Here is a 71174-nt window from a genome sequence, read left to right as displayed (position 1 = left end):
TCATGTGCATCTTTGCATTCATATTTTCCATGCATTAAAGATTTCTAAGTTTGGTGTCTTGCATGTTTTCTTTGCATCAAAAATTTTCAAAATTATGTTCTTGATGTTCATCATGATCTTCAAAGTGTTCTTGGTGTTCATCTTGACATTCATAGTGTTCTTGCATGCATCTTGTGTTTTGATCCAAAATTTTCATGTTTTGGGTCATTTTTGTGTTTTTCTCTCTCATCATAAAAAAATTTAAAAAATCAAAAAAATATATTTTCCTTTTTTATCTCCTAATTTTCGAAAATTTGAGTTGACTAGTTGTTTCTTACAAGTCAAGTCAAATTTTCAATTTTAAAAATCTTATCTTTTCAAAACTTTTTCAAAAATTAAATCTTTTCCTTTTTTCTTATTAATTTTCGAAATTTTTTTTTAAAATATTTTTCAAAATCTTTTTCTTATCTTTTATATCTAATTTTCGAAAATTAGCTAACAATTAATGTGATTGGTTCAAAAATTTGAAATTTGTTACTTTCTTGTTAAGAAAGGTTCAATCTTTAAATTCTAGAATCTTATCTTGTAGTTTCTTGTTAGTTAAGTCATTTTAAAAATTAAATCTTTTTCAAAATATCTTTTTCTTAAAAATCTTATCTTTTTATCTTATCTTTTTCAAAATTTTATCTTTTTCAAAATTTGATTTCAAAATATCTTATCTAACTTCCTATCTTCTTATCTTTTTCAAATTTGATTTCAAATCTTTTTCAATCAACTAACTAACTTTTTGTTTGTTTCTTATCTTTTTCAAAACCACCTAACTACTCTTTCCTCTCTAATTTTCGAAAATTACTAACCCCTTTTTCAAAATTATTTTTGAAAATTCTCCCTCTCTTTTCGTATTCTATTTAATTAATTTAATTACTAACACTTCTCTTCACCTCTCTCCATCTAAATATCCAAACCCATTCTTCTTCACTCTTCTCCCCTTTCTTCTTCTACTAACATAAAGGAATCTCTATACTGTGACATAGAGGATTCCTCTTTCTTTTCTTGTTTTCTTCTCTTTCATATGAGCAGGAACAGGGAAAAAGGCACACTTGTTGAAATTGATCCAGAACCTGAAAGGACTCTGAAGAGAAAATTAAGAGAAGCTAAATTACAACAATCCAGAAACAACCTTTCAGAAATTTTCGAACAAGAGAAGGAGATGGCAGCCGAAAATAATAACATTGCAAGGAGAATGCTTGGTGACTTCACAAAGCCAACGTCCAAATTTGATGGAAGAAGCATCTCCATTCCTGCCATTGGAGCCAACAACTTTGAGCTGAAACCTCAGCTAGTTGCCTTAATGCAACAAAACTGCAAGTTTTATGGACTTCCATCTGAAGATCCTTATCAGTTTTTAACTGAGTTCTTGCAGATCTGTGAGACTGTAAAGACGAATGGAGTTGATCCTGAAGTCTACAGACTCATGCTTTTCCCTTTTGCTGTAAAAGACAGAGCTAGAATATGGTTGGATTCACAACCCAAGGATAGCCTGGACTCCTGGGATAAGCTAGTCACTGCCTTCTTAGATAAATTCTTTCCTCCTCAAAAGCTGAGCAAGCTAAGAGTGGATGTTCAAACCTTCAAACAAAAAGATGGTGAATCCCTCTATGAAGCTTGGGAAAGATACAAGCAGCTGACCAAAAGATGTCCATCTGACATGTTTTCAGAATGGACCATATTAGATATATTCTATTATGGTCTCTCTGAATTTTCGAAAATGTCATTGGACCATTCTGCAGGTGAATCTATTCACCTAAAGAAAACGCCTGAAGAGGCTCAAGAACTTATTGACATGGTTGCAAACAACCAGTTCATGTACACTTCTGAGAGGAATTCCGTGAATAATGGGATACCTCAGAAGAAAGGAGTTCTTGAAATTGATGCTCTGAATGCCATATTGGCTCAGAACAAAGTGTTGACTCAACAGGTCAACATGATCTCTCAAAATCTAAATGGATGGCAACATGCATCCAATAGTACTAGAGAGGCAGCTTCTGAAGAAGCTTATGATCCTGAGAACCCTGCCATGGCAGAGGTTAATTACATGGGTGAACCTTATGGTAACACCTATAACTCATCATGGAGAAATCATCCAAATTTCTCATGGAAGGATCAACAAAAGCCTCAACAAGGCTTTAACAATGGTCGACGCAATAGGCTGAGTAATAGTAAGCCATATCCATCATCTTCTCAGCAACAAACAGAGAATTCTGAACAAAACACTTCTAATTTAGCCAACATAGTCTCTGATCTGTCAAAGGCCACTTTCAGTTTCATGAATGAAACAAGATCCTCCATTAGAAATTTGGAGGCACAAGTGGGCCAGCTGAGTAAGAAAGTCATTGAAACTCCTCCCAGTATTCTCCCAAGCAATACAGAAGAGAACCCAAAAGGAGAGTGCAAGGCCATTGATATACTCAACATGGCCGAATGCACAAGGGAGGAAGAGGACGAAAATCCTAGTGAGGAAGACCTCCTGGGACGTCCCTCAAGTAAGAAGGAGTTTCCTATTAAGGATCCAAAGGAATCTGAGGCTCATATAGAGACCATAGAGATTCCATTAAATCTCCTTCTGCCATTCATGAGCTCTAAAGACTATTCTTTCTCTGAAGAGGATGAAGATGTGACTGGAGAGCAAGTTGCTCAATACTTAGGAGCTATCATGAAGCTGAATGCCAAGTTGTTTGGTAATGAGACCTGGGAAAGTGAACCTCCCTTGCTCATTAGTGAACTGGATACCTGGATTCAGAAAACTCTACCTCAAAAGAAACAATATCCTGGCAAGTTTCTAATACCTTGTACCATAGGCACCATGAACTTTGCAAAAGCTCTGTGTGATCTGGGGTCAGGGATAAATCTTATGCCACTCTCTGTAATGGAGAAGTTGGGGATTATTGAGGTACAGCCTGCCTTGTTCTCATTAAAATTGGCAGACAAGTCATTAAGACAAGCTTATGGATTAGTAGAGGACGTGCTAGTAAAGGTTGAAGGCCTTTACATCCCTGCTGATTTCATAATCTTAGACACTAGGAAGGAAAAGGATGATTGCATCATCCTTGGAAGACCTTTCCTAGCCACAGCAGGAGCTGTGATAGATGTCAACAGAGGTGAATTAGTCCTTCAATTGAATGGGGACTACCTTGTGTTTAAGGCACATGGCCATCCCTCTGTGACAAAAGAGAGTAAGCATGAAGAACTTCTTTCAGTTCAGAGTCAAGAAGAGCCCCCACAGTCAAATTCTAAGTTTGGTGTTGTGAGGCCACAACCAAACTCTAAGTTTGGTGTTAAGATCCCATCTCCAAACTCTAAGTTTGGTGTGGGAAACTATACAACATTGACCTGATCACCTTGTGGCTCCATGAGAGCCACTGTCAAGCTATTGACATTAAAGAAGCGCTTGTTGGGAGGCAACCCAATTTTATCTAATTCTTATTTTATTTTATTGTTATTTTGTGTTTTATTAGGTACATGATCATGAGGAGTCACAAAAAAATCATAAAAATTAAAAACAGAATCAAAAACAGCAGAAGAAAAAAATCACACCCTGGAGGACGCACAGGCTGGCGTTCAACGCCAGTAAGATGCATCTGGCCGGCGTTCAACGCCAGAACAGAGCACCATTCTGGCGCTGAACGCCAGAAACAAGCAACATTCTGGCGCTGAACGCCAGGAATGTGCCTAGAGAAGGAAAGCTGGCGCTGAACGCCAGTAACAAGGATGAAACTGGCGTTCAACGCCAGAAACATGCTTTACATGGGCGTTGAACGCCCAGAATGTGCACCAATGGGCGTTTAAACGCCAGAATGGTGTGCCAAGGCATTTTACATGCCTATTTGGTGCAGGGATGGAATTCCTTGACACCTCAGGACCTGTGGACCCCACAGGATCACCTCAGGATCTGTGGACCCCACAGGATCCCCACCTACCATATTCCCACCTTACCTCCTAATCCTAGTTTTTGTGATTACTCTTCCCCATGTCACACTTCCCAACAACTTTCACCAATCACCTCAATTCCTCTTCCCAATCAACCCATTCACCACTCACATCCATCCACTCTTCCCCATACACCCCACCTACCTTCAAAAATTCAAAAACATTTTCCCACCCATTCCCACCCTAAATGACCGAAACCACACTACCCCCTCTCCCTATAAATACCCCTCCATTCTACTTCATTTTCACATAACACAACCCCTTCTTCTTCACTTGGCCGAACCTTCACATCTCCCTCTCTACCATCTTCTCTTCTTCTTCTTCTTCTCTTCTTTCTTCTATTGCTCGAGGACGAGCAAAATTTTAAGTTTGGTGTGGTAAAAGCATAAGCTTTTTTTTGTTTTTCCATTACCAATGGCACTTAAAGCCGGAGTATCCTCTAGAAAAGGAAAAGGGAAGACAAAAGCTTCCACCTCCGAGTCATGGGAGATGGAAAGATTCATCTCTAAGAGCCATCAAGACCACTTCTATGATGTTGTGGCAAAGAAGAAGGTGATCCCTGAGGTCCCTTTCAAGCTCAAAAAGAATGAATATCCGGAGATCCGACATGAAATCCAAAGAAGAGGTTGGGAAGTCCTAGCCAACCCCATGCAACAAGTCGGAATCTTAATGGTTCAAGAGTTCTATGCCAATGCATGGATCACTAGAAACCATGATCAAAGTATGAACCCGAGTCCAAAGAATTATCTCACAATGGTTCGGGGGAAGTACTTAGATTTTAGTCCGGAAAACGTGAGGTTGGCATTTCACTTGCCCATGATGCAAGGAGATGAACGCCCCTACACTAGAAGGGTCAACTTTAATCAAAGGTTGGACCAAGTCCTTATGGACATATGTGTGGAAGGAGCTCAATGGAAGAGAGACTCCAAAGGCAAGCCAGTCCAACTAAGAAGACTGGACCTCAAGCCTGTGGCTAGAGGATGGTTGGAGTTCATTCAACGCTCCATCATTCCTACTAGCAACCGATCTGAAGTTACTGTGGATCGGGCCATCATGATTCATGGCATCATGATTGGAGAGGAAGTAGAAGTTCATGAGGTCATCTCCAATGAAATCTACAAAATAGCCGACAAGCCCTCACCCATGGCAAGGCTAGCTTTTCCTCACCTTATTTGCCATCTGTGTTACTCAGCTGGAGTCATCATAGAAGGAGACATCCTCATTGAAGAGGATAAGCCCATCACCAAGAAGAGGATGGAGCAAGCAAGAGAGACCCTTCACGGTTCTCAAGAGATGCATGAGGAAGCTCATCATCAAGAAATCCCTGAGATGCCTCAAGGGATGCACTTTCCTCCCAACAACTATTGGGAGCAACTCAACACCTCCTTAGAAGATTTGAGCCACAATGTGGAACAATTAAGGGTAGAACATCATGACCACTCCATCATTCTCCAAGAAATAAGAGAAGATCAAAGAGCAATGAGGGAGGAGCAACAAAGGCAAGGAAGGGACATAGAAGAGCTTAAGGACATTGTTGGACCTTCAAGAAGAAGACGCCACTAAAGGTGGATTCATTCCTTGTTCTTTATTTCTTTCTGTTTTCGGTTTTTTTATGTTGTGTTTATCCATGTTTTGTGTCTTTATTTCATGATCATTAGTATGTAGTAACCATGTCTTAAAGCTATGAATAAATTCCATTAATCCTTCACCTCTCTTAAATGAAAAATGTTTTAATTCAAAAGAACAAGAAGTACATAAATTTCGAAAATTGTCCTTGAATTTAATTTAATTATATTGATGTGGTGACAATACTTTTTGTTTTCTGAATGAATACTTGAACAGTGCATATGTCTTTTGATCTTGTTGTTTATGAATGTTAAAATTGTTGGCTCTTGAAAGAATGATGAACAAGGAGAAATGTTATTGAGGATCTGAAAAATCATGAAATTGATTCTTGAAGCAAGAAAAAGTATTGAAAAAGAAAGCTTGCGAAAAAAAAAAGAAAAAAATGGCGAAAAAAAATAGAAAGAAAAAGAAAAAGCAAGCAGAAAAAGCCAATAGCCCTTAAAACCAAAAGGCAAGGGTAAAAAGGATCCAAGGCTTTGAGCATCAATGGATAGAGGGCCCAAGGAAATTAAATCCAGGCCTAAGCGGCTAAATCAAGCTGTCCCTAACCATGTGCTTGTGTCATGAAGGTCCAAGTGAAAAACTTGAGACTGAGTGGTTAAAGTCGTGATCCAAAGCAAAAAGAGTGTGCTTAAGAGCTCTGGACACCACTAACTGGGGACTCTAGCAAAGCTAAGTCACAATCTGAAAAGGTTCACCCAGTTATGTGTCTGTGGCATTTATGTATCTGGTGGTAATACTGGAAAACAAAATGCTTAGGGCCACGGCCAAGACTCATAAGTAGCTGTGTTCAAGAATCAACATGCTTAACTAGGAAAGTCAATAACACTATCCAAAATTCTAAGTTCCTAGAGAAGCCAATCATTCTAAACTTCAAAGGAAAAAGTGAGATGCCAAAACTATTCAGAAGCAAAAAGCTACAAGTCCCGCTCATCTAATTATAATTAATATTCATTGATATTTTGGAATTTATAGTATATTCTCTTCTTTTATCCTACTTGATTTTCAGTTGCTTGGGGACAAGCAACAATTTAAGTTTGGTGTTGTGATGAGCGGATAATTTATACGCTTTTTGGCATTGTTTTTAGGTAGTTTTTAGTAAGTTTAAGCTACTTTTAGGGATGTTTTCATTAGTTTTTATGTTAAATTCACATTTCTGGACTTTACTATGAGTTTGTGTGTTTTTCTGTGATTTCAGGTAATTTTTGGCTGAAATTGAGGGACTTGAGCAAAACTCTGAAAAAGGCTGACAAAAGGACTTGGAATCTGACCTCCCTGCACTCGAAATGGATTTTCTGGAGCTACAGAACTCTAATTGGCGCGCTCTAAACGGCGTTGGAAAGTAGACATCCAGGGCTTTCCAGCAATATATAATAGTCCATACTTTATTCGGAAATTGACGACGTAACTTGGCGTTGAACGCCAAGTACATGCTGCTGTCTGGAGTTAAACGCCAGAAAAACGTCATGATCCGGAGTTGAACGCCCAAAACACGTCATATCTTGGAGTTCAACTCCAAGAGAAGCCTCAGCTCGTGGATAGATCAAGCTCAGCCCAAACATACACCAAGTGGGCCCCGGAAGTGGATTTATGCATCAAATACTTACTCATGTAAACCCTAGTAGCTAGTCTAGTATATATAGGACCTCTTACTATTGTATTAGACATCTTTGGTCTCAGTTTTGTTTTATTCTTCATCTTAGGAGACTATTGATCAAGTTTCAGGGGGCTGGCCATTCGGCCATGCCTGAACCTTTTACTTATGTATTTTCAACAGTGGAGTTTCTGCACACCATAGATTAAGGGTGTGGAGCTCTGCTGTACCTCAAGTTTCAATACAATTACTATTACTTTCTATTCAATTCTCTTTTATTCTTATTCCAAGATATACGTTGCACAACACTTTGATGAATGTGATGATCCGTGACACTCATCATCATTCTCACCTATGAACGTGCGTGACTGACAACCACTTCCGTTCTACCTTAGGTCGGGCGCATATCTCTTAAATTCCCCAACAGAATCTTCGTGGTATAAGCTAGATAGATGGCGGCATTCCTGGGGATCCGGAAAGTCTAACCTTGTCTGTGGTATTCCGAGTAGGATCCTGGGAATCCGGAAAGTCTAACCTTGTCTGTGGTATTCCGAGTAGGATTCCGGTATTGAATGACTGTGACGAGCTTCAAACTCCTGAAGGCTGGGCATTAGTGACAGACGCAAAAGAATCAATGGATTCTATTCCAACCTGATTGAGAACCGACAGATGATTAGCCGTGCTGTGACAGAGCATTTGGACCATTTTCACTGAGAGGATGGGATGTAGCTATCAACCAAGGGTGATGCCTCCAGACGATTAGCCGTGCAGTGACAGCGCATAGGACCATTTTCCCGAGAGGATTGAAAGTAGCCATTGATGATAGTGATGCCCTACATACAGCTTGCCATGGAAAGGAGTAAGAAGGATTGGAAGAGCGAGTAGTGAAGTAGAGTTTCAAGAGGAACACAGCATCTCCATACACCTATCTGAAATTCCCACTCTTGATTTACATAAGTATTTCTATCCCTTTTTACTTTCTTTTTATTATTAATTTTCGAAATCCATAAACCAATTTAATCTGCCTAACTGAGATTTACAAGGTGACCATAGCTTGCTTCATACCAACAATCTCTGTGGGATCGACCCTTACTCGAGTAAGGTTTATTACTTGGACGACCTAGTACACTTGCTGGTTAGTTGAACGGAGTTGTGAATTCAAATAGAACCAATTATTAAATTTCATACAAGTACAAAGAGCATGTGATCACAATTTCGTCCACCACCCACGTCCAAATTTGATGGAAGAAGCATCTCCATTCCTGCCATTGGAGCCAACAATTTTGAGCTTAAGCCTCAACTAGTTGCTTTAATGCAACAGAACTGCAAGTTTTATGGACTTTCATCTGAAGATCCTTACCAGTTTTTAACTGAGTTCTTGCAGATTTGTGAGACTGTTAAGACGAATGGAGTTGATCCTGAAGTTTACAGACTCATGCTTTTCCCTTTTGCTGTAAGAGACAGAGCTAGAATATGGTTGGATTCACAACCTAAGGATAGCCTAGACTCCTGGGATAAGCTGGTCACGGCCTTCTTGGATAAATTCTTTCCTCCTCAAAAGCTGAGCAAGCTTAGAGTGGATGTTCAGACCTTCAAACAAAAAGATGGTGAATCCCTCTATGAAGCTTGGGAAAGATACAAGCAGTTGACCAAAAGGTGTCCATCTGACATGTTTTCAGAATGGACCATATTAGATATATTCTATTATGGTCTATCTGAGTTTTCGAAAATTTCATTGGACCATTCTGCAGGTGGATCCATCCACCTAAAGAAAACACCTGCAGAAGCTCAAGAACTCATTGACATGGTTGCAAATAACCAATTCATGTACACTTTTGAGAGGAATTCCATGAATAATGGGACACCTCAAAGGAAGGGAGTTCTTGAAATTGATGCTTTGAATGCCATATTGGCTCAGAACAAAATGTTGACTCAGTAAGTCAACATGATCTCTCAAAGTCTGAATGGATGGCAAAATGCATCCAACAGTACTAAAAAGGCAGCTTCTGAAGAAGCTTATGATCCTGAGAACCCTGCAATAGCAGAGGTAAATTACATGGGTGAACCTTATGGAAACACCTATAATTCATCATGGAGAAATCATCCAAATTTCTCATGGAAGGATCAATAAAAGCCTCAACAAGCATTTAACAATGGTGGACGCAATAGGCTGAGCAATAGCAAGCCTTTTCCATCATCTTCTCAGCAACAGACAGAGAATTCTGAACAAAACACTTCTAATTTAGCCAATCTAGTCTCTGATCTGTCAAAAGCCACTTTCAGTTTCATGAGTGAAACAAGATCCTCCATCAGAAATCTGGAGGCACAAGTGGGCCAGCTGAGTAAGAAAGTCACTGAAACTCCTCCCAGTATTCTCCCAAGCAATACAGAAGAGAATCCAAAAGGAGAGTGCAAGGCCATTGATGTGATCAATATGGCCGAATGCACAAGGGAGGAGAAGGACGAAAATCCTAGTGAGGAAGACCTCCTGGGACGTCTCTCAAGCAAGAAGGAGTTTCCTATTAAGGATCCAAAGGAAGCTGAGGCTCATATAGAGACCATAGAGATTCCATTAAATCTCCTTCTGCCATTCATGAGCTCTGAAGACTATTCTTCCTCTGAAGAGGATGAAGATGTGACTGGAGAGCAAGTTGCTCAATATTTAGGAGCTATCATGAAGCTGAATGTCAAGTTATTTGGTAATGAGACTTGGGAAAGTGAACCTCCCTTGCTCATTAATGAACTAGATACCTGGATTCAGCAAATTTTACCTCAAAAGAGACAAAATCCTGGCAAGTTCTTAATACCTTGTACCATAGGCACCATGACCTTTGAAAAAGCTCTATGTGATCTGGGGTCAGGGATAAATCTTATGCCACTCTCTGTAATGGAAAAGCTGGGGATCATTGAGGTTCAACCTGCCTTGTTCTCATTACAATTGGCAGACAAGTCATTGAGACAAGCTTATGGAATAGTAGAGGACGTGTTAGTAAAGGTTGAAGGCCTTTACATCCCTGCTGATTTCATAATCTTAGACACTAGGAAGGAAGATGATGAATGCATCATCCTTGAAAGACCTTTCCTAGCTACAGCAGGAGCTGTGATAGATGTCAACAGAGGTGAATTAGTCCTTCAATTAAATGGGGACTACCTTGTGTTTAGGGCACATGGCCATCCCTCTGTGACAAAAGAGAGTAAGCATGAAGAGCTTCTCTCAGTTCAGAGTCAAGAAGAGCCCCCACAGTCAAACTCTAAGTTTGGTGTTGGGAGACCACAACCAAACTCTAAGTTTGGTGTTAAGACCCCATATCTAAACTCTAAGTTTGGTGTTGGGAATATACAACATTGACTTGATCACCTTGTGGCTCCATGAGAGCCCACTGTCAAGCTAATGAAATTAAAAGAGCGCTTGTTGGGAGGCAACCCAATTTTATTTATCTAATTTTAATTTTATTTTATTGTTATTTTGTATTTTATTAGGTACATGATCATGTGGAGTCACGAAAAAAATATATAAAAATTAAAAACAGAATCAAAAAATAGCAGAAGAAAAATCACACCTTGGAGGGAGGACAGACTGGCGTTCAACGCCAGTAAGGAGCATCTGGCTGGCGTTCAACGCCAGAACAGAGCATGAATCTGGCGCTGAACGCCAGAAACAAGCAACATTCTGGCGTTTGAACGCCAGGAATGTGCCTTGAGAAAAGCTGGCGCTGAACGCCAGTAACAAGCATGGAACTGGCGTTCAACGCCAGAAACATGCTACACATGGGCGTTGAACGCCCAGAACATGCTTCACATGGGCGTTGAACGCCCAGAACGTGCATCACCTCGGCGTTTAAACGCCAGAATGGTGTGCAAAGGCATTTTGCATGCCTATTTGGTGCAGGGATGTAATTCCTTGACACCTCAAGATCTGTGGACCCCACAGGATCATCTCAGGATCTGTGGACCCCACAGGATCCCCACCTAACATATTCCCACCTTACATCCTAATCCTATAACACTCTTCCCCACAGGATCCCCGCCTAACATATTCCCACCTTACCTCCTAATCCTATAACACTCTTCCCCATGTCACACTTCCCAACAACTTCAATCTCTCTTTCCAATTATCCTCTTCACCACTCACATCCATCCACTCTTCCCTATAAACCCCACCTACCTTCAAAATTCAAAAACACTTCCCCATCCAAACCCACCCTATATGGCCGAACCTACCCTCTCCCATTTTCCTATATAAACCCCTCCATTCCACTTTATTTTCACACAACACAACCCCCTCTTCCATACCTTGGCCGAAACACCATCTCTCCCTCTCCACCATTTTTTCTTCTTCTTCTTCTTCTCTTCTTTCTTCTCTTGCTCGAGGGCGAGCAATATTTTAAGTTTGGTATGGTAAAAGCATAAGCTTTTTGTTTTTCCATTACCATCAATGGCACCTAAGGCCGGAGAATCCTCTAGAAAAGGAAAAGGGAAGACAAAAGCTTCCACCTCCGAGTCATGGGACATGGAAAGATTCATCTCCAAAAGCCATCAAGACCACTTCTATGATGTTGTGGCAAAGAAGAAGGTGATCCCTGAGGTCCCTTTCAAGCTCAAGAAAAATGAATATCCGGAGATCCGACATGAGATCCGAAGAAGAGGTTGGGAAGTCCTAACCAACCCCATGCAACAAGTCGGAATCTTAATGGTTCAAGAGTTCTATGCCAATGCATGGATAACTAGGAACCATGATCAAAGTATGAACCCGAGTCCAAAGAATTATCTCACAATGGTTCGGGGGAAATACTTAGATTTTAGTCCGGAGAATGTGAGGTTGGCGTTTCACTTGCCCATGATGCAAGGAGATGTACGCCCCTACACTAGAAGGATCAACTTTAATCAAAGGTTGGACCAAGTCCTAATGGACATATGTGTGGAAGGAGCTCAATGGAAAAGAGACTCCAAAGGCAAGCCAGTTCAACTAAGAAGACTGGACCTCAAGCCTGTGGCTAGAGGATGGTTGGAGTTCATTCAACGCTCCATCATTCCCACTAGCAACCGATCTGAAGTTACTGTGGATCGGGCCATCATGATTCATAGCATCAGGATTGGAGAGGAAGTAGAAGTTCATGAAGTCATCTCCAATGAAATCTACAAAATAGCCGAAAAGCCCTCCACCATAGCAAGGCTAGCTTTTCCTCACCTTATTTGCCATCTATGTTACTCAGCTGGAGTTATCATAGAAGGAGACATCTCCATTGAAGAGGATAAGCCCATCACCAAGAAAAGGATGGAGCAAGCAAGAGAGACCCTCCACGGATCTCAAGAGATGCATGAGGAAGCTCATCATCAAGAAATCCCTGAGATGCCTCAAGGGATGCACTTTCCTCCCAACAACTATTGGGAACAACTCAACACTTCCTTAGAAGATTTGAGCTACAATGTGGAACAATTAAGGGTGGAACATCATGAGCACTCCATCATTCTCCATGAAATAAGAGAAGATCAAAGAGCAATGAGGGAGGAGCAACAAAGGCAAGGAAGGGACATAGAAGAGCTTAAGGACATTGTTGGTCCTTCAAGAAGAAGACGCCACTAAGGTGGATTCATTCCTTGTTCTTATTTCTTTCTGCTTTTCGGTTTTTATGTTGTGTTCATTTATGTTTTGTGTCTCTACTTCATGATCATTTAGTAACCATGTCTTAAAGCTATGAATAATTCCATTAATCCTTCACCTTTCTTAAATGAAAAATGTTTCTAATTCAAAAAGAACAAGAAGTACATGAATTTCAAATTTATCCTTGAATTTAGTTTAATTATATTGATGTGGTGACAATACTTTTTGTTTTCTGAATGAATGCTTGAACAGTGCATAAATTTTGATCTTGTTGTTTATGAATGTTAAAATTGTTGGCTCTTGAAAGAATGATGAACAAAGAGAAATGTTATTGACAATCTGAAAAATCATAAATTTGATTCTTGAAGCAAGAAAAAGCAGTGAATAGCGAAAAAAAATAAAAAATAATTGGCAAAAAAAATAGAAAGAAAGAAAGAAAAAGCAAGCAGAAAAAGCCAATAACCCTTAAAACCAAAAGGCAAGGGTAAAAAGGATCCAAGGCTTTGAGCATCAATGGATAGGAGGGCCCAAGGAAATAAAATCCAGGCCTAAGCGGCTAAACTAAGCTGTCCCTAACCATGTGCTTGTGTCATGCAGGTCCAAGTGAAAAGCTTGAGACTGAGTGGTTAAAGTCGTGATCTAAAGCAAAAGAGTGTGCTTAAGAGCTCTGGACACCACTGGGGACTCTAGCAAAGCTGAGTCACAATCTGAAAAGGTTCACCCAGTTATGTGTCTGTGGCATTTATGTATCCGGTGGTAATACTGGAAAACAAAGTGCTTAGGGCCACGACCAAGACTCATAAGTAGCTGTGTTCAAGAATCAACATATTTAACTAGGAGAATCAATAACACTATCCGAAATTCTAAGTTCCTAGAGAAGCCAATCATTCTAAACTTCAAAGGAAAAAGTGAGATGCCAAAACTGTTCAGAAGCAAAAAGCTACAAGTCCCGCTCATCTAATTAGAATTAATATTCATTGATATTTTGGAATTTCTAGTATATTCTCTTCTTTTTATCCTATTTGATTTTAAGTTGCTTGAGGACAAGCAACAATTTAAGTTTGGTGTTGTGATGAGCGGATAATTTATACGCTTTTTGGCATTGTTTTTAGGTAGTTTTTAGCAAGTTCAAGCTACTTTTAGGGATATTTTCATTAGTTTTTATGTTAAATTCACATTTCTGGACTTTACTATGAGTTTGTGTATTTTTCTGTGATTTCAGGTAATTTCTGGCTGAAATTGAGGGACTTGAGCAAAACTCTGAAAAAGGCTGACAAAAGGACTGCTGATGCTGTTAGAATCTGACCTCCCTGCACTCAAAATGGATTTTCTGGAGCTACAGAACTCCAAATGGCGCGCTCTAAACGGCGTTGGAAAGTAGACATCCAGAGCTTTCCAGAAATATATAATAGTCCATACTTTATTCGGGAATTGACGACATAAAGTGGCGCTCAACGCCAAGTACATGCTGCTGTCTGGAGTCAAACGCCAGAAAAACGTCACAACCCGGAGTTGAACGCTAGAAACACGCTATAACTCGGCGTTCAACTCCAAGAGAAGTCTCAGCTCGTGGATAGATCAAGCTCAGCCCAAACACACACCAAGTGGGCCCGGGAAGTGAATTTATGCATCAATTACTTACCTTTGTAAACCCTAGTAGCTAGTTTAGTATAAATAAGACTTTTTACTAGTGTATTAGTCATCTTTTGGATCACGTTTCATCTTTGGTCTCAGTTTTGTTTTATTCTTCATCTTAGGAGGCCATTGATCACGTTTTCGGGGGCTGGCCATTCGGCCATGCCTGAACCTTTCACTTATGTATTTTCAACGGTGGAGTTTCTACACACCATAGATTAAGGGTGTGGAGCTCTACTGTACCTCAAGTTTCAATACAATTACTATTATTTTCTATTCAATTCTCCTTATTCTTATTCCAAGATATACGTTACACTTCAACTTGATGAATCTGATGATCCGTGACACTCATCATCATTCTCACCTATGAACGCGCGTGACTGACAACCACTTCCGTTCTACCTTAGGCCGGGCGCATATCTCTTAGATTCCCCAACAGAATCTTCGTGGTATAAGCTAGATAGATGGCAGCATTCATGGGAATCCGGAAAGTCTAACTTTGTCTGTGGTATTCCGAGTAGGATTCCAGGAATCCGGAAAGTCTAACCTTGTCTGTGGTATTCCGAGTAGGATTCTGGGATTGAATGACTGTGACGAGTTTCAAACTCCTGAAGGCTGGGCGTTAGTGACAGACGCAAAAGAATCAAGGGATTCTATTCCAACCTGATTGAGAACCGATAGATGATTAGCCGTGCTGTGACAGAGCATATGACCATTTTCACTGAGAGGATGGGATGTAGCCATTGACAACGGTGATCCCCTACATACAGCTTGCCATGGAAAGGAGTAAGAAGGATTGGATGAATGTAATAAGAAAATAGAGATTCGAGAGGAGCACAGCATCTACATATGCCTATCTGAAATTCCCACCATGGAATTATATGAGTAACTATTTACTATTTTATTTTCTGTTTATTATTTATTTTCGAACTTATCATAAACCATTTAATCTGCCTAACTGAGATTTACAAGGTGACCATAGCTTGCTTCATACCAACAATCTCTGTGGGATCGACCCTTACTCACGTAAGGTATTACTTGGATGACCCAGTACCCTTGCTGGTTAAGTTGAACGGAGTTGTGTCCACACATAGCAAAGAGCCACTAAATAAATCTCATGCAAATACAAAGAGGGAAAATCACAATTTCGTCCACCAACGACGCAGATGGAGAGCTACTGGGCAGGGAACCAGGCGAAGATAGAGGGTTACTTAGGCTGACGACCAGGCTTCAGCGGTGGCACTGATGACCGATGACCACGGCGACGAAGGAGGGCGCGGTGGCAGGCTAGGGTTCGAGCGGCTAGGGTTCACTCTTCTCTCACTGTGAGATGAATATGATTCAGATTCAGCAGTGAATGGCTTTGGGGGAAGAAAGGGGGGGTTGGGGTGCAGGGTGCTCTATGGGTCGGGTCGGGTTAAGGGTTTCTTTTTTTCTAAACAATAAAACGGCGTCGTTTATGCAGAACCGGCCGGTCACCGGTTCGGCCCAACCGGCCGGTTTTTGGCCGATTCGCCGGTTCTTTGCCGGTTCTTTTTAGCACGGTTTTTACAGGAGGACCGGACCGTTTACATTACCGGTTCACGGTTAAACCAGTTGAACCGGCCGGTCCGGCCCGGTCCGGTTTTCAGAACCTTGTCCCAGACACACTAATAGACGAAATCCAAAGAAAAATGATGAGATTTTGGTGGGGTCAGTGAGATAATGATAAAATAATGCAGTTGATCAAATGGGACACAGTTTGTTGAGAGAAGGATTAGGGAGGATTGAGATTTAAAGATTTAAAAGCTTTTAACTTGGCCATGCTGGGCAAGCAAAGCTGGAGAATATTAACTAGGACCAATTCATTGATACACAAGGTATTAAAGAGTATATATTTTCCCTTTTCATCTTTTATAAATGCTCAGATTGGGAATAACCTATCATGGGCTTGATGAAGCATTATAGAGGGAAGGCATGTGATAGAAAAAAGGGTTAAATGGCAAGTGGGCTTTGGTGCGCAGATTAGAATTTACGAGTATGTTTGGGGGCTCAATCATGATAAAATTTTAAGACCACATGATAAATCCCAATTTTGTGGTTTATCTTGTGCTTAATTTAGGAGATTTTATCAACTTATCTCACATTTATTCAATGGAATAGCATAGTTTTGTAATTCTCCCTAAATTTGTGCTTAAAACTGAAAACATGCTTTTTTAGGCCTTTAAATTGCTAATTTTGATTCACTTTGATTCCATTCGATGCCATGATATGTTTGTCGAGTGATTTCAGATTCATAAGGCAAGTATTGGATGGAAGAAGTGAAGAGAAAAGCATGCCAAGTGGAGAGTTCATGAAGAAATGAGCATTTGGAGAATTGAAGGCCATGCCCACGCGTCACCCACACGTACGCATGAGGAGGGAATTCGCCAGCGACGCGCACGCGTCGTCCACGCGCATGCATGACGTTGGTCATGTGACCTCATTGAAGTTAATACGCTGGGGGCGATTTCTGAGCTTCCCAGGCCCAAATCCAACTCGTTTATGAGGCTATTTCATGCAGAATTGAAGATTGGACAAAGGGAGAGCAATAAGATTAGCTTAGGATCATGTAGGGTAGTTTTCTAAAGAGAGTAGTTCCATCTTCTCTCTAGAATTAGGGTTCTTAGGTTAATTTTTCTCTTAGATCTAGGTTTAATTTCTTGTTTTCATATAGTTTTCTTTGCAATTTCTTGATCCTACATCTTTGTTCTCTTAGTTTATAGTGTTAATTTCCCTTTTTATGTCCCTTTTTATGTTGATGAACTCTTGTTGGATTTAGATTTTCATTTAATGCAATTTATATTTTATGTTCCTTTATTGTTTAATTGAGTTTCCAATCTTACTTTTCTTGCATTGGGTAGTTGTAGATTTACATTTCTTGCAATTTATGATGCTTTCCTTTTATGCCTTCCAAGTGTTTGATAAAATGCTTGGTTGGATGTTAGAGTAGCTTTTTGAGCATTCTTGGCTTGGAAAGAGAAATTAGACAATCTTGAGCCATTGACGCCCAACTTATCTTGGTGATCTAGAGTTGTTAGTTAATAATATTTTCATTGACTCTAATATCTTGCTAGTTCAATTAGTGAGTTGATTAGGACTTTTGGATTGAGATTAACTAGTTTTATTTGACTTTCTCTCAATGTAAAGATAACATTGTACCTTCTTCCGATATTGGAGATGACTTAATAGGATTAGCTCTTGTTAACTATTGTATGATAATTAATTACTAGGATAGAAAGCCTTGATTCTCAATCCTTGCCATGAATGTCTCTCTTTAATATTTTTTATCTTTACTTGTTTGTTTTCTTTTCTTGTTTTATCAACCCAACCCCCTTGAGCTTCATAACCAATAATTGGGCATTCGATTGCAATTTCTAGGAAGAACGACCCGGGATTAATACTCTCGGTTATCTTTATTGGGTTGGACTTGTGACAAGCAAAATCTAAACTTTGATTGAGTGTTACTTGTCGGTTTGGAACTATACTTGCAATGAAGTTATTTTCTCTTTTACCGAGAAGAAATTCTAAGCAGATGGTAATGCTCTTTCAAGTTTTTGACACCGTTGTCGGGGAATTGTAATGTGTGCTTGTTATTGGTTATTGTATATATGTTAATATTGTGAATAGCTTGATTTTTGGTTCGTTTGCTAGTTTTGCTAGTTGTAGGACTTTGCTTTCTTTGTTTCTTGTTAGCTTTTATTTTTGTTTTCTCTTGTCACCATGAATTCTCACCCCTTTGGCTATGAGTTTGGTTCAAACTATATTGTAGGAAATGAGAACTACAATGACAACATGCATCAAGGATGGAACAATCAAAGATGGGAGAAGCCTCAAGGAATTGATCACCCTTCTTGGCAACAACCTCCTCCGGTTTCTTATAGGTATAATCCAACTCCTAATGCATATCAACCTAATGGATGTGGTGACCCTCATTGTGGTTGTCAACCACAATCATCATATGCCTATGAACCACCTCCTCAACATAGTTTTGAACCACCATACTCACAAGCCTCCTACCCCCAAACACCTCCATATGACCCTAATCCTTATCCACCATACCAACCACCTTATGAGCCATATGAACCATACATAGAACCACAACATTTCCAACACCAATACTCCCAAGAACCACCATTTTCTCATACACCACCTCAAGATTTTTACCAATATGAACCACCTTCTAATTATGAACCCTTTCTCCCAAACAATGAACCCTCTCTCCCACCACCTCCTCCAATGGATGAAGCTCTCCAAACCTTCTTGCAAGAACAATGAAGAGATATTAGCTCTTATATCCAAAGGCAAGAAGAAAAATAAAAGGAGATAAAGAAGCTAGAAGTCATGGTTGCTACCATGGCGGAAGCCATTAACCACATGGCCTCCCACCTAAGCTCATGCATCCCAAGTACTCCCATTGACGAATGTGGAGGATCAACCAAGGAGTATAGTGACGGAGTGAATTTGGAGCTTCAAAGTAAAGAAGATGAGTTAAAGCAAGAATTACAACCAAGGAAGGAAATTGAGACAATTGAGCCGGAAGGAGTGGTTGAAGATTTAGGAGATGTTGAAAGTCCATGGGAATGTAGAATTATAGAGCCCTCTTCCAAGAAGCTTGATATTGATGTTGAGGAGGGTGTATAACCTCCGAAGCATATTATAGTTGGAGACCTTGAAGAGGTTGGTCAAGAGATGGATTCAATCATTGATGAATTCTTATCTACAATTGAATCATTTCCCATTGAACTTGACATAGAGATCAAAGAAGAAGATACACAACCTCCAAAATTCTTGGTAAATGATAAAGAATAAATTGAATCGGAAGGAAGCTACCAAGAAGAAGGTTTTGAAGAAGTTTTCAAGCAAGATGAAGAGGTGGAAGTTGAAGAAGTTTGCCTAGAGGTGGAGGAAAATCAAGAAGAGCATAAGGAAGTGGAGCTTGCAAAACCATCGGAGACACCTCTCCCCAAGCCATCACCATCCATCCTTTCATTCAAGTGGATAAATCTCTTATCTCTAAGCTTTATTATCCCACTTGAATATGGTTTGCTTGAGACGGATGGTCAACTTAGAGCTCTTTGTGGCTTTAAGAGCAAAAGGGAGATGGTTAGTGGTTGGAAAAATCACTCGAGGTTCATGATGGTTGCATGTTCAAAGTTTGATTGCAAGGTTTGGTGTAGAGCTAGATTGCTTGGGTCTAGGAAGTTGTTTGGAGGCTTCATTGAGAATTCGGCTTGTTTACCACCCAAATGGAATAATGATGATCAATTTGAAGATGGGTGTAGAAACAATATTTGGGATCCCGGCATACAAGAGGATCAATTTTGGGAGCCCTTAGCTTGTGCAGAACTCCATCAAGGCTTGGAGCTATTAATTTTGAATGATGGAGCTTATTGGAAGTCCAAGCATTGGTGGAAGTTCGAGGATGAATTCAAGCACAAGCCACCATGACAAGGAGCTCCCCATAAGTCCAACTTAAGGACAATAAACAAAAGTGCTAGGTGGGAGACACCCTACCATGGTAAACTCTTTTCACTTTTTTCTTTTGTACATATTGGTAAATAAGTTTTAATCTCATGTTTAGCTTAGTTTGTTGAGTTTAGTTAGTAGTCTAGTATGTTAAATAAGGTTTTATGGTGTTTTGGTAGTTGTTTGGAGGTTTGGGATGCTTGGTTTGGTGCAAGAAATTGAAAAATTTTGAAAAATAGAGCACCCAACCACACGTACGTGTGACCCCCAAGTTCCAACACCTCACACGTATGCCTCACCCACACGTACGCATGACCACCAAAATTTTTCAAGTCCAGTACAAAAACGAAAGAGTTGCGCGTGTAATGTGCTGAAATTGTGCCTCTAGCACAATTCTGGCCCATGCGTACATGTCACCTATCTCTCTCTTCACTCACGCATGTGCGTAGACGATGCGTACGCGTCGCATCTCACTTTTGCCATCCACGCGTACGCGTGACATGACGCATACGCGTGACCCCCCTGCCCTGTTTCACCCACTTCTTTTCTTCTCCTCTTTCCATTTCTTTCCTTCTTCTCTCTTCTCTTCTTTTCTTCCCCTCTTTCAACTATCATCCAACACTACCAATCACCATCTATCACCATCTCTTTTAGTTAGTTATATAGTTAGTTATTTAGTTAGTTTAATTTTTGTTTTCATGATAAGTGTTGGATTATTAATCTTGTTTACTATCTATTGCTGCTGATTACTGATAAGATGTTATTTTAACATCATTGTTATTAATTTTCATTGTTGGATTTCTTTATTGAGGTTAAAATTTGTTACTTGGTTTTGAATTTTTCATGCTTAACCTTTTTTAATACCAAGTACATGTGACATTGCCTTCAAGCTTTCTAAATCTTTTGAATTACATGTTTTGGCCACCATGTGATTTAAAGTATTTCATTATGATTAGGCAATAGTGTATCAATGCATTTTTTATTAGGTGATGCTTGTTATGATTGACCCTTATTTACATCACCTATTTCATGCATTGAGATTTTGGAATTGTGGAATTGGATCGAAAGCTTACCTAGTGAAATATTTTTTAGCTTTGTAAAGCTTTGTGGACCATGCTTGCTATGTGATTGAGTTTAATTTCTATTTTCTTTTTCCTAAGTTTCATAGCACCCATGTGTTTCACCTCTATGTCACTTAGGTGTTGCAAATAAACTTCAATATGTGTCATTGTTTGACGTGTGAGCTCTATATTTTATTTGGTTCACTAAGTTTACTTACACATCAATCAATGTCCATTCATTATCCAATTCGCTATTGGTTGATTATTTGCTTGAGTGCTTCCATGCTCCTTTATTACTTGTTTGCTTATCCTAACTTACAAGTTCCTTTGAAGCATCTTAAGCACACTAGAATGAGTGAAGTGCATGTTCCTTTTGTGTAACTGTGACATAGCTTTTTATGTTAGTGTGTGTGTTCTAAATCGCACGCAACTTAGAATGGACACTTACTTTTATCCATGTCACACATTGGGTCACTCACTTCATTCTAGTGATTATTACCTCATTCCAACAATATATGCTTCCTTACTTTTGCATTTACTTGTTTTCTTATCTGGTTTTCTATTTTTCATGGAGGATGCACCATAAGCAACAAGGGAAGCAGAAGAAAGAACATGCAGTAACCGGTTGATCCACCAGCTGAAGGTGGCAATCCGGAAAGTCACCATATCCCCCTTGCTCATCTTTGAATGCACCGAGAACGGTGCAAAATTTTAAGTGTGGGGAGGTCATCCGACCGAAACGGTCATTTTTGGGTGACAAATTTCTAATTCTAACACTTTCACATTTTATTTTTCTTTGATTATTAGGTCTTTTAGAATTTTTAGATGTACTTTCTAGGTTTGCATATATATATATATATATAATAAGCTTAGTTAAAATAATGAAATTCTCCAAGAAAAACATTCTTAATAGGGCATTGACATCCCAATTGATTTGAGTAAAAAAATTTTTAGAACTTGCTTAAACTATACATTATGGAACATGTTTTTGAGCTAAGAACACATAAGCATGTGAGTTTTGAGCCTAATGGTGTGGTTACATCATATAACCACTTATTTCCATTCTTGTGTGTATTATTCTCTTTCTATGCTTGTAATCTTTGATTTGTTTGATTCTCTATGTCTATTATTTTGTGTATGAATGTATTTATATGATTGAGGCCATTATTTCAATAGCTCACTTACCTAAATAGCCTTACCTTTTATCTACCATTGTTAACCAATTTTGAGCCTACGTTAAATCCCCTTTGTTCTTTAATTTAGCATATCACTATCCCTAAGTGAAAAATAATAAATGTTCTCTAATTTAGATCTTTGATTAGCTTAGGCTGGTGAGGGTGTGTGTCATTTAAGTGGGAGGAAAGCTTGGGAACATTAGTAGAGGTAAAAGTGTATTTTTGTATTTTTGTTAAAAATTTTAGGAATTGGGTACATACTCATGCATTAAATGTTTAAACCATATGCATTGGTACCTTTGTATATAATTCATCAAAAAGAAAAAGAGAAAAAATATATAAAAAAATAAAAAGAAAAGAAAAAAGAACCAATAAAAAGGGGACAAAATACCCCAAAGTGAAATTCAATAATAAGCAATGCATATGGGTTGTGATAAAAAAAAAAAGAGAATGCATGAGTGTGTAAAATAGTGAAAAATGGGTAGTTAGGTTAGCATTTAAATTGTATAGGTTGTCATAGGTTAGGTGAAAAGTTTAAGTTAATCAAAGATTCAAATTCTAGTCCACTTAGCCATATGCACCCTACCTTGATCTTAGCCCCATTACAACCTTATGAAAAGTCCTCATGATATTTGTATGCATGCATGGAATAATTTTTTATTGTTAGATGAAAAACAAATCTTGGAAAGAATAATTAAAGGAGAATTGAGTGAATCAACCCTATACACTTGGGCGACTAGAGCAGATACACATCCGGTGAGGGTTTGATTGCTCAATTACATGTTTTCACCTATTATTATCTCCTTTCTTGCAAGTTGTTAAAATCTTTTCAATAACTCAATTCAATTGTGGATTTGATTTGGTTGTTAATACCTTTAGCCCTTATGTTTATATATGTATTCTTGGGAATTGATTTATTTTGACCAAGTAGTTGCATGCAAATAGATAGATTGCATGTAGATAGTTTGTATTGAATAAATGTTGATACCCTATATCTCTTTCTTGAGTTTAGCATGAGGACATGCTTAGTTTAAGTGTGGGGAGGTTTGATAAACCCCAATTTTGTGGTTTACCTTGTACTTAATTTAGAAAATTTTATCAACTTATCTCACATTTATTCAATGGAATAGCATGGTTTTGTAATTCTCCCTAAATTTATGCTTAAGAGTGAAAACATGCTTTTTAGGCCTTTAAATTGCTAATTTTGATTCACTTTGATTCCATTCGATACCTTGATATGTTTGTTGAGTGATTTCAGATTCATAAGGCAAGTATTGGATGGAAGAAGTGAAGAGAAAAGCATGCAAAGTGGAGAATTCATGAAGAAATAAGCATTTGGAGAATTGAAGGCCACGTGCACGCGTCACCCACGCGTACACGTGAGTAAGAGATCTGCAAGCCACGCGCACGCGTCACCCACGCATACGCGTGAGGAGGGAATTTTCCAGCGATGTGAACGCGTCGTCCACGCACACATGTGACGTTGGTCACGTGACCTCATTGAAGTGAATGCGCTGAGGGCAATTTCTGAGCTTCCCAGGCCCAAATCCAACTCGTTTCTGAGGCTATTTCATGCAGAATTGAAGATTGGACAAAGGGAGAGTAATTAGATTAACTTAGGATCATGTAGGGTAGTTTTCTAAAGAGAGAAGCTCCCTCTTCTCTCTAGAAGTAGGGTTCTTAGGTTAATTTTCCTCTTCGATCTAGGTTTAATTTCTTGCTTTTATATAGTTTTCTTTGCAATTTCTTGTTCCTACATCTTTGTTCTCTTAGTTTATAGTGTTAATTTTCCTTTTTATGTCTCTTTTTATGTTGATGAATTCTTGTTGGATTTGAATTTTCATTTAATGCAATTTATGTTTTATGTTCCTTTATTATTTAATTGAGTTGTCAATCTTACTTTTCTTGCATTGGGTAGTTGTAGATTTACATTTCTTGCAATTTATGATGCTTTCCTTTTATGCCTTCCAAGTATTTGATAAAATGTTTGGTTGGATATTAGAGTAGCTTTTTGAGCATTCTTGGCTTGGAAAAAGAAATTAGGCAATCTTAAGTCATTGACACCCAACTTATGTTGGTGATCTAGGGTTGTTAGTTAATAATATTTTCATTGACTCTAATATCTTGCTAGTTCAATTAGTGAGTTGATTAGGACTTTTGAATTGAGATTAACTAGTCTTATTTAACTTTCTCTCAATGTGAAGATAACATTTGTACCTTCTTCCGATATTGGAGATGACTTAATATGATTAGCTCTTGTTAACTATTGTATGATAATTAATGACTAGGATAGAAAGTATTGATTCTCAATCCTTGGCATGAATGTCTCTCTTTAGTATTTGTTATCTTTACTTGTTTGATTTCTTTTCCTGTCATTTAATTTATTGTTTTATCAACCCAACCCCCTTGAGCTTCATAACCAATAATTGAACATTCGATTGCAATTCCTAGGGAGAATGACCCGAGACTAATACTCTCGGTTATCTTTATTGAGTTGGACTTGTGATAACCAAAATCTAAACTTTGATTGAGTGTTACTTGTCGATTTGGAATTATACTTGCAACGAAGTTATTTTCTCTTTTACCGAAAAGAAATTCTAAGCCAACGGTAACGCTCTTTCACCACAAAATCAATCCAAGGACCATAGTTTACAATGCGTTCATCAATTTTTATTCCCTAATGGTGATTGGAATGAGAAACTGATCAGAAATACATTTTTTACTCATAATGCATTGCTTAATTACTTGCCCTCACTCTACACAAGTATGAAATTAGAGTTTCCAAATATACCTGGTGACAATCCAGAGTTCTGGAGATGGTGGATAAATGTTAATGGAGCTTTGAATTCTGGACATCAAATCAAGAAAAAGAAGACCATCATTGCAATAGCACTCTGGAAAATTTGGATTGCGAAAAACCAAAAGATTTTTGAAAACAAATTAGTATAGAGTTCTGAAATTGCCATGGCTATCCGAAGAGCTGCAGAGGAGTTTTGGGGATGAAAACTCAATTGGGATATAATGTACTCTGAACATACTCTTTCTTTTTTTTATTCACATAGTTTCGTTTAATTCTAAATTATTGCAAGAGTTTTTTTTTTCGATAGTTCTATTAACTTGTATTTGTTGTTCTAAGTTGGATCACATATTTTATTATATCTTTAATAAAAAAATTTTACTTAAAAAAAATAAATTGTAGTTCATGCCTTCAGGGCTAAGTTTAGTTTAATTGGTATGATTCAATTTCAAAGTGCTACTGATACTATTTAGCATAGACATATAGCACACTATCTTCAAATTTAAAATTCCGCCATTAAGACAACTATGTTCACTAAGTATTAGTATATCAGATTTGTTACGCATCCAAACATTATTGTCATCTAAGTTTAATCAAGTAGACTCAACACCAACAAAAATTACTCTAATTAAAAGAACATGATTATACGCGCGGGACTTGACGTTATCGTCGTCGTCTTCTTCTTCTTCGCATTCCTCCTCCTCCTTCTCGTTCTTCTCCTCTTTTCCTCCTCCTCCTCCTCCTCCTCCTCCTCCTTCACGTTCCTTTTTTTCGCGTGTTTTCTCCTCACGTCGTTCTTTTGGTGCTACTGTTGTTGTTGCATTTTTTTCTTTTTCTTCTCCTCTCTTTGGTGATTTTGCAGCATTATGAATTTCTTTTTCTTCTTTGTTTGATTTTTCTTTTCTTTTTCTTGATTTTTTCCTTTTAATAGAGTGAAACAAGAAGAATTATAACAAAATGAAATAAAAAGAAGATGAAGAAGTAGTAGAAGATGAGGAGAAAAAAATTTTAAATTGTGCAAAACGAGACTAAATGCACCTTAATTCACTCAAAAATGAACCAAAAATTAAATTTCGAATAAACCAAAATTACTTAATGATGACGATACACAAACAACTCATTTCAAAACAAGTACAGATCAAGCGCACCTTCTTTAAATCTAGAATGAACCGAACTTGCTTAATGATTATGTTCGAAAACAAGGACACAAACAAAATTGAATAATCATAAATTTACTCAAAAATGAATCGAAATTACATCCAAAATGAATCGAAAATTAAATTTCGAATGAACCAAAATTACTTAATGATGACAATACACAAACAAACTCGTTTCAAAACAAGCACAGACCAAGCGCACCTTATTTAAATCCAGAATGAACCGAAATTACTTAATGATTGCGTTCGAAAACAAGCACGCAAACAAAATTGAATCATGAACAAAAACACATTCAAGTCCATCAAGTGATTTTGCATCATTATGCATTTTTTTTTCTTCTTTGCTTGATTTTTTCATGTTTTTATTATTATTAAGAAGGTTAAACAAGAAGAATTATGAGAAGAAAAAACAAGAAGGAGAAGATGAACAAGACAAGAAGAAGAAGAAGAATATGATGAGAAGTTTTTTTATTCTTGTTTCTTCTTTTTTGTTTGATTTTTTCTTCTATTTTTCTTGGTTTTATTCCTCTCAAGAGAGGATGTGAGGAGGAACAGTTTTGAATTGTGCAGAACAACGAAACCAAATGCACCTTAATTCACTCAGAAATGAACTGAAAATTAAATTTTGAATAAGCTAAATTTACTTAATGGTGACAATACACAAATAAACTCGTTTTAAAATAAACACAGACCAAGTGCACCTTATTTTAAATCTAGAATGAACAAAAATTACTTAATGATTGCGTTGGAAAACAAGCAAACAAATAAAATTGAATGATCAGAAATTCACTCAGAAATAAACCGAAATTACATTTAGAATGAACTAAAAATTAAATTCCGAATGAACCAAAATTACTTAATGATGACGATACACAAACAAACTCAGTTTAAAACAAGTACAGACCAAATCAATTTTAAACAAAAATACATCCAAATCAATTTTGGATCAGATAATGTCATCAATATGACAAAAACTCGATATTGTCTTCAATATGGCAAAAACTCGATGTTGCCGGTGCTTCTGTTTTGTGGAGAAATTTGACTATTACTATAAAGGGCAAAAGAAAATATTCTGATGTTATTAAGAGTTCAATTATATCGGTTATGACTTACCTGGTACAATGACTCTGATTATGGGACTTGCTAAGGTGGGGAAATCTACATTGTTATGTGCCATTGCAGGTCTTAAAACAACTTCCTTTGTCCTTGATCAATAATAAATATATTTGTATGCTTTAAGCTAAATTGAAAATTATGAATTTTTTTTCTTCGGGTAATTTGCATCATTCAACCAAGACTTCTGGTGAAGTGTTTGTGCAGGGAACAAAATCACACTTGTCTTATGGATGGTATGTTTTTTCATTAGCTGTGATTTCTGTTTAACATTCTAATTGAGGTCAATCTGCTTGGTTATAGTAAATTCATGCTTAAATAGATTTGTATTAACTTTCCAGACATATAAACCAGTGTTATGGTTTTGTGTTCTTCGTATGAAATACGAGGGTTATAGAAAAAATTGATAACTCCCGTATTTATAATTTTATGCTTTTTATATTATGATTGCATTCTTCTTTGCCCTTTTATAACCATATCCTCATGGAAAACATATATACATTATTATTTGAATGCAGGGGCTGCTCCGCTAGTTACACATAAAGGACGAGCCACAAATACATAAGCATAAGCCGCATAGGGAAACTATGTTTATTGATACATCTATTTATAGTTACACATAGATTTGGAAATCCACATTCCGATCCATAGTGCACCAAGAACAGAGAAGTTGGCAGTATGCAGAATCAAGCACTATAGCCTCTATTTGATGGATGTAAATCGCGAGGCTCATATCCTCCACAAGCTGCTACACAAGCCTCCTCCACGGATGCTTGAGAGACACCGCTGTTGCAAATATTCGCGAATGCCCTCATGTGTTTCATGCCGTATTGAGTCAAGGATCCACAGTGACTTTCAAACACTCGAACCTGCAATCACCATTATTCACAACACAATCAGAATCCGACCCAAAAAACAAATTGAACATGTTCGGCCTCCCGTATATACCATTGATTTTAAGCATGTCCAGTCATCAACAAGAGGCAGACCAGCATGTTCCCTCGCTGATTCCAGAACTGAGGATGATTTTCCAGGTCCATACAGCAAAGTACCAATCAATTTCACACTGCCATCTATATGATTCCTGTGATTCACTGTGTCTCTAATCTCCTTCAGGGTTTGTGCCTTTTCTTCTGCTCCCTGCTCCAATCTCTTGTACTGTAAACAGAACAAAAACCAACCCGCACTGTTCATCATAAGCTGAGTTGATAGGAAAAAGGAGCATTATTTTATTCTATTTTATTTTATATACCCTTTGCCACATGAAGAAAAGATCTGCATCTCTCTGGTTAACAACTTCAACAGGGGTCTGTGGTGGTAGGATGCTGTTGTTTGGAGGGAAGTTGATGGATGCAGGATCGAAGCCTTGAAAGAGAGAGAGCTTATCAGCTTTGATTTTGGTATCACCATACTCCATCACATGAGAACCAATCGCATAGTTGTTATAATTAGAAGTCCGTTCCTTCACCTGCATAACAATACAAAGAAACCTTACTGATTATTATATATCAATATGAATATGATGTTATAATATTATTGATAAAAAAACATCTTACCGATTGATATTGTTGCTGCACGGTTTCTTTTTTAAGATTGTGAGTCTGGCTGCACACATTACATATAAACAGAATTAAAATTTGAAAAGAGAGGAAGAAATAATAGAGAAGAAGAGTACCTGTCTTCCATCCAAGACACGCTGTACAAATCACCAAGACAAGTGATGTACTCTGGGGGTGGAGCAGGATCCATCCCAGGGCAATAAGTTCCCCAACTACTCTCTTCTGCATTGGATGCAGTTGTCACATAAACGTTCAAATCAGTTGGCATAATACCCTCAACGAAGCTCCCACTTTCGCAAGCTTCTATATATATAACCTACACATACATACTATTCACCCTTAGTTTTCAATACAACACAATGAAACATTGAAATATATGTATTTACCATCTCCTTGTAACCCTTAGCAGCATGCTTCTTCTTCAACACGTCAACAAAATCCTTCCCATACAGGTATGGCAAGTTTGGCATCCCTGATCGAACAAGAAATTACTAGCTTTGATTTTTTTTGGGTGTGCTAGGTAATCAATAACTATCTTGAACAATATGAACAACCACCAATTAAATAAAACCACCAATTAAATAAAAACATATTAGACCTCTAAATTATCCACCTAAATCTTAATATTAAAATAATCCTCCGTACACCTAATGAAATGTACACCACCTAATGAAATAAACATCCGATATATCTATTATTCACATTATTTAGTATTTTCATTCTCTTCCTATACTTTTCCTTTTTTGAATGTGTCATATATCAATATCAAAGGAAACTAAACCAATGTGAATGACTGACCAAGGACTCCCGGGCCTCCATGATCAGAGTAGAAGAAGAATATCCTGTCATTGGGTTTGCTATCAATTACTTTGCCACTTCCACCCTTGAGTTTAGTCTTGTCCCCAAGAAGTACAGCAAACAGGTTCTCTGTTGTCACGTTCCCACCGGTGTAATCCTACAATAACATAATTAATGAGAATATTATATATGATCCCATTAATTATAGTTTGAAATATATACCTTGGGGACTCCGTCATAGACATTAGGTCCCTCTGGATGGTTAATGATGACACCAGGTCTAGGATTCAAGGGGTCAGTAGCAATGTCATCGTGCATAAACACCACTATGTTCTCTTCTTTCAGGCCATCCTTTTTAAGCAGCTGGTATGCATGGCACACATCCGCCTGCAGTAGTAATTAATTGTCTAATTAACTTCATAATTAGTTAATTACACATAATTCATCCATTCATAAGTGATTAAGGTTAGGAAGAATGAAAGAGAAGAGACCTGGTGCCTGTAATTGCCAAAGCCAGATGAACCAGCTACAAGAACCGCCCATCGGGTGCCAGCTGCTTCTTCTTCTTCTTGGTCATCAACAGGAGCGGATTCATCATCCAGCTGGGAAGGTAGCAGAATCTTGGGGTCCCAGTTGGAAGAATCCAGCAGTCTGGTGGCTTGTGCAGTGTGCAAGAACACCGCGAAGAGCATCCAGGAGGACAATAATGATATTGACATTGGCCTCTTGCTGGAAAAAGAAACAGCTGAAACCGCCATTGCAGCAAAGAAGGTACAAGAGTAGTGGTGGATAGCATGAGAGAGGGGAGTGGGGGGAGCTTATAAGAACATGGTGTTGGGGTTAGGGACAAGATGCCATGCAAAAGAAGAGGTTGACACGCGTTAAGTCTTGGGACCTTCACTCACTACGGCATCAACACCTGTACTGTATATCTATATAATATTAATATAAGAGAAATGCTACTTGCTCTTTGTTGCATTGTATCACCTTAATTGACTTTTCAAAATTTTCTGCTGCTAACTTGCGTTTTCCTCTCCCCTTAGATATGTTGCCCAATAATTGTGAGAAAAATTAACAGCTGATCTTGTATGCGCATTTCACAAGTTTTAACTCTGGATTACATACGAAGACTAATTTGATGGAAAGCTCTGGTAGGGTTTCTCGTCAAGAAGAAGATTTAGTTCAGAAGTATAAAAAAAAGTCAAAACAAGAAATCAAGTTGATCTTAATCGATCTAATTATTAGAATATAATTAAGATCAATTATGATCAATTAGTATTATTTAGCATATCTGAATATTTATTATAAGATATTATGTTTTTATTATTATAATTTTCTTAACACTTATAAATATATTTTTATATTGTATCATTCTATACTATTTAAATACTCAAATATTTTTTCTATTGCTCCATCTCCCCTTTCTAACATGGTATCAGAGCCATAGTATAGGATAAGTTGTTTTTCTTGCGGTGAAATCACTGTAAATTTTGCATTTTTTTCTATGTCATTCTTCTTTTCTTTTTGTCACTTTGATGCTTTTTCACCTCACCAACTAGCTTATTTTCTCTGTCTTATGTTTTTACGAGTCAAATAATCAAATCATATAGTTTTTGTTCTATCGTGACAGTTCCGTCTGCGTTCTCTCGTAGCAGTTCCGTTGCGTTCTCTCGTGGTAGTTTCGTCTGTGTTCTCTTGTGGTAATTTTATCTGCGTTTCGACTGTGTTTTTCTGTGGTAGTTCCGTCTGCGTTTCTTTCTGGCAGTTCCATCTGCACTTCCTTCAAATAGCAGCAGTTCCGGCTGCGCTTCCTTCAGACTAGCGGCAGTTCCATCTACGCTTCCTTCAGACTAGCAGATGTTCCATCTGCGCTTCCTTCAGACAAGCGGCAGTTCCGTCTCCATCTGCGCTTCCTTCCGGCAGTTCCGTCTGCACCCGTTTTAGAGAGTTTATGCAGTTTTTTCGGGAGGATGTTAGAATATAATTAGGATCAATTAGGATCAATTATTATTATTTAGCATATCTGAATATTTATTATAGGATATTACGTCTTTATTATTTCGATTCTCTTAGTACCTATAAATACCCTTTTGGACCATTCCAGACATCTTGAATAGACAACTTAAATAGACAATTTGATTTCACTCAATAATACAGTTCCAGCTGCGCCTCCTTCAGACTAGCGGCAGTTCCATCTGTGCTTCCTTCAGACAAGCGGCAGTTCCGTCTGCGCTTCCTTCCGGCAGTTCCGTTTGCGCTTTCTTCCGGCAGTTCCGTCTGCACTTCCTTCCGGCAGTTCCGTCTGCACCTATTTTAGAGAGTTTATGCAGTTTTTTTTAATAATAAATATTCAGATATGTTAAATAATACTAATCGATCCTAATTGATCCTAATTATATTCTAACATTATATTCTAACACTAGTGATGAGATGGATATTAACCATCAGAATGGAGATACTCTTATGATAACCAAAGTGTCTTACAAGGAGTCTCTACTCAAACCTGCTAGACCCAGTGTCAAGGGTGACGACCTTGTTGCTGATCCATCGATGAAGATGAGCCAAACCCGGAAGACAAGTGGTACAAGACTACTGAGAATGATGATCAAGTGGAGAAGCCCTTTGATACATATCCCAATATTCCAATATCCAAAGATGAATTCGATGAATGGTACAAACCTTGGCGTGCTGCTCTCATGGTCAAAATTCTGGGCAAACGAGTAGGCTTAGGATTCATGGAGCAACGCCTCCAACGTGATTGGGCTAATAAAGGTAAGATTAATGTTACCGACATGGATCGTAATTATTTTTGGGTTCATTTTGCAGATGAAGGTGACTATAATCATGCCCTTATGGAAGGTCCTTGGATGATTGATGGTCACTATCTTATTGTCCAACGTTGGAGACCCTTCTTTTTATCTTCTGAGAAAGAAGTCAGAAAAGCTGCTGTTTAGATTCGTATTCCCAACCTTCCGATCAAACTCTATAACCATAGATTTCTTTGGAGAGCGGGTTCAACTATTGGCTACATGCTTAAGATCGATCGCACTACATCAATTCATTCTAGAGGTCATTTTGCACGTATATGTGTCAAGATTGATCTGAGAAAGTAGTTAGTTCCCAGAATTTTTGTCTTTGGCGAGGTCCTAAATATTAAATATGAAGGTTTGCATCAAATCTGCTTCTCCTGTGGAAAAAATGGTCACCGGTTAGATCATTGTAATGAAACTCTGGTGAAAGAACCGGCGAGCCAAGTCAATGCTGATGGAGAAGAGGAGAATATCAACTCTGATAATCAGAATCACGTTGATTCCGCGGACCAAAATGGAAAGTCTCATGATTCCCACAATCAAAGCGTTTCAAGCAATAACCAAGATCCTCCTTGTTTCGGGCCGTGGATGACGGTCAAACAACCACTTAGAAGGAAAAATGGCAATAATAATCCGAATAATCCTGGAAGCAATCAACGACATGATTCTTTCTATAATCATAGGTCTATTAATGAGGAAGATAATAAGGGAAAGGAACATGGGTCAAGATTCAATGCATTGCATGAAGAAAGTGCACTAATCACGTTGAAGGGTGAACCACATGCAGAAGGTAAATCTTCAAGTATTACCAATAATTGGGCTTCTCCTAATAAGGTCCAAAAAGAGAAAGCAAACTCCCAGCCCATTCAAAAAAAAGTTCTAAAGCAAGGTGCTGGCAAAAATTTCCAAATGGGCAAGAAACCTTTATTTAATAAAGTTGGGCTAGCCCAGAATGAAAAATTAGTGAAGTCCATCCTTAAAGCCACTACCAAGCCTTCCTCCTCTTCGGTGGCAACTCCTAAGAACGTTCCCTCCCCTACTCCTAAATCTAAAGATCCCGAAGTTGAAGCTATGGAGGGTGTCGTTATGAATTATATGCGTCGGTTAGGACGGGAGCAATACGAAGCTGATGTTGCTGCAAAAAGGGTAAAGATTCAATTTGAAGACTATGCGATTCGTTCTAACCCTATGATTGCTTCCCCTTCTACTGGTTCCTCTTCAAAGCCAATGGAGTTAGGGTACGAGTCAGGGGCAAACGTCGGGAGACCTCCAGACGATGTCAAGTCTCTCATTATATGGAAGAACTCCAATAATGGGGCTGACTCCTCGGATAAGTCCGAATCGAGAACCCAGGCTCAAGCCTCGGCGTGATTTTCGTCTTTGGTGATGCTCCCTTTTCTGTTTGTTTTGTGATGAATATTATAAGTTGGAATTGTAGAGGTGCTGGAAGGAAAACTTTTCCTACTTTTATTAGAGATATTAGAAGAGAGTATAATGCAAATTTCATTATTCTTCTTGAAACTCATATAAGTGGTTCGCGTGGGGCTGCTGTTCGTGACAAAATTGGATTTGATAGTTCCTTTATTGTGGAAGCTAATGGTCATTCGGGAGGAATTTGGTGCCTATGGGACTCAGGTTCTTGGAAAGTTGATATTTTAGAACATAATCAGCAAATTGTTCATCTTAGGCTTACCAGTAATAATGCTGCTACTTGGCTCCTTTCTGCTGTTTATGGCAGCCCACAACGCCGGAATAGAAGATCCCTTTGGACTTCCCTTTGTTTCCTGGCAGCCAATATCAATCTTCCTTGGTGCATCTTAGGAGATTTTAATGCTCTTCTTCATGATTATGAAAGACAAGGGGGTACTTGTAGTGCTAATTCTGGAGCTTGCTCAGACTTTCAAAGTTGCGTTTCTGATTGTGGATTGGTGGATTTAGGTTATATGGGCTGGCCTTTCACTTGGAGAAGAGGTGATTTAGTCGAGAGATTGGATCGTGGTCTGTGTAACCTTGACTGGCAGCTGGCCTTCTCCGAAGCTAGCCTTAAGCATTTACCGAAGTTCAAGTCAGATCACACGGCCATTTGCCTCCAACTCTCTACTGAAGCCTCTTACAATAGACACAGAAGACCTTTCCGTTTTTGTTGCTGCTTGGATTTTTCACCCTAATTTTCACAGAATGATTGAGAATTCTTGGAATGTGCAGGATTCTTGGTTTGATGGTATAATAAGCTTAAAAAATTCTCTAAAAAATTGGAATCATGATGTTTTTGGGGATATTTTTAAAAGAAAAAGAACTTTTCTCAAACGACTGAATGGTATAACTTCAAGCCTTTCTCAGGGCAGTAATCAATTTCTTGAAAAGCTCCAAATTGATCTCTGAAAGGAATATGAAAATGTGCTCAATTAGGAGGAACTTCTCTGGTACCAGAAATCCAGGTGTAAATGGATTGAATTCGGCGATCACAACACAAAGTTCTTTCATGGGTCAATTATGATTAAACGTCGAAAAAATAAGGTGACATCTCTACTTGACTCTAATGGTAGCCTTATAACTGATAATAACGCTCTAGAAAATATGGCTTTTTCTTTTTATGCTGATCTATATAATGATCTCTTTCCGATCACCCTTTTGTCCTTAATAATGCTTTTCCTCAGCTTAATGCAGAGGATTTGTATAGTGTTGGCAGAAACATTTCTGAGCTGGATATTAAGAAAGCTATCTTTCATATTGGGAGCTTTAAGGCTCCGGGTAGGGATGGTCTCCAGGCTATCTTCTACCAAAGCCAGTGGGATCGTGTTGGTCATGACCTGTGCTCTTTAGTGAACCAAATTTTTGCTAATCCCAAAAAAATTGAGAAATTAAATGATACCCTTATTATTCTTATTCCAAAAATAGAGCAGGTGACGAGCCTCAAGCAAATGCGCCCTATTAACCTTTGCAACGTATCCTACAAAGTTGTTACCAAAATTCTTGCTAATCGGCTAAGAAAAGTCATGAAAAAATTAGTTGCTCCCACTCAGTGCAGTTTTGTACCTGGGAGGCACAGTACGGATAATATCTTTATTATTCAGGAGGTTATTCATTATATGAGAAGCAAAAAGGGGTCGAAAGGGTGGATGGCTATCAAAATTGACCTTGAAAAAGCCTATGATAGACTCACGTGGAGTTTTATCTACGATACTCTCTCCGATATTGGGTTGCCTCAGCATATTATTCATTTGATTTACTGTTGTATTTCCTCTGCTAAGATGAGAATTTTATGGAATGGAGAAGAGCTAGACAAATTCACGCCAACTAGAGGAATTCGGCAAGGCGATCCCATTTCCCCGTATATCTTTATTTTATACATTGAGCACTTGTCTCAGCTCATTGGCGCAGCTGTTCAGCATGGGTAGAAACCCATCTGTCTTAAAAGGGATGCTCCTAATATTTCTCATCTCTGCTTCACTGATGACCTCATTCTATTTGCAGAAGCGAATTTGGAGCAAGCCGATATTATCAATAGGTGCTTGGAAGTTTTTTGTGTCAGCTCCGGTCAAAAAATCAATCAAGAAAAAACTAGAATTTTCTTCTCTAGAAATATGGGTCACAATGTCAAATCTGAAATCAGTAACTTTCTTCATTTTTCCAGAACTGATAACCTTGGAAAGTATTTGGGTGTCCCTCTCCTTCACTCAAAAGTCTCTAATAATACACATGGTGATATTATCAACAAGATCAACTCCAGACTAAATTGCTGGAAAGCTTCCTCTTTTTTCCTGGCAGGGAGATGTACCATGGTGAAATCTGTTCTATCTTATATTCCTTATTATACTATGCAATCTGCTTTACTTCCTTTATCTACTTGTAATTTGATTGATCATAAATGCAGGAACTTTCTTTGGGAAAACTCAGAAAACTCCAAGAAAATCCATCTTATTAACTGGGACAAAGTCTGCTCCCCAAAAAAACTGGGAGGACTCGGGATTCGCCACTCGAAAAAAATGAATTGTGCCTTCATGACTAAAGCTGGATAGGGTCTTATTGAAAAAAGAGACTCTCTGTGGGCCAGAATCCTTTGCTCTAAATATGGTTGTGGTACCGATATTATTCCTAAGGTGGAAAGGAGGAGGAATGAATCAAATCTTTGGAAGGGCATACGCAAGTCTTGGGATAATGTCCAACAAAACTACATTTAGCGTATTGGGGATGGTTTCAAAATTAATTTTTGGAACGATAATTGGGTGCCAAATATTGGCTCTTTTGCGCCATATGCTAATCAGGTTTGTATGCCTATTAATTTGGAAGACAAATTTATGGATTTTTTAACTATTTCAGGTAGTTGGGATTATGATAGGCTCGCTACTTGGCTGCCTGATGAGATTATTCAAAAGATTGTGCCTATTTTCCTGCCCTCCTCTTGGAAGCAAGAAGACCAAATTGCTTGGAACCCTTCGTCTAACGGCTCTTTCGATTTTAAATCAACATACCAAAAGCTGAATGGAGAAGAAGGCATCGCTAGTAAATTACACAGCGTGATCTGGCACTGGAAAGGACCAGAACACAATCGGTTCTTTCTCTGGCTAGTGTCTCACAATGCTATCCTCACCAACGTGGAAAGAAAAAAAAGACATTTCACCCTTCAGGCAACTTGTCCAAGATGCTCATGTACCGATGAGACTACTCTACACGTCCTTCGAGACTGTCCATTCGCTGTGGGCATCTGGCTCCCGTTCATCTGTGCAGCCGGCATAAATAACTTCCTTCTTCTTGATTTGCATGATTGGCTTCTCCAGAACCTTACGTCGAATAATGAGTGCTGCTGCCTCTTAGGTGTTACCATCTCCTCCATTTGGTTTTTCAGAAACAAATTCATCTTCGAGGGCGACATGACATCTCCTCATGTAAGAAGGGATCAAGTTAAAACTCGATTTGATGAGATTATCAAAGTCTCGAGGTCTGACTTTCTCAATTGTGCACCTCGGATCACTGAAGAACGTTTCATTACTTGGCAACCTCCGTTGGAAAATGTTACCAAACTCAACTTGGATGAATCTTGCCTTTCTCAGAGTAGCAGTGCGGCTTGTGGAGGTATTTTCAAGAATCATATTAGTCACTTTATTAAAGATTTTACATGTAATCTGGAAAGCTGTTCTATTATGCACGCTGAGCTATGGGGCATTGTTCGTGGTCTACAAATTGCTGTGGCCAACAATATCATTTCCCTAGTTGTTGAGTCTGATTCTATTGCTGCTATTAACTTCATTAAGAAATGACATAATTCATCCCACCTGTGTGCCCCGTTTCTTGACGACATTGTTGTCCTTGCCAGCTGTGTGCCACATATCTCTTGGTCTCACTGTCTCCGAGAAGTAAATTTTGCTGCCGACATCCTTACCAAGAAGGGCCATGATCTTTCCTTTGGCCTTCATCTTTTTGAAGTTGTTCTCCCAGATACAGCTATGATGATTATGTGTGACTTGTCTGGTTCTCTCATTTTAAGGGGTTTTAGTTAGTTTTCTTTTTGGGGTGTTTGCTCCTCATTTTTTATAATAGAAATATTGTAGTTATTTTTTATAAAAAATAATATTAATTTAGACCGATTCAAATTTTGATTAACCATTTTTTGGTTAAATTAATTTGTCTGATCTAATTTTAATAAAAATAACACAATTTAATCAATTATATATATATATATATATATATATATATATTAAATTTTAATTATTAAAATATATCTTTAAAAAAAAGACGTTTTTGATGTTTTTATCGGAGTGGCTCACTAAGAGTTAATGTGTAACTAATGTGATATTTATGGAATATACATATTGTATTTCTTTATAATAAAAACATATATGTGAGTGTCTTTCCAATTTAATTGATCTCTTGTAAATTCAAAAGTTTAGTCATATCTTCATGTTCAGTATTAGAGAGGAAAAAAACGCATGATATTATTTTGAAAGAAAACAAATTATCATCCATTTTAAAGTTTTGTAAGTGTTCAATCTTTATTCTTGATGTAATCATTTTTTTATAAGCATTGCCTTTGTTATTTTTCATTCAATAGGTGTTATTTTTTAATTTTTTTTAATTTAATTTAGAGAATGAGTTATTTTTAAAAGATAAAATTGAATATTAACTCTTATTTTCAACTTAAAAAATATAAAACATATCTTGTTTTCATAAAGAAAAAAGTGTTCACTCATTAATTTTGTAAGTACCAATCATTATTCATAATGTAATATTTTATTTTCTGTAAACATTGTCTTTATTTTTGTCACTTATTGTTTAATTGTTTTATATAGTAAAATTTGTGAAAATAAATTTAGTTTAGCATTTATAATTTTGTACACACATAATATTTATAATTCTACACTCATAATATTCATAATTTTATATAAGTATGTCTAAAACGAGCTCAACAATTATGTGATTATTGAATAAGCTACATTTATATAGGCTATTAGATCTTATTAGATAAAAATTAAAGGCTAATATAAAAGAAGAGCATTGATGGACTCTAATAAATATAAAATATTCTAGTACATAAATAAATGCTTTAAATAACAATACTTTAATACATAATATTTTAAACGGTAACAAAATTTTTTATTTTTAAATAATTAAATATAAAATATATGAATATTTTTTATTTATTAAAATTAAGTATTATGTAAATTTTTTTTATAATATTAAAAAATTATATTAAAATAATATTTTTATGATTGACAAGAAGACGGTGGATCAATTATTAACATTAACGTAACATATAACATTCATAATTGACGTAACAAATTGAAATTATTTATTATTTATTTATTTTGTAGGTCACAAACTAATTATTTTTGGATTTTTATGATTTTCAATAAATTGAGACATTTCAAATTTGAGATGATTGGATTTTTTTTTATAAAATATAATATGGTAATTTGAGACTATTTTTAGCGTTAATAATATAAAAATTTAAAATTTTTATTTGAAAAAATATATAATTATATCATGAATAATATTATGGGATTTGATTTTAATAGAATTTGAAATTGATGATTCTTTGTGTAATTAAATAAAAGAATTAATTGTGTTAATTAAGTCAAAAAATAATTTATACTCTTTTGTAAGTGAGAATATTATTAAGTGCATAATTTTATTTATCATTTAAAATTTTTTGGTCTCGTAATGTTATCGATTAAAATTTAATTATTAAATTAATTGTTTGTATAAAATATACTATGATAAAAAATATATATATTAAAAGTGTGTAAAACAATAATTATTTCTTTTATTCACATAAAATTTTTGTTAAACATATAATATATGTTTAGTTAAGACTTTCGTCCATTAGATAAAGAATGAAGTCCGATATGAATTTTCGAAAATGATACTAAATTTTCTCTTTTTCTATACTTTAGCCCATGTAAAGAGAATTAGAGATTATATTTTGGTAGTCAATAATTATCAATTTAAATATTGATTTGCATAAAAATATTCAAATATATATCAATTATCAAGACCAAAACTAAAATAAAATAATAAAATATGAAAATATTTAGGTTATATCAAAGTTTAAGAGGTTAATTTTTTTTAAATGAACAAATATGATGGATTATTTATTGGTGTGGATAAATTAAGTGATTTTTTTAATATGAAAATAAGAAATTTGAGGATCAAATTTTATAAATACACAAATTTAACTTTTAGATTTGTGATATAAAAAACAAAAATAACATAAATCTGAGAACTAAATTTGTAATTTTAAAAAATAAAAAAATTATAAACACAAATTTAACTTTTAAATTTTTAAAATTTTGACTTTTAAATTTTTTGTTTTTAAATATTACTTTCTAATTTTTTTTACTTCTCTTCACAATTTTGTGATATTTCATCTCTATAATACAACAAAACATACATTCTTCTCTAATATTAATAAAAAGCGCAAGTTTAAGATGGAAATATCTAAAAAAAAAATTAGAGAAAAAGAGGATAGCCATTAGCCAATTAGGCATATGCATGCAACTCATAAAAAAGGGATGAAAATATACATTTAGTTATGCTGATGGTGGGAGAACATTCCAGAAGGGTGAGCCCAGAAGTCTCTAGTCCTCACCACGCTCGCCTATTAAGCTCTTCCAACTCCTCTCCAATTATATTCCTCAATTAACAATTAAACAACTAAACTAACCCCAAATCAAAGCCCCTAATTCCATAATTCTCATTTTCTGCAATTCATGGCCGACGAAGCTAAAGCCAAAGGCAACGCCGCCTTCTCCTCCGGCGATTACGCCGCCGCCGTACGCCATTTCTCCGACGCCATAGCTCTCTCCCCGGACAACCACGTTTTGTACTCCAACCGATCCGCCTCCTACGCCTCCCTCAAGAAGTACTCCGACGCCTTAGCCGATGCCAAGAAGACGGTGGAGCTCAAGCCCGACTGGTCCAAGGGCTACAGCCGCCTCGGCGCCGCCCACCTCGGCCTCTCCCAATACGACGACGCCATTGCAGCATACAAAAAGGGCCTCGAAATCGACCCCAACAACGAGCCCCTCAAATCCGGCCTGGCTGATGCCCAGGCAGCCGCCTCCAGGGCCCGCTCGGCCCCTGCAAACCCCTTCGGGGACGCCTTCTCAGGGCCAGAGATGTGGGCTCGGCTCACTGCAGACCCAACCACTAGGGTTTATCTTCAGCAGCCGGATTTCGTGAAGATGATGCAGGATATTCAGAAGGATCCAAACAAATTGAACTTGTACTTGAAGGATCAGAGGGTTATGCAGGCCATTGGCGTCTTGCTCAATGTCAAGATTCGAACCCCAACTGATGATGCTGACATGCCAGAGTCCTCTTCTCCTTCTCCTTCCCCTTCCCCCTCCCCCTCCCCCTCCGAGAGGAAGAGGGCGGCTGAAGCGGAGCCTCCAAGGCAGCCCGAACCTGAGCCAGAGCCCGAGCCTATGGACTTGTCGGAGGAGGAGAAGGATAAGAAGCTGAGGAAGGCGGAGGCGCAGAAGCAGAAGGAGGCTGGGAACGCAGCGTACAAGAAGAAGGATTTTGATACAGCTATTCATTATTATTCGAAGGCTTTGGAGTTGGATGATGAGGATATTTCTTATCTCACAAACCGTGCTGCTGTTTACTTGGAAATGGGAAAGGTATAGTTTCATTCTAACTCAATTTTCATCATTCATTTATATTTGCTCTGTCCTGAGTAGTAATTAGTGTAAGTGGTTTATGGCATGCTTGGTAGTGTTAGTGACTAATTGAGATATGATGCAACCATTTTGTTTTTGCTTTGTATACGTGAAAACAGCATAGAATGTATAATGCATCAGTGTATAATGGTTCACATAATCTTTTAATTAAACACTGCTTTTTTCATATTTCAGGATACCTTTGTTTACCATACTTTGTTAGACCTCCATAGTGTTTTGAGATTGGTAATGTTTAGGATTGTTGTAAGGCTATGTTTGGCAGATGAGTTTAGAGGATGAATGATAAGAATGAAACTTGTTTGCTGGCTACGGAAAAACTGTCAAGTTTTTGGGAGGGTTTAATCACGGTTCTGTTTGATTTATACGGCTTGTATTGATTTTTAGCAAGTTATATGGAAAAAATGGGGGGGCGGGAATTATGGAATCTTAATTTTCTTTTTGGTAAGGGAGAGCTTATCTTCCCCTCTGTATTTTGCATTCTCACATCAATTCATGGAATCTTTTTCCTTCCCAGTATGAGGAATGCATAAAAGACTGTGATAAGGCTGTTGAAAGAGGAAGAGAACTAAGATCAGACTTCAAGATGATAGCAAGAGCTTTGACCCGGAAAGGAACTGCCTTGGTGAAGATGGCTAAATCCTCAAAGGATTTTGAACCTGCCATCGAGACTTTCCAGAAAGCACTTACAGAACACCGCAACCCAGACACATTGAAGAAACTTAATGAAGCTGAAAAGGCTAAGAAAGATCTAGAACAACAAGAATATTTTGATCCAAATTTGGCTGATGAGGAGCGAGAGAAAGGTAAGTCTGCTCATGGGTTTTCACTTCCTTTATGAATGTGATTCTTTTTATCATATATATATATATATATATATTAAAGAATGGCATTAGGTTTTGTAAGCTGTATACTCTATCCATTTTATTTTTCTCATTTGGCGAGTGTTGGCATGCAGGAAATGAATACTTCAAGCAACAAAAGTATCCCGAGGCTGTGAGGCATTACACAGAGTCTTTGAGGAGAAACCCTAAAGATCCTAGGGTAATTGTTAATGCTCATTGAAGAGAATTGGTGGTAGTATTTTTCTTATTGGGAATTGCATATGCTAATTCATTTGGATGCTGTGTTTTTCTCAGACTTACAGTAACAGAGCTGCATGCTACACCAAACTAGGGGCCATGCCGGAAGGTTTAAAGGATGCTGAGAAGTGCATTGAGCTTGATCCAACCTTTGTAAAGGGTTATACAAGGAAAGGTGCGGTACAGTTTTTCATGAAGGAATATGACAAGGCTTTGGAAACATATAAGGAGGGGTTGAAACACGACCCCAACAATCAGGAGTTACTTGATGGCATTGGAAGGTACGTTATTGTCTATATCGCTCCATTCCTATGTTTACCTATTTGAACTTCCCATGCACACTGCGGTAATGTGTGTATAATATTCATTTCAGATGTGTACAACAAATTAATAAGGCAAGCCGTGGGGATTTAAGTCCCGAAGAATTGAAGGAGAGACAGGTATGGTTTACCGTCACTCTTTGAAGCCTCTAATTGCTGTAGTGGATTCAGTTAGGCATATAAATCTTTATCTATTAAATGAACATATATATTACGTTTTGTATTCTTGTAGGCGAAGGCAATGCAAGATCCAGAGATACAGAACATCCTCCAAGACCCAGTAATGAGACAGGTATGCATCCATTTATGTGCATTTTGTACTTCGAATATGTAGATATGCTAATTAGAGTTGGTTTTGCATGCAGGTATTGGTTGATTTCCAAGAAAATCCAAAGGCTGCACAGGAACATACGAAGAATCCAATGGTGATGAACAAAATCCAAAAACTCATCAGTGCTGGGATTGTCCAGATGAGGTAGAATTTATGGAACTGAGCTGGCTGGGTGTTCAAGCTAATTAAGGAGTAATTGACAGTTATATTTCCCATTGCGACTCTTGTATTGCTGTAGAATTGATTTGATTTACAAAACGGTTGGGAAATGTTGGGTTGTTTAAGGTTTTCTTTTTTGGTCTTTGCCTTGTTTATAGTGAATCCAGATGATTCGAGTAAAATTTTGAACATTTTTACCCCCTCGTGCTTTTGCGCTTGTTGGTTCAATTTATATTTATTTTGATTTTTTATTTATAATCTTCCGGGGTAGTCTGTGTCTTCTGGGCTTGGTAGTTTGAGGTGGTGCATGATTTGGTTTGTTTTGTCAGGCGGTTCCGACCCCGGAGTTTTGGTCCGTTGTCCGTTTACAATGTAAAGTTTGTAAACCAACTTCAGGAATTTGGGCCTGTTATACGGACTCAGATTTGGGCTAGTTTACCGGCCGAAGACCTTTTGGGCTAGTTTTTGTTTGTTATTTTCGGCCGTACTATTTGATTATTCAGGGTTTAACCAAATATCAAAAAGTTTAAAATGAGTAATGACGGTATTTATGACAAAAAAAAAATAAATTATATTTGGTGTTATAGAAGGTTTGGTGAAATTCTTATAAAAGGATGGTTGAGGAACGGAGAAACTAATTAATCAGGACTCTTCGTTTTTGTTTTGGTCAAAGACGAACTGAATACCAAGGAAATTGTGTGGACGATATAACTTGGTGTTTTTTTTTCATGTTTTTTTTTTGTCCTACCTATAAATTACGAGGGAAGATGGGTGATATAACTTGATCATACTTTACTTTTTAAGTTGTGTGAATTATATAATTTGGTCATTGTTTAGTATTTTTATTCTCTAGAGTAAAGTATCATTGTTGTTTCTAACGTTTGGAATAAGTTCTATTTGTGTTCCTAACGTTTAAATCGTTTTATTTGTATTTCTAACGTTTATAAAAGTGATTAAATGTTATCCTACTATCAATTATACTAACAAATTAGATTATATTTTCTAATTATTCTCATTTGAATGTATTCATTTTCAATTAGGTCTCACTTGGATATGTTCGATTTTAATATTATATCCATTATTTGTGTTTAGATTTAATTATGTTCCTAGAAAAGTGAATTATGTAAATGTTGTAGGAATTAGTTTTAACTTTTGATGAGTTATTTTTCAAAGTAGATCATCGATTCTATCTCAAATATTTGTATTCTAACTTTAAGAAGAGATTTTTAAAACTCAAACTAAAGCATTCATGATGTGTAATTGACGCGCAGGATAACATTGAATTACTTTTACAAACGTTAGGGATACAAATAAGACTATTTAAATGTTAAAAATACAAATAAGATTTACCTCAAACCTTGGGAATAAAAACAATATTTTACTCTTATTCTCTATCTATAATTTTTTCTTAGTATATAGATAGCTGATTATTTGTTAATATCTCAGCAGTGACCAATGATCGGGCACCACTATTGATTGTTTGGTTTATTCGTACGCTCAGTGAGCTACATAAAAATTTGCATCATGATTCACGAGTGTAATCTTTTAATATATATTCATTACGAATTGTGTGTAGCTCTAGCAACTAATGCATATGGTATCAATCGAGTTCAAGATGAAGGAAGAAATACGCTGTCTAAGTCATGGTCAAAATGTCAGATCATAAACAAAAGTAAAAGTGGGTGGTTGCGAATGCTAATATGCCCATGCCCATTTCCATAAAGGCATAGAGAAATGGATGCACATCACTTAGGCGTAGCTTTTTTCGGTTTCTGTATGCTTCCATTCCTCTGCTTTTGAAAGCAAGTATGGTATAGACCTTGATCGGCTACATAGCGTAGAAGATCTATGTTTCTCTCTATCTTATCCTTCAGTGATAGATATCAATATCATACACAAGAAGTCATTCATAAAGAACATTACAGAGGGAAGAAAAAAAAAAGTTACGAAAGAATAGTAAAAAGAATTACTATTTACCATATTTGATATCATATAATAAAAAGGTAGTTATCGTTATTTAATTTCAGTTGCATGATTGTAGTATATAAGTTAATAACTACTTGATCCGTCCATTATATCTCGTACCAATTAATGTTATAATTTGTCAACGTGCTACATAATACAGAAAAACAAGGGGTCCTTATCCTTGAGGTAAAGAAAAGAAAAGAGGAGGTTATAAGTAACTTGACACTTTTTAATCTAAATATGGAAAGAAGAATGGTGTAGGACGCAGTTATAAAGTGTCTAGATATTTTACATAATTGTGGTGTCAGGAGTAAAAATCGGACCGTCTGATTTTTTGACATAAAAATTGAACTCTCCGATTTGTTTTTAAATAATTAAAAAATTTGAAATAGACAAATTGGACGGTCCGATTACCTTAACTAAAATTCAAATTCTCCCTCTCACACAATTCCACTGTCTGATTAGAGGGCAAATTTGTTTTAACAAAAAAATCGGATTATCCGATTTCTTTTTCCATTGTTTCAGAACAAATTGTCTCACATCAATGTCTAGTACTCATGTTCTCTACATCCACGCACAACACACACTCTTCTGCCATATCGAAAAAAAAATAAGCCTCAAAATGCGACTAAATACTCATTTTGGTCTCTGAAATTCACGCGATTACTCAATTTGGTTCTGGAATTTAAAATTACCTATACTAATCCTTCATATTCAAATTTAAGCACCAATGTGATCCCTCGACTCTTTCCAGTGATGACTAGGCAAACAGAGTGCTCAGATGACACCCTTCCTGCCACATTGGATGATAGGTAAACAACGTCGTTTATCCTTAGCATCCAAACAAGTCAGAAATATCGTCGTTTTGTATATAAATGGAGAAGAAACGATAGAGACCCAAAATAAATTATTTGTCTTCTTCTCTTCCTCTATTATTCTTCGTTTCTAACTTGTTTGGATGTCAAAGATAAACAATGTTGTTTACTCATCATCTAGCGGGGCAGGGAGAGTGCAATCTCAGCACTTCGTTTGTCTAGTCATCGTCGGAAAGAATTGAGGGATCATATTGATGCTCGAACTTGAATCTGGAGGACCAATATAGATAATTTTGAATTTCAATGACCAAAATGAGTAATCGCGTGAATCTGAAAGAACAAAATGAGAATTTAGTCTCAAAATGCACTGAATCAAGATTAGGTCAAACTCAAATATGCTATAGGGTGGAACGGAACAAGAACCACTTTATGAGAGAGGGTGCACAAAACTCAATAAAGTATGTTATTCACGCTGAATAATATATATTTCATCTCACATTTTTTTTAACTTAGAGCTGTCAAAATATTTTTGTAGGTATACCTCATCTAGCTCACACAAAGATGAGTTCAGATTCGGACAAACCAGGTATACCTCTCTCAAACTTATCACATAGGAATACTATTTAAATTACTTCATCAAAGATAATAAGATAGAATTTTTATGTTAAACTGAAAGTTATATTAAAATCTAAAGATAGTAGAAAAAAGTTTCAACTTTAATTAAAATATTTTCTTTAAAAAAAAGAGTAAATGACAAATAGGTCTTTGTCTTTTTTTTTTTGCGGATATTTTTGTTTCTGGCTATTTAATTTACTTTTCTCCCATTTTATACCTTGATATGTTTATTTGGGTGATTTAAAGTTTTGAAAGCAAGAATGACTTGAAAGAAATGGAAAAAAAACATGTAAAATGGAGAATTCATGAATAAATGAGGATTTGCTAAATTCATGGCGACGCGTACGCGTGAGAGGGAAGTCTGTCAGGCGACGCGTACGCTTGACCCACGTGTACGCATGACAAGCATTACAAGAGGCATTTGGACGGAGGGACTAATCCGTCCAACTTTTAAGAACGTCGGGGACTTAAAAGTATTTTTCAATGGTCAAAAATGAAAATGTCCACGAAAAAAAGTTCAGAGATCTATTTGTCCATTACTCTAAAAAAAGCTGAGAGAAGTGAGTACGCTATTGTTACGTTGAAATAAAGGTGAAAATTCTGGTGAATCGACTTCACGTGAAGTTGATACCTGAGAGCATTAGATAAAAATTTAGTCAATTCAGTTAAATTATCTAACAGCTCTCAAGTATCAACTTCATGTGAAGTAGACCTGAATTTTCATTCGAAATAAATCAAATAATAGATCTGTTACTAGTTTTATGGGGAGTTGAGCCCTCATGACTACAAATGACCTTGAGGAGAGTAGGAGACTCATGATGCTTATCGACATTTCATGCTTCATTTTTGTCGTCTTTCATTTTGATTTCAAAGTCATCCTTTTCTTTCGCTTTCGGAATCTGAAATTCTGTTGGCTATTTTCTCATAACGAAAGGTTGGTTAAAGACAAATCATTTGGTAACATGCATAACCAAACCCCTTCAATCATCCCGTCTCTTTTGAAATCAACTCGCGACAGGTTGTTATTTTATAGTTAACTATCCAACTTCAGTATAGTTGATCACTAAATCAGGATCTTGATGACAAAGATTAAATCTAAGTGGGACAGGAAGATTAGTACAGTATCCACTATCTTATGTCCACTACTTCAATTATTCACCTTTACATAAAGATTTTGCGTGCATCAAATTTGTGTACCTCAACCATATCTAGTAGCCTGCGGATGCAAGAAAATAAAGTCCATGATTATCTTAGTAAAGTACGACCAAAAAGCAAAGGTGGAAAGCAAAAGAAGACACATTCATATTAAGACCAGATTATAAAATTATCACACCTGTTAGTCTGTTACTCTCTTATTCCTCCAGACTCTGTTATTGAGTGGAAGGAACTTGGACTGTGCAGAACTTGGACTGTGCAAATTGCAAAATAACCAATGATGCAAACATAGAGTATTAACACAAGTTCTAGAATTGAGAGACTGTATAACCTCATTTTTGCTCAAAGGCAGGGTTCATCAAGGAAAATAAGACAAAAAAGAAACATCAACTCACAACTTAGATTAGATACATGATACATCATACAAAATCCATATATTACAGAAAACGACACTCAAACCAACACACACCTAAGTCTTAGTCATCACCAAATCTAAAACTTAAACATCCCAACAGCTGAAACTAAGCATTTATTAGTTTAAGATTGGAGAAGTTTGAAGAGTGTGTGTGGAAGCAAAGCGATTAACCAAAGCGAGGGCGTTACTTGTGAGCTGAGCAACATGGAGGACCCTGCCTCTAATGGCTGCCTTGACGTTGCCATTCATGGCACGGCCACCAAAGCCATCAAGACATGTGTTGTCGTCGGTGAGTGCAGCACTCACCCAAGTCTGCACGTTGCTCATGTGCCACTCAAATTCCTCTCCCACTCCTTCACCCACGCGCTGCATCTCCCTCACCGATTGGCTCAGCCTGTCTATGCTGTCCCCCATGTTTTCTATGCAGTCCTGTACCGCTCCTAACTCCCTTGGCTTCATCTTCATCTCCTTCGCCATCTTCTTCACGAACGATGAACACGACCGTGTCCTTGATATGCTCACTGATAAGGCCGCCAGGGCTAGTTGCCTCTTGCTTTGGCCAATCACGCCTGCGTAGCTCATGAGGCATTCCACGCAGACAGCAGGGTAGCGTGTTGCTCTGCATGAAGATTTTATGAAGTCTTGTGGGGTTGTTCCACCTGCCTGAGTTACAAAGCTCGCCAGCAAGAGAGGCAGTACAAGAATAACTCCATGTCTTACTACTCTTGCAGCCATGTCTGATATTGCAAACTTCAATTACTACTAAGTTGAGGGGTATAGAGTTCCAATATATAGGGACTGACAACTTGAACAACCACTATTCGCTTGCTCAAATAATGTATCTTGCCCATGCCTTTTGCTTTATATTATTTTTATTATTATTGTAACCGGGCTATACTCTGTCTTTTCTTAAACTGCTTTCCCACTTTTCCTAAAGGAAATTCTGTTTAGCTTTTACCCAACTTATTGAGTGGTGAACGGTAGTTTTGTTATGGAAAATTGTTTGGACTTTGGAAGTAAAATATATATATATATATATATATATATATATATATATATATATATATATATTTTATTTCAGTGTTAAAATGCTTTGCTTAAGTTATAAGACAGTTATCAATAAAGCAGTAGCAGGGCTCTTGAGTCGCGCATTAAGGAGCAATCTACAAGATTTTTTTAGTTTACTACATTGGGTTAAGTGTAAGGTTATTGAGATTTGATCCCGTGACAGTGAAACTATTTAAATCTCTCACTACTGAACTTGGCCTAATAGTAAATGTTCTTGCTTTTCTTGTATTTTTGGATGGGTAATGGCCTAATGGGAGATTCTAGATGATTGTGGATACCAAGTATATATCAGCTACCTTTTATTTTTTAATTTTTATTTTGTATTTTGTATTGACATATCAGCTACTTACCAAGCGGAATTCGAGCATCAAATCAAGCCATGATTGGGCCAGCCTCAGTCAGTTACTAGCATGCCTAGTTAGTGACCTTAAAAAGGGAAGAAAAAGCAACGGCATCTTGACCAAAGAGAAAAAGAAAAGCCATACCTCCTTTATGCCTACCCTTATTATAACATAAATCTTGTTATTTGTCAATGAAGTTTCTCTATTAACATTTATCCAGTTCGCAAACCTATTACAATGGGTTTCAACGAAATCAGCACACTTGGCCTATTCAGTCAATATGGTAACAGTGCTATATGAAGTCTACTTGTTCTGACGAAAATGGTGTAGTTGGCTAGTTGCTATAACCAAAGGAAAAAAAAAATTGATAGTAATTAAGGGAAATTCATTGCGAGAAGATTCTGAGCATGAAGTATATAAGTGGTTTTCAAATTAGATTTCATACTTGATCAACTAGAGAACCCAACCGTAGTTGTAATTCAAAATTGACAATTGTTTGATACCATATCCCATTGGAGAAATCTGCTACAACACAATTCTTTTGTATAATAAAATACTACAATTATCAACAACAAATATTTTCCACAGATTTGTAATAGAAAAAAAAAATATATGCACACTAAACTGTAATGTACTTGAGTAGAGCCCCGCGAAGCTTCTCCATATATTCTGCAGCTTGTTTCTGCAACAAAATAACATGGAAACATGTTATGTCAAAACAAGCATTATTCTCCAGAGACACAATTGGTATATATTTACTTGGTTACTCCTATGTGCATCGGCTATGTTTTCATCAAGAAGTGCCAACAGAGATCTGTTAATTTCACTGCTCTCAACCATCTGCAGCAACTGATGTTGCATTGAAGAAAAAGTAAAAATTAGATTGACAAGTTCAACTCAGATAACAAAAGTACAACTAAGTGAACGATGGCGAAGAATACATACAGTTGCTTTGACATCCTTAGAAGTCAAAATTTTGGTTAGGCTTTCTCTGGCTTTTATAAGCTCACCTTGCATCTTATCATATGCATCTGTAACATTAATATACATCATTGCTCTGCTCTCCTGTGCAGTTACTACAACAAAACAAGCAAAAGAAAAAGTAATAAACCTATTCCTTCCTGAATGGCTTTCTCCAGAGCCTCCAGCTCAATCAACCTGTCCTCTGTGGCCTGTGAAAATGCTGCTCACAGTAAAATAAGCTGACGAGCTCGCCCAAACAAACATACAAGTAAGAGAAGATGAGAACCTCAGTTTTGTTAACAGCGAATCGAAGCTGTCCTAACTCCGATTTAAGTTGCGAAAAGAATTCTTCGTTCAATCTACAAAAGTGAATTAAGGTCAGATGTGCTAAACCAAGAAATGTAGATGAATGAAATTGTGAAATTGTACCGGGGTCTCATTCTTGCAATCTCGAATTCAATGTCCTGAGCTTCCGTGTCAAGTAAGTATTCAATTAGCTCTTGTGGATTGTCAGGAGGAATGCGAGACTAGGTGTTCACAAACAACAAATGATTAAAAAAAGAAAAGAAAAGAAAAGAAAAGAAAATTGGGGGAATGAAGTTAGGATTAGAGTACCTGACGAAGTTCTTGGCGACGCTGTTTCTCTTCACGGACCTGACGGTCAAATGCTTCGCGAGCGTCGGCATCTCTCTCGAGGCGCCTCTTGAACTCCAGTCTGGCTATGTGGCCAGTTTGCGGTGGCCCAAGGATGCCTTCAGGGTCCTTTCTTCCCACAAAACAGCAGATAAGCTTGGCACTTGCAAGTTACAACAAAAAGCAATAAATGGAAGAGAATAGTTACCCAGCCAATACATCGAATTGTGGGCGTGCGAGTATGAGTTCGAGGACGAGTATGAGTATGAGTATTAGTGCCATGATTCCAAGCAGTGGTGGCCATGCCAAAGCTAAGGGCTGCCATTCTTATCCCCTTCTTTCCCAAGCACACTCGCTCTGCAATCTGTATTATCCTTCTTCCCAGTTGCAACTCTCAAATCATGGATTGGAAAGGGTATATCATGGTAAATTGGTAATTGTCTTTTTTTTTTATGGATCACGGGTCGGAGAGACCGACCCGAAAAACCCAAACCAGGAAGAACATAACTATTATCCTAGCTCTTAAGTCTTACTCTTACCCACTATCTACCAGGACCTTTTCCTATTAGAATTACTACCCTGTTCACCCCATACAAAAATGACGCTGGCAAGTGGCAACTAGCCTTTAGTTTACATAACATATCTCCTTCTCCCTGGTTTAAAGTTTAAATCCTAAAAATTGCAATTGAAGAAAAAAATAGAATAAAAATATAAGGAGTGTATAAATATATTGTGTACCTAAAATTGAGAATTGTCTAATTTATTAGAGTACTTAAAATTAAAAATTGTCTAATCTACCGACAAAAAAATGACGCTAGAGAAAAAAAGACCTTCCTTCATCTCGTAAATTGGTAATTGTCTAATTGGGTTCTTTCTGTTATGGGCTGGTCATTTCATATGGACCAATGAAAAATACACAAACAAAAAAGAAGGCAGAACAGATTCACAGATCACAAGTTAGAAAGTCTATTACCCATATAGTGTAGTCTGTAGTGTAGTGGGTAGCGTTGTGTTGCAAAGACTAAAAAAAAAAAACTTAGAATATCTATTAGGGTAAGTTTGAAAATTGAAATATCCGGAATTAGATTCATTTGCTTAGGAAATCAATTTTTTTAAGAATGCTTGTAAAATAAAAATTTATTTGGCTTGTAAACATTATGAATTTATAAGTAATATCTATTATGAATTTTGCTATGTTTTTTTTAAGTTAGGACTCGAATCCACGACCTTTAGATGAATATAGAACGACTATATTATTTCGCAGAATTTTGTCATATTAGTATATTAATATAGATATAATTCTATTATAAAATTAAATATAATTTTTAATCTCAATATTAATTCTTATAACGGTTTTCATAATAATTAGCAAGAGTTAATCTCCTTCTAATAATAGTCACCAAAAAAAAATCTCCTTCTAGTAATTTTGAATGTTTTATTTATTATTCAATTCATGTTTTATAACAATTTTCATAATAATTAACAATTTTTTATGTAAAGCATCACATGTGTTAAATCTTAAATTATAGATTAAAATATCTTTATTTTTTCTTAAAAAAGCATAAAATAAGTTAGTTATTCATTTGTTTCTACAATCACATTTTTTAAAAGTAATTTATGAGAGATAGGTGTGCTAGATTGTTTCACAGAATAAAAACCAGTGAAAAGTTTATACTATAATTAACAATCAATTTTATGCCTAACAATTTAATATTTCTTTTTTGCATTTTATTGAATAGTATAATAGTAGAACACACAAATAACTATAATAATAATAATGTTAGATAAAATTATAACTTATGTTTAGTTTTTACAACATTTACTTTTGAATTGATTTAAGTTAAAGTAGTTATCTAATATTATTTTATTCTATTTTATTTTATTTTATTTTAATATTTATATTTTAATCATATTCCATAAAAAATACAGATTATTTGTATTTATTAAAATAGTTCATAATATATATACAAAAAGTTTTAATTTTTGAAACATAAATGAGTAAAGATAATTTTAGAAAGTATACAAATAACTATCTTGCATAAAATCTTAAAATGTTTACTATTGATATTTTTATGTAATTAAACTTTCATACTTTCAAAAATATACTTTTCAAAAAATTAATTATCATTTGTGTTCATATTTATGCATTTAAGATTATTTTTATAATATTTATTAATCATTTCTATTTTTTTGTTAGTTTTTCATCGTATCATTTGTATAAAATTGATTTTGATCAAAAGTGAGTTAATCTAGTTTATGTTTGATAATTTTTATTCAAATTGAATTATAGTAAATTAAATATTATTTGGATTACATTATTTAAAATCATTTTTAGATAAAAAAAATTACAGAAAAAAACATAAATTTAAATAATTATTTTATATTATCTTATAATTTTATTTTAGATATTTAAATAAATTTTAATATTTTTTGAACATTCTCGGTACTCTTTAGTACTCTAATAAAATTAGTAGAATCATACTACAAAGTAAAAAAAATTCCATATAATAATAATAGTAGTAAAAAAACTAATATAAACAAAAAATAATAAAAGTTTTATAAAATAATAATATGCATAAGAGAATATTAAAAAAATATATTATAAAAAAATATATAAATAATAAAAGACACAGTTGGTATATAAAAAATAAATTTCAGTCTAACGTAACAAAAATAAACACAAAAGTTAGAATGTGTAACTTTAACGGTAGAAATCACTTCTGTTTTTAGAGGATAAAAAAATTGGGGATACTCCGAAAAAGACACGGAAAACGTTTTTTCTTTAAAGATATTTTTTAATAATTAAATTTAACATATATAATCACTTAAATTATGTTATTTTTGTCAAAATTAGATCAGATAAATTAATTTGACCGAAAAATAGTAAATCAAATTTTGAATCCGTCTAAATTAATATTATTTTTTATAAAAAAATGACTACAATACCTCTATTATATAAAAGGACTAAAATACTCTTATTATATATATTAATTTTGAGAATTCTAAATTTTAGCCCTTTTCTTCTCTATCGTTATAGGGTTAGAATTTAAAATTTTTAAAATTAATATATATATATATATATATATATATATATATATATGAGATATTTTAGTTGTGTTTTATAATAGGGATATTGTAAAATTTTTTTATAAAAAAATATTAATTTATATCGATTTAAAATTTAATTTATTAATTTTTTTGCTAAACTAATTTGTCTAATCTAACTTTAATAAAAATAATACAATTTAAAATTTAATTTATTAATTTTTTTGCTAAACTAATTTGTCTAGTCTAACTTTAATAAAAATAATACAATTTAATTGATTATATGTGTCAAATTTTAATTTTTAAAAGACATATTTAAAAAAAAAAAGACATTTTTAACATCTTTATCAAGTACTCTAAAAAAAATTACTAAACATGAAAATGAAGTATTAAAGAGATTTAAAGGTGTTTCTCTCTTCCTCAACGCAAAACCAAACATACTCTTAAGTCAAACCAACCAACTTTTTTTTTTTGAAGAAAGTGAGCTCAACCAGTAAAGTGGAGCAAGTATAACAAGATAACAACAGAGAAGCCAAAATAAAGATAAAACTATGAAGTAGATTCCGTTGTCATCTCCGGCATTGCCATCAACAACCAAATTGATCTACGCCACACCAATCCTTATAACTCAGAAATGACTTATGCTTGACTCCATCAACACCTGTCTCCGATTTCTGGAAGGTTCTGCTATTCCGTTTTAACCAAATGTTTCAGATAACCGCAAAGAATCCTATCTGTCACTTCGTTCTCTCGAAACTACTACCAGGCATTTCTATCCAACTCTCAAACAGTTCTTTGACAGTCTCCGAAATAGCCCAAATTCTGTCTGAACCCGCCAACCAAGCACACCACACCTACCAAGTGAAGTCACAGCCAAAAAACAAATGGTGTATAAATTCTATTTCTTTTTTACACAAAACATAAATATTATCACTATGTTTATTTGAAAAAGTTTTAGAGAGATATAAAAGTCTAGTTAAAACGATTCCGAGTGTTAAGAGTCTTTTTGGGAAAGTTTTAGAGAGATATAAAGGTCTGGTATATGCAGAATGCCAGAATCTAGGTAATGGCTAGGTTCCGCATGGGTAATTTTTATTATTTAATTTTCATTAAACATGCCCCCTAAACTTGTGCAGTCAACTTAACAGCAATAGGCAATTTTTATTGGTGATTGCTACGGTACGATGATAAATTAATACGTACCGATATGTTTAAGATATAGACAAATAACAATAAGCCATGTGGAATTTATTTTTCACGTCAGCATTTAATTTTTTCTTTTTTAAATATATAGTATATCACCACTTTTACTAAAACACCCTTTTAATTAAATAAAAATAAAAAATATTTATTTATTTAATTTTATAAAAAGACTTAAACATCCTTTCTTTATTTGATGAGACAAAAATATCCTTTTAAATTAATCAAATTTTAAAATTCAATTAATCTTAATTTTATAATTTCAAATAATTGAAATAACAAAACAAAAACATATTAAAAAAACAAGAAATCAAAATTGTTCTTCATCATAAACCTTCTCGTTCATGTCTATGAAGATGTCAGTCTTCTTCATCTTCTTCTCTCCTCTTCCTCGATCTCTCTCATCTGTCTCTGCGTCGCACGCAAACGGCTAAACGCGAACCTATCCCTCCCATCACCCTTGAACTCATCCTTCCTCTCTCCGTCATCCATCTCACTCCCTCACCTCCGTCCATCGCCCGCCGCCATCGCCGAAACGAGCTTCGAAGCCACCGTCGTTATCGTGCAGCTCTGTTCCACCATCGTGCAGCTACTGTTTCAGCTTTGAAAGCACCGTCGCGCAGTTCGGTCCCATCGTCGCCGGGCTTGCCTCCTTTTTCCGTTGAGCAGCTCTGTTCCATCGTCGCCGGCGCTATCTCTGTTCCACCTGTCATCCCTTCGGTTGTGCCCTTGTCCCCCTCTTGCTCAGGATCTGCTCTGCTCTGTTCTAGGGCTTCTAGCTTCTAGGTAATTTTTTTTATAACGATTATTGAATAATTGTTGTTAGTTAATTTGTGAACTTGTTATGGGTTGAATAATTATTGATTAATCTGTGAATCTTACTGTTTTTACTGTGAATTACTCTATTGTTAATGATTATGATAATTCATCGAAGAAGGCTGTGTTTGATGAGGATGAGGAAGATAAATACAAGGAAAGGAATCCGGGAAATAGTTTGAAGAGAAAAGAGAGTGGCGGTGGAGGAAGAGGTTTGTGATCCCCGTTTCATACTTGAACCAACCTTCAATCCAAGACTTGTTGAGCCAAGCTGAGGAAGAGTTTGGATATGATCATCCTATGGGAGGTCTAACAATTTCATGCAGTGAAGATGTCTTCCAACAAATCACCTCTTACTTGAATTGACGATGAATCGCATGCTGCAGGATACTGACATAGATTAGTACACACATTTTGTACAATAGGTTACTTGTAAAGATTACACATTTTTTAAAGTAAATGAAAGAAGAATGACCATTACTATGACAAGTTCAAAGTGTTTCCTCTGTTTTTTGGTTTAATGACAAAGAAAGAATTCAACTACTCTAGTATTTCATTTTTTTTTCTTTTTTAAATATTTTATCTTACCTCTTCAAAGGGAACCATATGCAGTATCTAGTAGTAACAATTCTGCCTGGTGTAAGATAAACCATACTTCATTATTCATTTGTTCTCATAGGTTGCACTAATTCTCAAATCTAAAAAATTATAAGATTTTAATATAGAAAAGGGATAGAATTATAGAAAACTTTAATTCATGGCACCAATGATACACAAGAAGCTGATTCCACCACCTGCCAATGCAATTTTACACTAACAAAGGGTAAATTTCAACTGATAACATCTCCTTTATAGCTAAAGAAATTTCTAACATGGGATGTATGGCTTATTTATTTATATATGTCTGTTCTCTTATTTCTTTATTGATGTTTTAGCAATGCCTTAACATTTTCAAAAAGCAAAGATCAGTCTTACATTTAACTGATTTAAGTTCTATTTTCATCCAAGGCCAACTGTAATTTTACTCAATATATGGTTAAATTTTCTGAATCATCTCTTATTTATGCAGCAAATCAAAATTGGATTCAAGTTTGGATAATTAAATGTTCCCTTCACCTTTTTTTTTCCTGCATTCTGAAATTATGAACAGTCTATGTGTTCAAAAATGAATGCAAATGGAGATGTTAAAGGTTAAGATATGAATTTGCAGTTCTATAACACAGCCCTCTGCAAAACCAGAATCACTGTGAAAATTGAAGTTCGTGACACTCAATCATGGAATGTCTCTAGCTTGTGTTACTATTTATAATGACATGGAATGTCTCTTCTTTTCACTTCTAATATAAGAAAACTATGAGTTCATAACAGAGTTACAATTGTAGTTTCAACCGCCATTCAAAATTCTAATTTAAATGAAACGAATCATCAACTTCAGTGAATTTCTTCAAAACAATGTTGAACTTAATTTTGAATTGCTGCATAAAGATATAAAAGATGATTCAGATTCAATAAAGCCAATAAAAAATAAATTAGTCAACAAATGAGATGCAATAACTTTCTTTCATTCATGTGCTATTTTTACACTTTCAAAGGAATGATACAAGGAAGAGACCAAAATGGACAATCTTCAAAATGAAAAGAAAGAGCCTTCTGTACAAAATTTGTCTCAACTAATCTATGTCAGTCTCTATGATGTACAAAAACTCAAAGTATTTATTTTCCTATAACTTTAAGCAATCAATTTCTGGGAAGCAGCCAGTTCAACTGTTAAGATGAAAGATGATTTTCCAGCATCCCTCAGATACCGCACGTCTCCATTCATCAGCTTCAGCAACTTTCTGCTGATGAGCAGACTAATACCCTCCTCGGATTCTTGTCCCTTTCGTCCGAACATTTGGTTCAGTAATGTTTCCGGAACACCAACACCATCATGTGTTATGCAGCAAAGATATAGAATGGCAAAGACTACCAAGAAAAGGCTACAGTCATGTCATCCTCTGCCAACTACCAATTTAGAACTGAGAAGATCACAATATGGAACAGGTTTTTTGACCCTTTCTCTTCTTTTTCTTCTGCTTTGGAGGCTGGAGAACTACTTTGATGGCCGCATCAAAAACAGCTTTCACATTCTGTATTCAAAGGCAGATATCATTAGGGACGTGATATTATCTAACCTTTGGAACTTTTATAGATGCAGAGAACATATATGTACCTGCTGTGTTTTTGAACTACATTCGATGTAAACTGGAGCACCGATAAGTTTTCTCAGTTCCTCACCCTTCAACAAAGAGAGAAAATTAGATCACTAATGTATAAAGTAAGCACATGGTCTCTCTTATGAACACCAACTGAAGGCTAAAAGACAATGAAATAAGACACAAAGCGATAGCAATGGATATTGGTAATGTATATTCCCCTTCCATGCAAGGCCTGTTGCTCCACACATGCCACAAGATTCCCCATGTAAGCAAAATGCGGGCACATTTTTTGGAGGATTATGATTCAGACTACGAGAATCAAGCCGGATGCCATGGAGTTTTGACATTTGACGGACTTGAATTCAGCATCTCTTGGCTGTTTCAATTACACTGCTCCGAAAGCCTTCTTCGGTCGACCTATCTGTTTTGCTAAACTGACAAAATGGCCTGAATTATGGAAATTCAGTTGTTTACTATCTGAACAGCTCTGGGAAAGACCACATTATGAACTTGGCGAAAATGTCGGACTCCAAGAACTCAATATGTGCAGTGCGTCCAATAAGTGTGTTTAAGTTTCTGCCAAAGCAAGCCGTGTTGAAGTTGACATCACATCGGATTACCACACGATGGTCAGAGTCACTTTGGATTTGGCCCAACAAATTATTTACCATCTCATGGAAGATTTTCCCTCTTTTAGAGGAATCCAAGGAAGCCGCTGAACTCGGTTCAATTCTGGCAGAATGATACGGAACATAACCATCCTGAAATGCAATGAGCATGGGAATTATATATCATTTGAAATAGTAAAAGAAAAGAGTAGGTAGATATAATCTCCAGATGTTTTGTCTTCATTTGCCTCTGACATGAGAAAATGTATTTTGGGATCTATTAAAAGTCACTGGTTCCGAACAAGCCGTAAATCCAAATGATTTCCCTGTAATATTTGAGTAACAAAGTTCATGCTTAGTCACAATGATGGAACAAGATGGAAAACAATAAACTGCTGAGTAAACACCTATGTATTAAATTGAATCGAAGCAAATTTCTACTTTGTAACAAAATCAGGTAGTATCCAACCTAAAAGTCAAATCACTGACAATTGTTGCACTAATAACAAACTAGGAAGACCTAAATATAACTGGACAATTCAAAGAAGGAATGAACAACTGATCTATTATAAAAAATTATCAATTAAGTTACCTAGCTTGTTCTGGGGAATAAACTGGCGTCTCTGTCCCCACTTTACCCAAACCTAGAATTTCAATTTATTTTACATTAACAAAGTGGTTGATTAACAACTAAATAAACAATGATATTGATGGAATCATCAAATGACAGTGTGATCTAGCGAAGTGGGTGAGCCAGAATATAAGGATTCTTTGTGGCGATGAAAAGGGAAGAAAACATCAGCGTCACGGTTTCAACTTTCAACTAACTTGGAACAATAAAATCATACCTTTGTTAGAACTCACCAAATCATGAAGCAGCTTCTGATTGCGCGAAGGAGGCTGACGGCGACACTCGAAGCAAGAAGACGACGAGCCCCTGAACCTGCTGCTTCTGCCGCCGGCGACGAAGAGCGCAACGAAGGTGCGCGCGACTATGTGCAAGACGATGACGAGACAGAGAGCAACGGCGACGCCACGGTGAGAGAGATGAGAGAGACCGAGCTCTAGGGGGAGAGAGAGAGATACGAAGGGGAGGGAAGAACTTGAGAAGATGAAGAAGATTTTTGAAACTCAGAAACAATTTTTTATTAGAAGAACTTGACAAGATGAAAAGGATTTCTAAAACCTAGATTTCAAAAACAATTTTTTTTTAGATATATTTTTGTTTTGTTTAATTTTTTAATTTTAAAATTTGATTAATTTAAAAGGATATTTTTGTCTTATCAAATAAAGAAAGGATATTTAAGTCTTTTTATAAAATTAAATAAATAAATATTTTTTATTTTTATTTAATTAAAAGGGTGTTTTAATAAAAGTGGTGATATACTATATATTTAAAAAAGAAAAAATTAAATGCTGACGTGAAAAATAAATTCCACATGGCTTATTGTTATTTGTCCATATCTTAAACGTATCGGTACGTATTAATTTATCATCGTACCGTAGCAATCACCATTTTTATTATTTAGTTTTAATTATTCCATTTGCACGGGCATGACCTCACGAAATCGGTAATGGTTCCCATTCCTCTCAACAATTAGCCAGAGATCATATATTTTCATACCAAACAAGTTTCAAGATAGTGATACATATATTTTGTGACACACGAATTTTCTTTTCTAGCTGGTACGCACGTCAGAACAAGACCTCCCCTATTTATTTATTTAATTCATTTGAACATTGGCAGCCTCTCGTATAAAATAAAGAATAAAATATTTATAATGTAGTTCTATTGACAAACTAACCAATGACTGAGTATCATGTATAGCAAAACGAACTATATATAAAGGTGAAGCGGGAACGAAAGAACAAGCAAAAGAAAAAGAAGAGATCTAAAGAGAGTTCAAAAATGGATAGCTATAGGTTGATGATGATGATGATGATGGCGGTGGTGTTGATGATAGTAGTTACGTTTGGCGAGGCGCAGACTAATGCATATCCAGCTTGTGCTACAGAGCTAGTACCATGCGTGGAGTATAAGAACTCCAAGAAGCCACCGAATGCTTGCTGCAACCCTCTCAAAAACGTATTCCAAACACAGCTTGCGTGCCTCTGCCAGATTGTATTAACGCCTGCATTCCTTGAGAGTTTTGGTTCCAACACCACTCAAACTATCCGATTTGTCCGCTCTTGTAACCTCAATCTTAGCGTCTCCTTGTGCCAAGGTACTATATAAGTCACCATCATCTATGTAACAATCTCCTCATCTTTGTAAGGCCCATATTATAGTTTGTTTAAGGATTATTTTTCTAATAAATACTTTTGATTTTTAAGTAATATTCTTTTATTTTTCAGACGCTCTTTCAGCTCCGCCTCCTTCAGTGTCGGTGAAGCCCAAAGGTAATAATAGTTTAATTTTTTGATGCACCATTTGCATTGGTCTAATAGAAAAGAATGCTTAGTCATATAGTACTTGGTTCTTGCATTGCATCTTCTCAAAGGTTAGAGTTGAATGCGAAGATAAATTAAAATGGTACATTTTCTCTCTCTGTTTTTTTTTTCTTATTTATTTATATGCAAACTATGTTTTTAGAAGATGATGACATTTGAGGGTATTTGGTGAAGTTCATTTTTTTTCACTGCATTAGATTCTATATATATAAGTTGTGACTTGTGAGTCAATACCATATCTGTCTAATTGTAACTGTTAGTAGGGGCAGAGCCTTATGCAACAAAAGGGGTGTGACCCCCAAATATAATTTTTTATATATAAATTGTATATAAATTTTAGTTTTATTTAAAAAAAAAGATTTAAGATTATGTTATATATATTAAAATTAGTCATTAAAATTAGCCATTAGTATAAAATATATATTAGAATATAAATACAAATTAAAAATAAATTAAATTACACACTATATTTAACTCAAAAATCTTAAAATAATAAATTTAGGTTTCTCATCTTATAAACTTCTCGCTCTTCCTTATTTTCTTCCATGTGAGACTAATATTACTGTTTCTTGCACTTGCAACATTAACAATCTATACAGAAATATATTTATAACTGATTTTTATGACTATTTTAGTATATAAATAATATTTTTTAAAAATATATTTTACATTTTTTCTATTAAAAATTTAATTTTTAGCCCCTCCCTCAAATTCAATCTAGTTCTGCCCTGCCTATTACCGACCAAAATGTCTTTGTATAATCGTTAGGAATTATTGAACCCATTGTTTCAATTATTTGATAATGTGTTTATGAAAGATATCGTCTGAGGACTTACTGAACCAATTGTAGTTATTGTCATATTTACTTTGTTCAAACAAACATAAAAATTATCCGGTTTAATGATAAGGGATCTAAGTCACTACAACATGACAAAATAAAATAAAGAAAAAGAAGGGAGATATAAAATTAAGAAACAGGGTTTATAGATAAAATAATCACATGCATGCGCGTGTGTGTATATATATATAAAGCTAAGCATCCTTTCACAAATTGTTATATTATAAAGATGGGTTTATATGATTTTGTTTTGTCGTCACAGTTAGGAAGTGAACTCATCACACAGTCATAAAACTATATATGCTTTTCTTTTTCCAATGGTTGCAGCAACAGCCGGAGCAGATGAAGGAGGTGCAGGCAGAGTCGCATTGAGCGGGTTCTCCTTCCAACTATTATTTTGGTGTTATGTGCTGTTTATTTATTAGGAAAAACCCTAAACCCTGTACACTGGGGTCCAAGTTTATGCATGCCTCATCTGTCTCATCATCATATATGTCAGCATTCTGAGTTCTGTTGTGATCATTTTTTGTTTCCCATTTGCATGCTGTTTTATTTGCTAAAGAAAATTAGTTGTATCTAGTTTCTATTATTGTTTCTTCAATCTTCATAGATACATATATATATGATGTAGATTGTAGAGACTTCATGCTTTATCAGTCTAATAATATAAGCAGCTTCTTGTCATGGATCAGTGTTGCAGATCGATACATTATTATTAACTAGTATATGTATGTGGTGGCTATGTTTCTTGTACCTATTGGTGGCTAGAAATTGACCAACCAACAAAAAGATGACACGTGGTGTTTTTTAGTGTTGTAGTTATCATAGATGATCGGATATAATCATATATAAAGGTTTCGTTCCCAAAATCCAGCAACACAATGGACAATGAACAATGAGAAAAGAAATTTATTATTTTTTTTAAAAAATGGATAAAATTAATATTAGTTAACACAAAATTTAAGAGAAAATTTTATTCTCTTTTTCTACAAAATGCTAAAATGACACTTTCCTCTTTTCTATTTTATAAATGTACATTCTCTTTCTTTCTAACTTTTAAAAAACCTCCTTTTTAGTCCATTTTAAAATTTTTGTGTTAATTAATGTTAATTTTATCCATTTTTTTAAAAAAAAAAATTTATTTTTTAAAAAAACTCATTAACAAAAATTTTATTTTTTATCATTAAATTTTTCTTACCAAAATACTCTTTAATAAATTATTCTTTTATTGATTAAATTATATTTTTACCAAATTATTTTTTTCTAAAATACCTACCCTTCAATAATTTTTTAATTATTAAATTGTAATTTTACTAAAATTTTTGTTAACAATTATTTTTATATTTACTATTAATTTTTTGATATCAATATATATTATTTTAACATTAAATAAAAAAATCTTACTACTGTTAATATGTATAACAATTAATATATATTGATATTGAAAAATAATCCTACTAAATTTTTTAATTTAATGTTAAAATAATATATATAGATATAAAAAAAAGTAATAGTAAAATATAAAAAAATTATTAAAAAATTTTTTGATAAAATTATAATTTAATAATTAAAAACTTATTGAAGGTTATTTTAGAAAAATAATATAATTATTAAATTTTTTTAAGATATAATTTAATTAATAAAAAAATAATTTATTAAAGGATATTTTGGTAAGAAAAATTTAATGATAAAAAATAAAATTTTTGTTAGTGGGTATATTTTTAAAAAATAATTTTTTTCTTAAAAAATGGATAAAGTTAACATTAGTTAACACAAAAAATTTAAAATAGACTAAAGATGGGGTTTTTTAAAAGTTAGAAGGGAGGAGAATGTACATTTATAAAATAGAGGGGAGGGGAATGTCATTTTAGCATCTCGAAGGAGAGATGAGTGGAATTTTCTCAAAATTTAAAATAGATTAAAGATGAGGTTTTTTAAATGTTAGAAGAGAGGAGAATGTACATTTATAAAATAGAGGAGATAAAAATGTTATTTTAGCATCTCACAAGAAGGAAGTGAAATTTTTTCAAATTTTAATTTTGTTCAAATTAATGTTTCATTAGTATATTGTTTATTTTTTTTACTTTGCCAATGTTTAGTAAAAGAATAAACTTTATCCAAGTTGATTAATGAATTTATCGCAACTAAATGGATCATAATCACGGTCAACACTCAAAATATCATATATACCATGACTGTAGTCATCCTAGCCACCAATAGACATAGCCACGAGAAACTACATCAGGTATGTATTATATTATTATGTTATGTTACAAGTAGTGTATGTAATAATCACTTATTACTAAAAAACTTGCGAATATAAGAAACATAAAGTTGTGATATGAACTTTTACTACCTCTGCCGAACTTGCTCACTGCCAAACACCAGTAGCTACCAGTGCAGTGACACCTATATCTACATGACTTCTTGTTCTTCAATTTGAATGAATGTACTTGGTCATCGACATGGTACAAATTATATCGGATTAGTAGTATTAGTATTCATTGTGCTTTGACCTGATGGGAAAAGTTGATTTGGATTGGTGAAATTTAGAAATCAAACGGTTGAAGTGATGCATCATATTCTCTTAAAAAGTTTTGGTTGATTGACATTATTAATGTAGTTTAATCAACGGATGGTTCTACTTCATATCAAATTCAAAGATTACATACATAATAAATTGAATGATCAAACTAAAGGGCTTTTTAGAGGGAACATGATTATGGTACAAGATAGCACAGAACTTGGCGTAGACTAGAGTTTTCAATTTTGACACGGGTCATCAATTTGGATGTTCTTACTTTATGGGTTGTCTCATCAGTTTCATGCCATTGCCATATATGCTACATTGAAAATCCAATTCTAGATAAGACATCGGTCTAATGGATCCAACATTGGCATTACCATATTATAGTTATAATGGCAATTCATGTCAATTGTCACCCTCATCTCAAAAGCAAACTTAATAGTCATTTAATCTCGAAGAGTTTTTTTCTTAAATGAAGACTAAATGTTGATTTTTTTTATAATAAAAATAAAAAAATATTATCTGCAATGTACACTGTCCTTAAAAATTAATTAATTATGATATTTATTTTTTTCTAAATACAAATTTAAAAATAGTGTAAGGACTTAATAAAATATATATATATATATATATATATATAAATATATATATATATAAATCTAATTGAAAATTTATAAAATTATAGGTATCAATATAATAATTAAACCTATTTAAAATTAAAAGAGAGAAAAAAAAGATAATTAGAATTTTTTTTGTTAGTTTGATTAAAAAATTTTTTGTAAGTATATATCCAATTTTTATATATATTAAATGTAATAATATTTAATAGTATAATATTTGCTATAGTAATAACTCAAAATATTAATTCATGTAAACAAAGATTGAATTAGGTGGCTATTAAGATTCCAAATCTGAATTAGGTTCATTATCTTAGGACCCAAAGATTGAATTAGGTGGCTATTAAGATTCCAAATCTGAATTAGGTTCATTATCTTAGGACCTAATGCACATAAAGTCTACATATTCCTTCTCAAATCGGCTCAAGTAGAATTTTCTTTGTTAGTTAGAGATGGTAATAGATACTTGTATGAACGTGGTGGATCTTTTTTCTGTCCATCACTTCTGTTTTAAGAAAAATGCCCCATGTCCCCTCTCCATTTTTAACACAAGTTCCTATTTAATTATCTTCTTACGTAAAATATAAATACTTACGACTATCTACGAATATTCTTTTAAAAATAAAAAAAATTAATAAAAAGGTCATAATATAATAATTATAAAATAATCAACTTAATATAATTTAACACAATTCATAATATATTAATTATAAAAAATGATAGTTAAAATAAAAAATAAAATATCTTTTAACATAATAACATAATATAATTTTTTGGGATGAAACTGAATTAGGTAGTGACAGACTTAAATGGCAAATAAAATGAGTTAGAAAGAGAGAAATACAAAATTGAGATTAAGAATGAATTTAAAAAATAAAAAGAATTTGAATTAGAAAAAAAAATTCAGATTACTAAATTCAAAAAATAAAATTCAAATATATATATATATATATATATATATATATATATATATATATATATATATATATATATATAAAGTACTTATCTTTTTATTTCTGTCCATTTTACGCAGACAAATTTTATTTAGTCTCAAATTGCGAATAATTTTTGCGAATAACCATTTCGCTGGATTTTTTTATTATCCTAATTTTCGTTATTAGCAGTTGTTGCTACAAGAATCATGTTTTATCGCATGTCAGGGGAACACTACTTCAACGTCTAATCAAGTTCATTGTTCATATCCAGATTTTCTTTATTTATTTGTTTCTTCTTCTTCATGTTAACGTTCAAAGCAGTAAAAATAAAATATTCTATACATTCTATATCTATTAATAGAAACTAGGAATTCCGGCTTAAAGGCATGTTCGTCACTGATAAATACCTCTCTCATATTGTGAGCAGTTTTTCCAACTTGAATGGACTCATCCTTCACCGTTGCAAAGGCTTTACCACCGAGGGCGTTGCTGCAATAGCTAAATGCAAGTAAGGATTTAATAATGCACCGTTCTTTTAGTTTCTACTGACTGTCATTATATCTATATAAAAATCATATCTTTTAAATTTTTTTGATAAAATAGGTTATTTGTCTCGTAAAAATATTTTTTTGATAGAATGTGTTTTTTTTTTTAATTATTGCAGAAAGCTGAGACAGTTTGAGATTAGGAGAAAAATTATTAAGGGTGAAGCATTAGATTGGGTTTCGAGTTTTTCAAACAACAAAATCCATCTTGAGTCTCTTGCTTTTTCTTTTGCCGATTGCCCCATTAATTTTAAGGCTTTGGAGAGTCTAGTGGCAAGGTCACCTTCTTTGAAGAAGCTTGACTTGCTTAAGAAGTGTCCTTTTCGGTGTTATACCTTCTGATACTTAGGGCTCCACAACTTACCCACTTTGATACAGGTCGATTTGGAAAATTTGTAGATGATAATGATGATGATATACAGCAAGAGAACTATGCTTCTGTATTTGAGAACTGCACCTCCTTGATTGGTTTGTCCAGTTTTAAGAGTATATCAAGAGAATACCTTCTTCCCTTTCTGTATCCCATCTGCACTAACATTTTTTTCATGTATTTTAAGTTTGGAACTCTTCAGGTAAATTCCGTCGTTCCTATCATACGCCATTGCCATAAATTTCAGACTTTATTAGTATGTTTTATTATTATTTGTTCTTGTGTAAATGCGGATATTCTGAAGTATAGCTTGTCCTGCTGACACTTGAGCAAGCTTTCCTTGGGACAATGGGATGGAACATTGTCTTCTTGTGGCGAGGCGGCGTTGGACACCTGTAAAGGGATCCAACGCTCAAGTAAGTAAAAGTGTGAGGTTATTCAGAGTAAGGCTGAGTGTATATCATACCTGTGACTACGTTGTCACTCGTATATATAGAGTTAGCTTTAGGCGGTTATTCGTATCCTTGCTGCTTGTTTTGCGAAGTCTTTTGTTAATGCTTTGATATTTGAGATTCCAATAGTTTGGTTGGAGCGATTTTTGGGGGGTTTTCTCGTTTGACAGTTCATCGATTCCGAGCTTTGCTAGGTGAGCCCGGTTTTAGTGGTAACAGATATAGCCCCCAAGCTTGACCTGTTTTGCAGGATTGAGCTTATAACAAGTCGAGCTTCAGAGGTATAGCTCGGAATTGAGAATAGTTTAAAGATGGTCCCAAGCTCGACCTATTTTTTAAGGAATCGAGCTATAATAAGTTGAGCTTCAGAGGTATAGGTCGGATTTGAGAATAATTAAAGCCCCCAAGCTCAACTTGGTTATTGCAAAGTTTGAAAAATAGGTAGGACTTTGATGAGTTTTGGCGGTTAAATGTGGATACGAAAATTTTTTTGGGAGAGAGAGAATTTTGTGATAAGACGTTCGCAGTTAATGTGTCTGGGAAAATGGGGCAGTTATCAGTGACGTTCGTTTGATTTGTGGGTTGATTTCTTGATCAACGGTTGTGATTTTTTTCAGGTTTTATTACTGTCCTTCTGAAGGTGCATGAAGTTGGTTAGTGGGTGGGGTTTTTTATTGTTGGTGTATCTTATTCGTGTTTTTGCATGCTTGGTTTATTTTGTGAAGATGGACAGAAAAGGTTAGTAGCTTCTTGACTTACTTGTTTTATTGTGTTTCTTTGTCTTTCTGAGTTTTGTTACTGTGATGGAAAAGAGGAAAGAATTGTCGAAGAAAAGTGTTAGGGGTCGAAATGTTCAGAAAGAGGACAAGGATGTTGATAAGATAGTAGAAGAGGTGTTTGTTTGGGATTCGCGTGATCCTTTTTCCTGGGTTGCTGATTCGGTAAAAAATTGGGCATCCGTTTTTGATGATGAACGTAGTGTGTCTCAATTGAGTTCTCCTTTTTCATGGGTTTGGGAAGAGTCAAGCATTAGTATTAGGTTTTTGGTTTGTTCTGCTAACGATCGTGTTTATCATCATGGGGATAGCTTTGAGTTCTTTTTTATGTATAGTTGCGTGTTTGTAGAGTTGGGCGTTAGGTTTCCATTGACGGAGTTTGAGCGTGGGGTTTTAATGTAATTGAAGTGCGCTCCTTCGCAGTTACATCCGAATTCGTCGGCGTTTGTTAGGGAGTTTGAGGTTTTGATGGATTGTCTTGGGTTGGAGCCGTCACTTGAAGTATTCTTTGCCTTGATTCAATGTAAAGGTGTTAAAAGGGGGTGTTGGTTGAACTTGGCCAGTGTTCTCGGGCGTGCTATTTTTAGTCTCTATAAGTCTTTGTATAAGGGATTTATATGTTTGCAAAGATTGGTGTTGTTGAGGATGAGTTTCCCTGGTATGTCGATGAGTGTTTGTTAGAAAGGTTTCCTCTGTTCTGGGTTTCGAGGCCTAAGCAGATTCTAGGAATGGAGGCAGTGGAATATATGAATGAAATTATTGTTGAATATTTGGTGAATCACATATCTTCCTCTGATTTGTTCTCTGTTATTGAAATGCTTGATTTGGAATCTGATAAAGATGCACTATCAGAGTATATAGGTATTTAGTTTGATATGTTGTTTGTTTGTTTTTGTTTGTTCTATTGCCATGGTATTTGACTCATCAATTTACTGTTTCAGTTGAGAAAGCTCCTAGAGTTACATCGAGTGATTTGCGAGCTTTTTTTGGTTCAAAGAATGTTGAGAAGCAAGATTCGAGCAGTCAAGTTGCAGCTAAGAAGGGTGCGGAAGTGAATCAGGCATCCCCAATTAAGAAAGTTAGTTATAGAGAAAAAGAGGGCAGGGGAAAAATGAGAAGGAAGTCAGTGGGGCCGAGGATAAGTTCGGTGGAAAAGGGGTTGACTTGGACCAAGTTAAGAGGTTTACTAATAACCAGAGGGGTTTACATGGGTATAGGGGATGAAGATTTGACGTCTATTTGGAGTGAACACTTCCCCTTCCCTATTGTTGCTGATGAACATGCTCAAAGTCCTTCTGACGTAAAGCTTATACAGGATGTTGGTGATGTTGGTGTCGCGCAGTTGGTGCACGAAATTGCAATCACACTTTTGCAACTCCGCACAACTAACCAGCAAGTGCACTGGGTCGTCCAAGTAATACCTTGCGTGAGCAAGGGTCGATCCCACGGAGATTGTCGGCTTGAAGCAAGCTATGGTTATCTTGTAAATCTTAGTCAGGATATCAGAAATTATCAGGATTGATTGTGAAAAGCAAAAGAACATGAAATTGTTACTTGTTTTGCAGTAATGCAGTAATGGAGAATAGGTTGAGGTTCGGAGATGCTCCATCTTCTGAATCTCTGCTTTCCTACTGTCTTCTTCATCAAACACGCAAGGCTCCTTCCATGGCAAGCTGTATGTAGGGTTTCACCGTTGTCAGTGGCTACCTCCCATCCTCTCATTGGAAATGTTCAACGCACCCTGTCACGGCACGGCTATCCATCTGTCGGTTCTCAATCAGGCCGGAATAGAATCCAGTGATTCTTTTACGTCTGTCACTAACGCCCCGCCTTCAGGAGTTTGAAGCACGTCACAGTCATTCAGTCATTGAATCCTACTCAGAATACCACAGACAAGGTTTAGACCTTTCGGATTCTCTTGAATGCTGTCATCAATTCTAGCTTATACCACGAAGATTCTGGTTAAGGAATCCAAGAGATATCTACTCAATCTAAGATAGAACAGAGGTGGTTGTCAGGCACATGTTCATAATTGAGAATGATGATGAGTGTCACGGGTCATCACATTCATCTGGGTTAAGAACAAGTGATATCTTAGAATCGAAGCAAGCATGATTGAATAAGAAACAGTAGTAATTGCATTAATCCATCAAGACACAGCAGAGCTCCTCACCCACAACCATGGGGTTTAGAGACTCATGCCGTGGAATGTACACAAAGAAACGTGTAAAGTGTCATGAGGTACAGATACAATGTCAAAAGATCCTATTAATAGTAAACTAGTATCATAAGGTTTACAGAAATGAGTAAATGACAGAAAAATCCACTTCCGGGCCCACTTGGTGTGTGCTTGGGCTGAGCAATGAAGTATTTTT

At 35.6% G+C, this 71174-nt stretch overlaps 6 protein-coding genes and 1 non-coding gene across 7 annotated transcripts; 2 read left to right on the top strand and 5 right to left on the bottom strand.

Moving 5' to 3' along the window:
- Window positions 1-8753: 8753 nt before the first annotated feature.
- Window positions 8754-8857, bottom strand: LOC130983696 (small nucleolar RNA R71). Its single transcript, XR_009087675.1, has one exon. It is a non-coding gene; the product is annotated as a small nucleolar RNA R71 (small nucleolar RNA).
- Window positions 8858-27798: 18941 nt separating this feature from the next.
- Window positions 27799-30310, bottom strand: LOC130982587 (legumain-like). Its single transcript, XM_057906625.1, has 9 exons — window positions 30062-30310; window positions 29793-29957; window positions 29571-29727; window positions 29159-29244; window positions 28889-29088; window positions 28770-28818; window positions 28466-28681; window positions 28162-28371; window positions 27799-28082 (listed from the first exon to the last, which is right to left on the bottom strand). The coding sequence occupies exons 1-9, from the start codon at window positions 30287-30289 to the stop codon at window positions 27900-27902; spliced, it is 1494 nt and encodes a 497-aa protein (XP_057762608.1). The 5' UTR covers window positions 30290-30310; the 3' UTR covers window positions 27799-27899.
- A 10108-nt stretch (window positions 30311-40418) lies between these two features.
- Window positions 40419-43651, top strand: LOC130981810 (hsp70-Hsp90 organizing protein 3-like). Its single transcript, XM_057905523.1, has 7 exons — window positions 40419-41502; window positions 42077-42365; window positions 42518-42603; window positions 42699-42922; window positions 43015-43081; window positions 43194-43253; window positions 43327-43651. The coding sequence occupies exons 1-7, from the start codon at window positions 40588-40590 to the stop codon at window positions 43438-43440; spliced, it is 1755 nt and encodes a 584-aa protein (XP_057761506.1). The 5' UTR covers window positions 40419-40587; the 3' UTR covers window positions 43441-43651.
- A 4656-nt stretch (window positions 43652-48307) lies between these two features.
- LOC130982416 (pectinesterase inhibitor 9-like) lies at window positions 48308-49229 on the bottom strand. Its single transcript, XM_057906418.1, has one exon. It carries the CDS (start codon window positions 49149-49151, stop codon window positions 48534-48536), a length of 618 nt encoding a protein of 205 aa, XP_057762401.1. The 5' UTR covers window positions 49152-49229; the 3' UTR covers window positions 48308-48533.
- A 1009-nt stretch (window positions 49230-50238) lies between these two features.
- On the bottom strand, window positions 50239-51845 carry LOC130982565 (uncharacterized). The gene is made up of 8 exons (XM_057906602.1): window positions 51630-51845; window positions 51404-51550; window positions 51218-51315; window positions 51075-51147; window positions 50937-50997; window positions 50771-50856; window positions 50585-50674; window positions 50239-50507 (listed from the first exon to the last, which is right to left on the bottom strand). Exons 1-8 carry the CDS (start codon window positions 51744-51746, stop codon window positions 50445-50447), a joined length of 735 nt encoding a protein of 244 aa, XP_057762585.1. The 5' UTR covers window positions 51747-51845; the 3' UTR covers window positions 50239-50444.
- A 6366-nt stretch (window positions 51846-58211) lies between these two features.
- On the bottom strand, window positions 58212-58966 carry LOC130980480 (phytochrome C-like). Its single transcript, XM_057904154.1, has 4 exons — window positions 58847-58966; window positions 58695-58760; window positions 58536-58611; window positions 58212-58447 (listed from the first exon to the last, which is right to left on the bottom strand). The coding sequence occupies exons 1-4, from the start codon at window positions 58964-58966 to the stop codon at window positions 58212-58214; spliced, it is 498 nt and encodes a 165-aa protein (XP_057760137.1).
- A 2222-nt stretch (window positions 58967-61188) lies between these two features.
- Window positions 61189-63241, top strand: LOC130983218 (non-specific lipid transfer protein GPI-anchored 7-like). The gene is made up of 3 exons (XM_057907411.1): window positions 61189-61513; window positions 61644-61688; window positions 62905-63241. Exons 1-3 carry the CDS (start codon window positions 61198-61200, stop codon window positions 63000-63002), a joined length of 459 nt encoding a protein of 152 aa, XP_057763394.1. The 5' UTR covers window positions 61189-61197; the 3' UTR covers window positions 63003-63241.
- Window positions 63242-71174: the final 7933 nt, after the last annotated feature.

Source organism: Arachis stenosperma, chromosome 5, assembly GCF_014773155.1.
Source record: "Arachis stenosperma cultivar V10309 chromosome 5, arast.V10309.gnm1.PFL2, whole genome shotgun sequence".
Classification (NCBI taxonomy): domain Eukaryota; kingdom Viridiplantae; phylum Streptophyta; class Magnoliopsida; order Fabales; family Fabaceae; genus Arachis; species Arachis stenosperma.
Note: the sequence above shows the minus strand (reverse complement) of the source record. Positions and strands in the feature narration are given on the sequence as shown.

Bases quoted from the DNA above. Each gene is read 5' to 3' on its own strand.
- LOC130982416 (XM_057906418.1), bottom strand. From the start codon at position 49,151: ATGGCTGCAAGAGTAGTAAGACATGGAGTTATTCTTGTACTGCCTCTC.
- LOC130982565 (XM_057906602.1), bottom strand. From the start codon at position 51,746: ATGGCAGCCCTTAGCTTTGGCATGGCCACCACTGCTTGGAATCATGGC. The intron at 51,551-51,629 runs GTAACTATTCTC...GTGGGAAGAAAG, and splicing joins CAATTCGATGTATTGGCTGG to GACCCTGAAGGCATCCTTGG. The intron at 50,857-50,936 runs GTTTATTACTTT...TTAATGTTACAG, and splicing joins AGCCATTCAGGAAGGAATAG to ATGCATATGATAAGATGCAA.
- LOC130980480 (XM_057904154.1), bottom strand. From the start codon at position 58,966: ATGTGCCCGCATTTTGCTTACATGGGGAATCTTGTGGCATGTGTGGAG. The intron at 58,761-58,846 runs GTCTTTTAGCCT...TCTTTGTTGAAG, and splicing joins GCTTTGTGTCTTATTTCATT to GGTGAGGAACTGAGAAAACT. The intron at 58,612-58,694 runs GTACATATATGT...CTTTGAATACAG, and splicing joins GTAGTTCAAAAACACAGCAG to AATGTGAAAGCTGTTTTTGA.
- LOC130981810 (XM_057905523.1), top strand. From the start codon at position 40,588: ATGGCCGACGAAGCTAAAGCCAAAGGCAACGCCGCCTTCTCCTCCGGC. The intron at 43,082-43,193 runs GTATGGTTTACC...GTATTCTTGTAG, and splicing joins AAGAATTGAAGGAGAGACAG to GCGAAGGCAATGCAAGATCC. The intron at 43,254-43,326 runs GTATGCATCCAT...TTTTGCATGCAG, and splicing joins AAGACCCAGTAATGAGACAG to GTATTGGTTGATTTCCAAGA.
- LOC130982587 (XM_057906625.1), bottom strand. From the start codon at position 30,289: ATGTCAATATCATTATTGTCCTCCTGGATGCTCTTCGCGGTGTTCTTG. The intron at 29,089-29,158 runs GTAAATACATAT...ATGTATGTGTAG, and splicing joins CTAAGGGTTACAAGGAGATG to GTTATATATATAGAAGCTTG. The intron at 28,819-28,888 runs GTACTCTTCTTC...TAATGTGTGCAG, and splicing joins GTGTCTTGGATGGAAGACAG to CCAGACTCACAATCTTAAAA.
- LOC130983218 (XM_057907411.1), top strand. From the start codon at position 61,198: ATGGATAGCTATAGGTTGATGATGATGATGATGATGGCGGTGGTGTTG. The intron at 61,514-61,643 runs GTACTATATAAG...TTTATTTTTCAG, and splicing joins TAGCGTCTCCTTGTGCCAAG to ACGCTCTTTCAGCTCCGCCT. The intron at 61,689-62,904 runs GTAATAATAGTT...CAATGGTTGCAG, and splicing joins AGTGTCGGTGAAGCCCAAAG to CAACAGCCGGAGCAGATGAA.